At 43.6% G+C, this 72089-nt stretch overlaps 1 protein-coding gene across 3 annotated transcripts; it reads right to left on the bottom strand.

The window, feature by feature from the left end:
• Window positions 1–22343: 22343 nt before the first annotated feature.
• TAMM41 (TAM41 mitochondrial translocator assembly and maintenance homolog) lies at window positions 22344–69432 on the bottom strand. 3 transcript variants are annotated; one of them, XM_029918525.1, is made up of 8 exons: window positions 69026–69432; window positions 66973–67155; window positions 64330–64422; window positions 57495–57645; window positions 45195–45340; window positions 34912–35077; window positions 33587–33649; window positions 22344–22479 (listed from the first exon to the last, which is right to left on the bottom strand). In XM_029918525.1, exons 1-8 carry the CDS (start codon window positions 69158–69160, stop codon window positions 22403–22405), a joined length of 1014 nt encoding a protein of 337 aa, XP_029774385.1. In that variant the 5' UTR covers window positions 69161–69432; the 3' UTR covers window positions 22344–22402. The 3 variants fall into 3 exon arrangements, with proteins under 3 accessions (XP_029774385.1, XP_029774386.1, XP_029774387.1); XM_029918526.1 differs by having other exon boundaries at window positions 34912–35017; XM_029918527.1 differs by lacking the exon at window positions 64330–64422.
• Window positions 69433–72089: the final 2657 nt, after the last annotated feature.

The raw sequence follows: 72089 nt of genomic DNA, 5'->3' as shown, positions 1-72089 counted from the left end.
TCTCGATTTTGAAGCATTAAAGTGGAAACAGCTCCAGGACAGGGACATAGGGCTCCAGATTCCCCCCTCACTCCCTCCTGGAAAATTTGATTGAGCTACTTTTAACTTTTGGGGCCTCAGTTTCTTCATTGCAACATGGGGATAAAAATACCTGACTTCCAGAGCTGGTGTGTGGATCGATGAGAAAATGTGTGGAAAACAAGGTCAGTGTGTGGTTCAATTAAAAACTCATTCCTCCTTCCCCACCCCAGCTCCTCCACCTTCCAGGTTTAAGCATCTAGACTAAAACCAAATTCTACAAATCACGTTTAAGAAAACATTCCTTTAAACCAACTTGACAATAAACTATTTTAAAAAAAGAAAAAGAAAACATTCCTCAGTAGAAAACCCACACAAAGATGATGGACCTGGGGCATGTGGGTGGCTCACTCGGTTAAATGCCTGCCTTCAGATCAGGTCATGATCTTGTGGTTGTGTGTTTGAAACCCACGTCGGGCTCTGTGCTGACAGCTCAGAGCCTGGAGCTGCTTCAGATTCTTAGTCTTTCTCTCTGCCCCTCCCCTGCTCATGCGCGCTCTCGCTCTCTCTCTCAAAAACAAATAAACATTAACAAAGTTAAAAATATGAATAATCCAATAATAATATTTCCAGAACACACAATTATTGTCATTCTGAACGGGCAAGTTGCTGTCTTGTCAGGAAGATTTTCGATTTAAGGGAAGAACTTCGTTGTCAAACAAAGCTGGTTTTTTCCCTGTAATGCAAGGGACTGCCTGCGTTCCTCTGCAAAGCCAGGAAGCCAAGCTACTACCTTTTCCAACAACCCAAGAGCCAGTTACTGTAACATTCCAAAACATGCTAAGGAGTTTCCTCTCTGGTGGCACCTAGAGTCCTTTAAGCAACTCAATGTTTCCTCCCGGGCTCTACCATCCACTGAATTAGGAACTTCTTTTTCTATCTTTTTGTTGGTTTGTTTGTTTTAAGAGAGAGAGAGAGAGACAGACAGAGAGAGAGAGAGAGAGAGAGAGAGAGAGTGAGAGAGAGAGAGAGAGAGAGAGAGAGAGAACATGAGTTGCGGAAAGGGGCAGAGGGGGCAGAAAGAGACAATCTTAAGCAGGCTCCACACTCAAGGCCCAACGTGGGGCTCATTCCCACAACCCTGGGATCATAATCTGAGCCCAGATCAAAAGTCAGATGCTCAACAGACTGAACCACCCAGGCACCCCTACTTTCTATTAATACTTCATTGTAAATGGTTTTATTTTCAGCATTATTTTCTCCTTTTCATTTCTTCCCATTTTTACTTTTTAATGTCTTGTCCTTTTTACAAATAATAGATGCTGTTTCTCCCTCTGTCCCTTAGAGGACTGTAAACATGATCATCTTACAGTTATCTTCAGGTTGCTTTGTTATTTCCATTTCACCTGGAATAGATTAATCTCCTGATTGTTGATTTTGTTTAGCTCTGTGTTTTAGCATTGATTTTCTTTTTTTTTTAAGATTTTAAGTAATCTCTACACCCAACATGGGGTTCGAACTCACAACCCCGAGACCAAGAGTTGTATGTTCTACTGACTGAGATGGTCAGGTGCTTCAGCATTGCTTTTCTCCCTAGTGTTTGGGAATTCTGGTGGTTCCCTTGACCTTTCCAGTGTCCCTGCTACACCCCTTCCCTGTCTAGCAGTTTCCAGTTGCTTGAGTCTGGCTTTCACTTTGCGTGGTATGCTTGTCATTCCTGACCCCCGGTCACCTCTGCCTGCTTCCCCATCCAGAGCCCTGCAGGCCCATTTATAATACTTGTATGACTTCCATATTTGGTCCACAGAGGTATTTATTATACTTTATAGTGTGGTTATGATTTTCCTCTCTCTTTTCACACTTTATCTACCGTATCATATATCCGGAGCAGAGGAAAGCCTCAAAGCATGACCTTATGACATCCCCTTGGCCAGAAGCCTCCCAGATCTTCTGCACATACCTCTGTAGCCCACTTGTTACATTATATTATAATTGTTTCCATGGCTGACCCCACCGCTGACCCACAGTCATAGGTCAAGTGGCAGAAGCAGGATTTGAACCTCAGTCTACACACTCCAAGGCCTCTAGTTTTGAACTCTAGGCAATGCAGCCCCATTCCTCCTCTCATCCCCACTTCCTTGCACAAAATAGGTGCTTAGTTAATGTTTGTTGAATGACTTAGTCTTAGACCCCCATTGCTGTCTCCTAGATAGATCACAACCTCCCTTTGCTTTTCGGCACCCGCCGTGCTAACGCAGTATCCTTCTCTTTGGAAATGTAAGGCCAATGAACACCCGCTTCCCACTTCTCCTGCCCTTCCTGTGCCCATGCCAAATGTCACCATCAGAGAATTCTCTCTCACTGCCCAGCCTTCGCTGCATGACCCCTCCTTACCTAGCCCTTCAGGCGCTCACTGTTATTTGATGACCATTTGCCTCCCAATGTGCCCGCAGATTTCTCTTTTATGAATTGAAGCTCTTAAAAGACAGAACACCAAAGAATTGGTAGATTAAGTTCATTCAGTGGTGTCTTTCTATTGTTCTGGAACTTTTACTTCCTGCTCTAATTTTGACCTAAAATGTGAAACAATACAATACAAAATAATAATACAATTCTGTCATCCTGGGTTTTTGTGACTTTAGCCAAGTCATGTAAGAGGCAAGGGTCAGAAACTGTATCACACTGCGGTTCTTTTCGTTTCTTTTCCTTTTCTTTTATTTTGGGGGGGGCATGAGTGGGGAAGAGGGGCAGAGGGGGACAGAGAGAGAGAGAGAGAGAGAGAGAGAGAGAGAGAGAGAGAGAATCTCAAGCAAACTCCACACTCAGCAAAGAGCTCGACATGAGGCTCAATCCCATGACCCTGGGATCATGACCTGAGCCGAAATCAAGAGTCAGGTGCTCAACCAAATGAGCCACCCAGGCACCCCCAGATCTTTTCCTTCCTAATCTTTGTATTGCCTAGAATATCAGCAATATTTCTAGTGTTACACTGTTTTTCTAAAACAACACATTCCAAGCACCAGAAACAGGAAGATGACCTTCATTATCATTTTTGTTTTAATCTTATCTTTGACTGTAGAATCACTGATTTTTATTTATTACAGACCTCTCTGTTTTTTTTTCTGTGGGTTTTGATGTTGTCTGTTACAGGCTATAGGTAGGGTATCAGGTGTACAGAGGACAGACTTGCATCATCAGGGCTCAGCAAGGCGCCAGGCCCTGACGCACGTTTGCAGAGATGTTCCAAACAGTCGTCCTAAAGGTTACACAGTCTTACACAACCTTCAAGCTCGGGTTTGCCAGGCAGGTGCTGATGTCACATAATCTAACGCTTTTCAATGAAAGTAGATGTAGAACCATATTCGATTTAAGTCCTATACAACCCTTTTCAGATAGAAGACACCACAAATCACACACATTTCTAAAAAATAGCTTTTTTAGAATAGATGTCCTGAATTTCAGCAAGGAAAACACAGTTCAAGTGTCAAGTCACACTTTGTATGAAAAGCTTCATGACTCAGTCAACCACCAGCTGACCTGAGGGTGCAAACCTTAGCTGGCCTCACCCCGCCTGTGTTTTTCCCCCACAGCTTTTGTAGCTTTCATTTAAAATAATATTGGTTCGAGCCTCCAGTGTAACCAGGCCTTTGTTCTCCTCCTATTGATCCTCTAGAACAACTGACAATAGAAGCCTTTTCTCTCGATCTGGTTAAATACAAACCCATTATCAAGTGAGCCTGAGAACTTCCCGGCTTAGGGCCCTTACCAGCAGGCCCATCACTGTAGACACACAGCGCGGACAACAGTGCATGAACTGCCACACTCGGTATGATCGTCACCACCGGAGCTACCATTGACTGAGCCCTTGATGGGGCAGGTACTCTACTGAGCCTTTTCCATGAATTAGGCATTCATGAAATTTTGTCCTCGCAACAACTCTATGAAGGAGATACTACAATTTTCTTTTTACAGAAGATGAAAGTGAGAGTCAAAGAAGGTAAACATTTATCCAGAGCCACAGAACTACAAGAGGGAGACAAGATTCAAAACCAAGTCACCTCTGGTTTTGATTCCTCCTCATAGTCCACATTAAATATTAAGTATATATAATACACACACACACACACACACACACAGAAATAAACGAGCTGAGTGGCAGCTGACAATTTGATCTAAGGCCATATTGGGTAGCCATTTAAACATTCATTAATGATTTTAGGTTTTCTTTTCACTTTTTGTTACATCCAATGCTTTGGTCAGCTTTTGAAACATTCATAGGGTCCATGAGCTAGGGCTGTGGTTCCTAACAAGTAAAAGAAGCCATCAACTAGCAACATCATTTAAGGAATATGGACATGTGCTCCAGGAAATTCTTATTTGGAGAGGAGAGAAATAGGTAGAATTTTTTTTAAGTTTATTTATTTATTTTGAGAGACACAGAAAGTGTGAGTGGGGGAAGGGCAGAGAAAGAGAGAGAATCCCAAGCATGCCCAGCATGGAGCCCGATGTGAGGCTTGATCTCAGAACCATGAGATCATGACCTGAGCCAAAACCAAGAGTCTGACACTTAACTGACTGCGCCAATCAGGTACCCCCAATTTTTTATTTTTAGATCATTGTAGATTTACCTGCACTTGTAAGAAATAATAGAGAGAGATCCCATGTACCTCTTACCCAGTTTCTCCCAGTGGTAACTAACACCTTGCAAAACTATAGAACAATTTCCCAACCAGGATGTTAAATTGATAGAATTCACTAATTTTAGCTTTTACTTGATGCAGAGTACTTGAAAAACAAAACAAAACAAAATAATGCACATCGTATAATCCAGTACCATAAAGTTAACCCATGTAAAGTGTACAGTTCAATGGTGTTAATACATTCACAGTGTTGTACAAGCATCAGCATTGTCTAATTCCATAACATTTCCCTTACCCCAAAAAGGAACTCCCCACCCATTAGCTGTTACTGTTTACCTCCGCCCTGACCCTCATCCCCACTAAACCCAGGCCACCACTAATCTGTTTTCTGTCTCTACAGATCTGTCCATTCTGGACATTCTATGTGATGGCAATTATACACTATGTGGCATTTTGTGACCGGCTTCTCTTAGCATAATGTTTTCAAGGCTCATGCATCTTGTAGCATGTATCAGAATCTCATTTGTTTTTAAAGTCGAATAATATTTCATTGTATGAAATATACCACATTTTATTCATCCGTTCATCAGGCGATGGACAGTTTCCCTGGGTGCACATGTTCGCTGTTAGAAGCAGTGCTGCTATGACACGTAGATAAAGATGCTGCTGTGACTACTGCCATGTGCGTGTTTGTGCAGAGGCATGTTTGCCCTCCTCCTGCACCAGATCTTAGCCAAAAGGCCGAGAAGCGATGTCTGCATTCCTCCTGAGCACGTACTTGGGAGTGGAACTGCTGTGTGACTTGGTAACTACGGAACTGTCCAAACTGTCGAACTGTTGTCTACAGTATTCTACACACCATGTCACATTCCCACCCGCATCCTGCAAGATTCCAATTACGCCACATCCTCAGCAACGCTTGCGATTATCTGTCTTTTTAATTATAGCCTTCCTGGTGGCTGTGAAGTGGTATCTCATTGTGGTTTTGATTTGCATTGCCCAATGGCTAATGATGCTGCCCATCTTTTCATGTGTTTATTGGCCATTTGCATATCTTTGGATGGAGGTAGACTACTTTTTCTTTTTAAGTTTAATGTTTATTTATTTTTGAGAGAGAGAGAGAGAGAGAGAGAGAGCGTGCGCATGCGCCACATGAATGTGAGCAAGAAGGAGAGGGGCAGAGAGAGAGGGAGACACAGAATCCGCAGTGGGCTCCAGGCTCTGAGCTGTCAGCACGGAGCCCGATGCAGGGCTCAAACTCATGAGCCCTGACATCATGACTTGAGCCAAAGTTGGACGCTTAACCAACTGAGCCACCCAGGTGCCCTGAATGGAGGCAGACTACTTTTAAAAGTCCTGAATATACTTGATGATAAAGCGAACGTGATAATGTGTTTAGCATGTTTTGATGTCAGAATAGAAGGAAAAAATACATGTATTCTATATGTTTACAAACTTACTCATGACGATATTTTCTGAGCACCTATGCTATTCCAGTTACCAGGAAGTACAGAGATGAGAAGAAACCAGAGGGTAAGTCATGAAAGACGTCATTAGAGAAGCCGTTACAGTCAGGTTCCTGGTACTTTTATAAAGGTCTGTTTCTGACTTACTTGTAACATCCAGATAATTCATCTTTGTTCCTGTCAGAGGCAGAAAGGCAATGAGACAAGGTCCCCGATCTCTAGTAGCTCACTGTCTAGTGGTGGAGACAAACACATAAACACATCACACGATCCCATTTGGTCTATACAATGGCAGTCATCTGTCCAAAGAGCTGTGGGAACATAGAGGAAGGAGCAATTAATTCTGTTGGGTATGTAGGAAGTGGGTGCAGGGAAGGTGACATTTATGGGTTTTTAAATATTTATTTATTTATTTTTAATTAATAGTTTATTACCAAGTTGGTTTCCATACACCACACAGTGCTCTTCCCCACAAGTGCCCCTCTCCATGACCATCACCCCCTTTCCCTCCCCCCCTCCTCAGCCCTCAGTTTGTTCTCAGCATTCAAAGGTCTTTCATGATTTGCTCACTCCCTCTCCCCAACTCTTTCCCCTCACTTTCCCCTTCCCATGGTCTTCTGTTAGGTTTCTTCTGCTAGACCTAAGAGTGACAACATATGGTATCTGTCGGAAGGTAACATTTGAATGTGGTGTAAAGGGTGTTCAGAGGGTTGGCAGACGGAGAACGTGGGCGGGCATTCTAGGCATCAGGCACACCGCGCATGAAGGCTGACTGGTGACGTCAGAGGCGAGCGAGAGCAGAGGTGAGGGACGCACGGGAGGGAGGCAAGGTAGCTGGGCAGGAGCACAGAGAGCTCTGCTTATGCTCTGTCAGTCTGGAAAGTGTTTGTCTTTGTTCTCAAGCAGAAGAATGGCATGATTGCATCTGAGGCTTGAGAGATCCCTCTGGGGACAGCCAGGGACATGAATTAAGAGGTTTGCAAACTCTGTAAAGGGCCAAATAGCACATATTTTAGCTTGCAGAAATATGATCTTTGTCACAACCTCTTAACTCTGCTCTTGAGGGGTGAAAGCGGCCACAGACAACACCCGAATGTATATGCCTAGCTGTGTCCTAATACAACGTTCTTGCTAAAACTAGGAGGAATGGATGTGCCTGGGGGCTGTGGTTTACTGCCTCTTGGATTAGACCAAGGGGAGAATGAGAGCAAAAAGACTCCTGACTACCCGGAAGTTCTCTTGTCAGTGGCGAAAATCAGAATGGAGCAAAGGAAGTAGGATTTTTAACTGAGACAGAGGATGTCATTAGACTTCAAGAAGAGTCAGGTCCTCAACATGGACTGGGCTGGAACACAGAACTCTGCCTGCCACCCACCAGCCATTGTTTCCTACAAGGCCAGGCCGCACCCCAAAGCCCTGCGGAAGGCCGTCATTCATTCAGGCCACCAGAGTTCTCTGCGGGGCCTGGGTCACTGAGGGGGGAGATACAGAGCCTATACAAGTGACAGTCCTTCCAAGGAACCCACGGCCCAGGCAAGGAGAAGCTTAGGTAGTAAGGTAGAAAGTCTTGGCAAAGCATCATTTGGCCTGAGACAGGCAGGCTTGATTCCAGTTAATTTAAGTAAAGAAGAATGTATTCAGGGGCACCTCCTAGAATTCACGCTAGAGCCAGGAGCTGCAAAGTCAGGAGCAAGTGCCTCTCTTGATCTCTGTGTCTGCTGCAGGCTTTGCATATCCGTTTTTTACCCTGGTGTGCAGATGACTCAATAGTCAGCATGGGGTGGAGACACAGGAAGGTTTATGAGGGGTCTTATAAAAATACAGAGGCTTTCAAATAGCCGTTTACAAAGTTCTGCCTGACAAAAACTGTCAAGCTTCTTCTCTCTCAGTAGGATTATGTCAACCCAAGGTAGTAACACTGGTTAGCCACTCTGATTGGCTGCTGGTGACATAATAGAAGTTTGCGAACATGATTGGCGGGCCAGCCACCCCAGCGGAGCCTCAGAGCAGGAAGGTGGAGGACAGGAGTTGTGTCCAGGAAGGGATCAGAAGAGCAGGAGGGCCGGGAGGGGGAGAAACGACCAAAATCTTTTAAGACATTGAGCAGTCTTTGAAATAAGAAAGAGGGTCTTCAAGGTAGTGAACACTGGGTATGGTCCCCAAGGTGCAAGTGGGTTCTTTCATGTTGCTTCCGGCTCCTCTACCAGGTACCACGTCTCTCTCTCTGTCTCTCTGTCTCTCTCCCAAGGGACTTGCAGGCAAGTGCTAACACGCCTCCCTCCACTCCCTGCCCCCTTCTCTCTGCCCAGACCTGCTCTCTGGAGCCTCTCGGCTGGCAGCCAGCTTCCCTCACTCTGCAGCCCAGCCCAGCCTGAGGACCCGGGCCCTTCCCTGCTCCAAGTGGCTACAACTTCAGCTTCCGGAGCTGCCGCCTTGTGTGGGGACAACCTACCTTGACAAATTCTGCAAACGCCCAAGCCACAGCAGGAGGAATAAACGTAACAAGAAACACAACCGTGTGGGCAGTCAGGAGAGGAGTGTTTTCTCTAACCGGAACAGTCACTAGGGACTGAGGACTGGCTCACCTGGTGAGTCACTGCACATTCTCTCCTCTTGGCTGGCGACCAGAAGAGAAGAGAATGCACGCACAGCTGGTGGCCTCCAGGGACAACGTGGGGCATTTTAGAAAGGCTCTGGGTTTGCGGAAGAGAACAGCGCAGTGTGGCGGGGAGGCTGCTGGGAGCTGGGATTCTATGCCTGGCTCAGGGCACGCTTGCTGTGTGACTTTGGGCTCCTCTGTGAGTCTCTGTTGCCTCATCTGTTGCATGGCAGAGACAACTCAATTGTCTCTAGGCCTTTTCCAGCTTAGTTTTTCCCCATTGATGGAACAATGGTGTTTCAGGAACTGGACAAAGCCTTCTGATGCCAAAAACACTAACAATACTTGTCCTTTATTAAGCTTCCTACTGTGGGCCTGGCGTTGAGCCAGGGACTTCACATGCTAATCTTGGGAATAATCCTGCCAAGGAGGTATTATCTCCATCTAAAAGAAGAGGAAGCAAGTGAGTTCCAAGAGATTAAGTAACTTGCCTACTGTCACACAGCTAATACTCTTGATTTAAACCCAGGTCTTTCTGACTCCAAACTATCCTACATGTGATCTCTTTTCCTCTTTTCTGATTTCCTTAAAAGAAAAAAAAAAAAAGCTCAAGACTAGTACTTTGTTAGTTTTTTTCTCCTGACATTTTCCTTTGATGACTGCTATCCAAACCTACTGGCAGGCGGATATTGGAAATGAATGCTGTGGTGACACTTGGAAACTGGACCCTGAGAGGCTCAATAGCTTGCTCCTCCCATGAGCCAGTACGCTATGACTGTGATTTTCTTTTATAACAGTTTGCACAATTAATTAAGCAGACGTTTCTAGCCTGACCTACAAGCGAAATCCATTGGTGTATTCGGAGCTAAGTCATCGTTTGTACAACGAGGCACAGGCATGCCAGAGTTTCATCATCTTCTCCAAGGAAGCTGCCCGCAGGTGCTCTGCCACCTAAAACAGGTTTGGGCACCCTTGTCCCTGGACTCCATGAATGCCCGGGGTATGCGCAGAACTGCTGGGACAAAACAGAGCAAGGGAGCGTTCTCCTGCTACCTGAGAAATCTCAGCTCCGGGAGTTGTCCTCTTTTCTTCCCTGGGAATCAGAAAGCATTCTTTCCCTTTATATGCGTACCTGGAAGGTTCCCTGTCCCACCAAGTGGACCCAGTCAGGCTCCCTACCCTGCCAAGAAAAGCAGTAACTGAGCTCCAAGGTGGCTAGTAAGTACCCAGAGGGTCAGGCTAGCACCGGCTGGCTAGTTGTGCAATGGGCAGAGGCAGGAGCATGAGCCATGAAAAACGATGAGCCGCAGCCCAAGGGCGGAGCCTGCCACCTCCTGGCTCCCAAGCCCGCCCCGGGACCTTCCCTCTTGCCCTTTGAGGTCCAGGCTGTGAGCCAGAATAGCTTTCTTATTACCATCTCCAAATGACCTCCCCTACATTCCCCGCAGGCTTTGGAATCCTGCTCACCATCCTGGAGATTTCCTTCTTTCTTTTTTTAAAAGATTTTATTTTTAAGTAATCTCTACAACTAACATGGGGCTTGAACTCACAAACCTGAGAATCAAGAGTTTCATGCTCTATTGACTAAGCCAGGTAGGTGCCCTGAAAGTTTTTTTAAGTTTATTTATTTATTTTGAGAGAGAGAGAGAGAGAGAGAGAGAGAGAGAAAGAGAGAGAGAGAAAGTGCATGAGCAGGGAAGGGGCAGAAATAGAGGGAAAGAGAGGGAGAAAAGCAGAGAGAGAGAGAGAGAGAATCCCAAGCAGGGCCTGGGCTGTCAGATGCGGGGCTTGAACTCTCGAACCTGACCTGAGATCATGACCAAAGCTGAAATCAAGAGTTGGATACCTAACCCACTGAGCCACCCAGCCGCCCCAGAGAAGTTTTAAAATAAAATCTGAACTAAGGTTCAGACCCGATGTCATGATTATTTACTGAGCTCCTCCTGTGAGCTATGTGTCACTATGCATGTTGTCCCGTCCAATCCTAAAGAGCCTTTACTGTTTTATTCAGGGTTCATGTAGCTCTAAAAGGGGTTTGGGCTTCTCTGTAAAGGGGCTGAGGTGCTACTATGTGAGGCCAGTGAGGTCAGGATTAATACTAATGCAGTTTTGGGTCACCTGGGTGGCTCAGTCTGTTAAGCATCTGACTTTGGCTCAGGTCATGATCTCACGGCTTCTGAGTTTGAGCCTAGCATCGGGTTCTATGCTAACAGCTCAGACCCTGAAGCTGCTTCAGACTCTGTGTCTCCCTCCCTCTCTCTCTGCCCCTCCCCCATTCGTGCTCGGTCTCTCTCTCTCAAAAATAAATACACCTTAAAATAATTTTTAAAAAAGTACTAACACAGTTTTACAGATAAGGAAACTGAGCATTAGAATAAATGTCCTCAAGCCCATAGAGTAATTGGCATAATGAGAATTTGAACTTAAATCTAAGAGGAATAGTGAGAAGGGCAGAGTGCAAAAGGGAATATTAACACCTACCTGGCAGGGTTATTGTAGAGAACTTGATGCACTTACTGTGAGGTGCGGGAGAGCAGGACGCACTTAGGCAGTGTTACCTTCTTTCCCCTGCGGTCCTTCAGGTTTGGAGCCATTCTACCATGTTGCTTCTTAATCATTGGGATTCATTAGGGAAGATGCCTGTAAGTTTACAATGGATAAAATGCTACCACAGTTGGTTAATCTGAGCCTCATGCCAATCTCTGCAAGGTAGTTATTATTCTCATTTTCCAGAAAAGGAAGTCGGGCTTCTTGGAGGATAAATGAGGGCCACTCAGTTGATAAGCAGAAGGATTGGGATTTGAACCCAGTTCTGATTGTTCTAGGAGGTCACATCTTTTCCTTTAAACTACACGGTGACTTTCTGAGTTAAGAAACTTTTCATACCCATAAGCATAGAAAGAATATGTATTTCCTTTCAGTAAGTTAATACTATGTGGAAATATTTGGGAATTGACAAGTAGGGATGCACTCTCTTCTGTCTTGTAAATACAGAGGAAGCAAACATTGAGAAGAGTGTTAGCTGCATAATCATATGGACATACATAACCACGTATAAAATAATAACATAGTTTAAGGTTCACATGCCAACCTGATGAAAACAGCCTGGTTAGTACATATTTTTAAAACAAATGTATTTTACATTTATAAATGAGTTAAACATTTCTAAAATTCTAATTCTTTTGTTGGAAAAAAGATCCTTTGCTTTTCTTGGTCTTGAATAAAAATATCTGGAGAACATATGTTTGTTGTTCTAGTTACATAAAACCATTGACATCGCTGCATGTGTGCTTGCTGTGACTGTGCTCCTGAGGAAAAGAGGGAAAAGATGACCTCAAACCCCTCTCTGACCTGCAGAATTGGAAACAGGTCACCTCCCAGTGATTCCCAGTTTTCTGCTTCGATTAGCTTCACATTCTGAAACAGCTCCAGAATTTGAAAAAGCAAATTATTTGCAGCATCTGGTCTTCCCAAAAAGGAAACCTTAAAATTAACTCTGAGTTAAGAAAGATGCATAATACGGTTGTGTTAAACAACTCGAGTGTGCTTACGAGAGAAAAACTTATATGGAATCTTCCATTGCAGGGATCAAGTTGGGTCTAAATAAGTATTAAAATCAGAATGTAAATGCATTTGATTAAAAAGTTCCACCAAAGTCTTTGAACTAAGACATAGATTGGAACCCTACTCATTGAGTTCCAATCAGTTTTTCAATATAAAGAGCATGTAATTGGCCAAGGTATAGGGGTCAAAATCTCAAATCCCACAGGGCCAGGCAGGTAATGTAAACCAGAGTTTGGAGAGACAGGTGTCCCTCACCTGTAAGATGAGGGGAACGAAAATACACATCTCACAGTGCTGCTGTAAGGACTGAATTAGATAATGCCCATGAAAATACATTCAGAGGCACGCTTGTCGCTGTTAAGTCTCTGTACAAATAGTTACCATTGTTATTGTGGGATCTTTGCCCACTTGCTTTCTTTGAAGGACATCACGACCTCCTAATAAGTTGCCTTGTTTTTCACACACCCTTGACACACCCACGTCTTTCTTCTTTCCCATCTGTGAGGAAGCTAAGAATCTGATAAACAAAATTGCATAGCGGTACCTGAAAGACAAAAGTGAAACAAAATGGCATGTTCTTGCTTCATTTTCCTGAACAAACTTTTGTGAGAGTATAATATGGGCAAGGCATGGGTGACTGGAAGAGATGAATAGAGTTCTCGCCAGCCATCAAATGAAGAGAGAGCCTTCTTTCCACTGCTGAAAGAAACCAGTGTATAGACTGTCAGAAAACATCCATGAGGGCACTGCTCAGTGGAGATATAATGGGGGCCACACAGGTTAATTTTCAATTGTTTAGTAGGACATTAAAAAAAAAAGTAGGGGCGCCTGGGTGGCTCAATCGGTTAAGTGGCCAACTTCAGCTCAGGTCATGATCTCACAGTTCGTGGATTTGAGCCCCACATCCAGCTCTGTGCTGACAGCTCAGAGCCCGGAGCCTGCTTCAGATTCTGTGTCTCCCTCTCTCTGACCATCCCCCGCTCACCCTCTGTGTCTCTCCTTCTCTTAAAAATAAGTAAATGTTAAAAAAAATTTTTAATAAAAAGATAAAAAAGTAAAAAGGAACAAGTGAAATTGGTATTAATATTAGCATTAATAATATGTTTTGGTCAGTGTTTTCAAAATAATTATTTCAATATGCAAAAACATAAAAAATTATTAATGAGACATTCTACATTCTATTTGTCATACAAAGTCTTTGAAATGTGGTATATTTTCTACACTTTCATCATTCCTCAATTTGGACCAGTCATATTTCAAGGGCTCTATGGTGACATGTATCTGGTGGCCTATGAGACCTCTAGGAAAAAGTGCTCAAGGTAAATGTTAACAAATGGGGTACCTGGGCGGCTCAGTCGGTGAAGCATCTGACTTTATTTATTTTTATTGTCAAGTTAGCTAACATATAGTGTAGTCTTGGCTTCAGGAGTAGATTCCCGTGATCCATTGCTTATATACAACACCCATTTCTCATTCCAACCAGTGCCCTCCTCAACGCCCATCACCCATTTTCCCCACCCACCCATTTGTTCTTTGTATTTAGGAGTCTCTTATGGTTTGCCTCCCTCCCTGTTTGTATCTTATTTTTCCTTCCCTTCCCCTATAGCCATCTGTTAAGTTTCTCAAATTCCGCATATGAGTGAAATCATATGACATCTGTCCTTCTCTGACTGACTTATTTCAGTTCCATCCGAAGCATCTGACTCTTGATCTCAGCTCAGGTCTTGATCTCAGGGTCGTGAGTTAAAGCCCCACATTGGGCTTCATATTGGGTGTGGAGCCTACTTGCAAAAACAAAAGTGTTAACATATAAACATTTAATGTTTGAACGTTTCTTCTATATTATGGGGGCTGTGAGGTTTTACCAGCTGAAAAAGGTTCGGAAGGCCCTTTTGACTTCAGCACCATTCAGATTTCTCTCCAGAAACACAGCAAATGTTCCTCAAACTGCCAGGGTGCCACGGGCCAAAGGAAGTTGCCTTGCTGAGGGGAGCCCCACATCCAGTAACTCGCTGCTGCCTTAGTAAGAAGTCGTGACTGCCTTGCTCAGTCTGGGACCACCTGCCAAGCCACCCAGCCCCAGAGCTTGCCTGGAGGAAGGGCCGGGGCCCCTGTTTCAGGTGAATCTCAGCTCAACTCGTCCCTCTGCCTGGCCCTGCTGACCTTTTTTTTAAATGTTTATTTATTATTTTTGAGAGAGAGGGAGAGAGAAAGAAAGCAAGTGGGAGAGAGGCAGACAGAGAGGGGACAAAGGATCTGAAGCGGGCTCTGTGCTGACTGCAGAGAGCCAGATGTGGGACTTGAACTTGCGAATGCTGAGATCATGACCTGAGCCAAGTCAGATGTTAACTGACTGAGCCACCCAGACACCCCTGACCTCACTTTCTTAAAGGTATTGCTCTTGAGAGCATGCTTCCCCACACCTCCTGTAGGCAGATTCCCTTCTCAGAGCCCGTTTCCTGGGGAATCCACCTAACACTTCTATGTTAGGTTGCCCTCATAAGGACAGCAGCTGTGTTAACAGACTGACACTTTTCTGTGTCATACTTGTGCAACGACACCCAGGTCTGTGGGCCTCTTGTCAGATGATCAGCTACGTATCTGCACGAAGGAGGAAAATATGTAACCACTACGAGCTCCCTCTTACAAGTTGCTCCAGGTTTTAGGAATGATACTTATGTCTCCAATTTCTGTAAAAGAATAGGTTGAAACTTGCCACTCATATACCAGTGAAGTAAGGTTGGACGTCACCGTGACCCGTCTTCTTAGCCATGCTTCCTCGTGCAGTGAGGGCTGCAGATTCTCAGTTCAAAGGTCCCAGCAGCCTCTCCGGGAGCAACCCTGAGCCAGGGACAGGCTGAGGAATCCTATCTTCTGGGAGAGGGCTGTAAGCAGTGTAGCTAATATCCAGGTTTTCTTTGGCATAGCATTGGAGAGGAAACAAGGAGAGTGTGATACCCTTTGATTTGTCCCCTCGTCCTAAAGTCTAGCTGGGCTTAAAAGATGACACCCAACTCTGGTGGGAGACCCTCAAACAAAACCCTAATTTCTCAAGCAAAAAAAAATGTCCTCCGACCCACTCTCTGTCACCTGCTTACTTTTCCAGCTTTCAGGCTCACTCTTCCTTGCTCTCCACCGGCTCAACTCTTCTCACTCCTTCAAGACCATCTCAAGGGGCTGCTTCTCCATGAAACCTTCCTTTCACTTTGAAGGTTGCTATAATTCACATACCATACTATTTACCATTTAATGTACTTAAACTATTGAATTTAAGTACAATTCAGTGATTTATGGTATTTTAGAGTTGTGCAACCATCCATCACCAAAATCACTTTTAGAACATTTTCATTTTTTTCTTTAATAAAGGGAAAATAGGTTTTTTTTAAGTTTATTTACTTATTTTGAGAGAGACAGAGACAGCATGAGTAGGGGAGAGACAGAGAGAGAGGGAGAAGGAGAGAGAAAGAAAGAATCTCAAGCACCAGTAGTGCAGAGCCTGATGTGGGGCTCGAACTCATGAAACCACAAGGTCATTACCTGGGCTGAAACTGAGTCAGTGGCTTAACCGACTGAGCCACTCAGGTGCCCTCTTTTAGAATATTTTCAAAAACATTTTCAAAAAGACACTCTGCATCCCTTAGCTGTCACTCCCAAGCCCCCCATTAGCCACCCCAAGCCATGGGTGACCACTAATCTAATTTCTGCCTCTCTATAGTTGTTTATTCTGGGCATTTAGTAGAAATCCAAATCAAATGAGATGTGGTGTAAGGCTTATTTCACCTAGCATAATGTTTACAAGGTTCATCCATGTTGTCAGTACTTCATTATTTTTTTAGATGTTTATTTATTTTGAGGGACAGAGAGTGAGTGAGTGTGAGCAGGGGCGGAGCAGAGAGAGAGGGAGAGAGAATCCCAAGCAAGCTTTGCACTGTCAGTGCGGAGCTTGGTGTGGGGCTCGACCTCACAAACTATGAGATCATGACCTCTGACCCAAGATCAAGAGTCGGATGATCTACTGAGCCACCCCTTCATTCTTTTTTAATGCTGAATAATATCCCACTGTGTGGGATATGCCATATTTTATCCATTCAACAGTGATGGATATTGGGTTATTTGCACTTCTTGGCTATTGTGGATAATGGTGCTATGATATTCTTGTACAACTTTTTGTGTGGGCATATGTTTTCATTTCTCCTAGCTATATAGCTATAAGTGGAATTGTTGGATCGTATGTTAATTCTATGTTTAGCCATTTGAGAAATTGCCAGCCTGTTTTCCACAGCAGCTGTGTTATTTCACATTCCTGCAAGCAGTGTCTGAGGGTTCCAATTTCTCCACATCTTCATCAACATGTGCTATTTTCATCTTTTGATTATAGCCACCCTGGTAGGTATGAAGTCATATCTCATTGTGGCTCAATTTGCATTACCCTGATGACTAATGTTGAGCATCTTTTCATGTGCTTACTGGCCGTTTATATATCTTCTTTGGAGGAATGTGTATCCAGATCTTCTACCCATTTTAAAATATGGTTACTTATCTTTTTATTATTGATTTATAAATGTCTCTATGTACAAGTACCTTATCAAATATATAATTTGCAAATATTTTCTCCCATTTTTCTGTAGCTTGTCTTTTCACCTTCTTGATGGTGTCCTTTGAAGCATAGTTTTAAATTTTGATGATATCTCATTTATCAATTTTTTTTCTTTTGTCGCTTGTGCTTTTGGTCATCTCTAAGAAGTGATGGACTAATCCTAGGTTCTGAAGATTTAGTCATCTTTTCTTCTAAGAGTTTTATAGTTTTAGCTGTTATATTTAGGCTTAGATCCATTTGAGTTAGTTTTTGTATATGGTGGAAAGAAAGGATTCAACTTCATTCTCTTGATGTGGATATCCAGTTGTCTCAGCACCATTTGTTGAAAAAACCATTTTACCCTCATTTATGCCTCCATGCCCTTGCTGAAAATTTAGAAATCAACTGGCTGCTTTAAACCTTTTTGATCCCCCCAACTGAATGAAGACCCAGGCCAATGAGGTAGCCTTTATCTGGAACACTGCCGGTCCTGTGGCAGAGGGAAAATGGACCATGATAAAATCGGGGCTGGCTCTTAAAATTTTTGCTCAGAAGTGACACATATCACTCCCATTCTCACTTTATATACATCGCTTCAAATAACTTCATATTTAAATAACTTCAAACTCACTTCAAATAACATCATAAGCCCACCTGATGTCCTTGGAGGGAAGAAAATTAGCCCTCCCATAGGCCGGGGAGCTGCCGGGAGGGAAAAGAGATTATCGTGGGACACAGGAATACAATTTAATGCTTCCTCACCATCCCCTGTATGACCCAACACCTTGTTCTCTTGGTTTTCTTCTAACCTGTCCATTACCCCTTAGATTTCTTTGCCTGCCTCTCTCATGTTGGTGTTTCCCAGTGTTGTGAGCTTGGCTCTCTTCTCTTCATACTCTAGAGACTTCCTAGGGGATTCTCATCCATTCCCACCACTCCTACCTGCCAACTCTCATAGTTACACTTCCAGCTTCTGACCCGAGTAGCCAACTGTCTACTGAACACCTCCCACAGACATTCCAAACCCAGCGTGCTGAGACTCGAATTTATTACTGTCTCTGTGCCACCGCAATTCTGTGCCTCCTCCTGAATCCCCAATTTGGAAAATAGCACCCCATTCTCCCAGTTGCCCCAGCCAGAACCTTGGCATCTTCTTCATATTCAAACACCAACTTGTACCATGTCCACTTCCCGAGCATCACTTAAATTTGTCCCTTTTGGTCCATTCTCAATGAGTCTGCCCTAGATTGCCATTATCTCTCATTTGGAATATTACAGTCTTGCCCCTTCTAATCCATTCTTCATGTTGCAGACATAATGATTTTTATAAAATGCAAATCCAGATTGGCCACTCTCCAGCCCCCAAATCCCTCACTGGCCCTCCACTGTTCTGAGGATAATGATTAATAACACTAAGAGGCCTTATGCGACCATCTATGATCTGGCTTCTGTTGTTTCTCCAGCCTCACTTTTGTACAGTATCTGCCTGGCATTTTATTCAGCTGGAGCCAGATTTCATTCTCTAAACACACTGTGATCTCTTCATTCAGGGCTTTCGAATGAGCACTTCCCCGTGTCTGGGACATTCTTCCTTCTCCTCAGGGTAACTCCCACTTGCTCTTAAAGCAGTGGGCTGGACACCACTTAGTCCTTCTCTTCAGACTGGGTGAGCACTAAGTGATTGAGAGACAGTTTAGGGAAGAGATTAAGAGGCGGGGCTCCGCAAACCGAGGGGCCAGTTGTGAAGCCGGGCTGTCAGGATTTGCAATGGCATGCAAGGCCTGACTCTTCTGTGCCTCTGTTTCCTCAGGCATAAATCAGGGAATAATAAAAGTCCCTATTACACAAGGTTGTGATGGGGATTAAATGAATAAATCTATGACAAGTGTCTAGAATAGTGCCTGACACTGTTCTAAAGGCTCAACCAGTATTTGACATTACTTTTATGTATCTCCATAGCACCCTATAGTTACCCCTATAATTAAGCCTGTATCGGATTAATGTAACTCCTGATTTACTTACTTTACTACTTCACTGCATTGTAAGATCCTTATTTGTTAAATGACTAAATGAATGAATGAATGAACTGGTCTTCATACGACGATCAGGTCTCATCTCGTATTATGAGGCTAAATTCTGTCCTCCCTACTTGATATACCGTAAGCTTAACAAGGGCAGGGCCATAAGGGTGGTCAACTCATCATATTCCTTCTCCCTCCAACCCAACACTGCTTAGCAATATTGAATTAATTCCAGTTGAATTAAATTTTCCTGAGCAACTTGAGCCTTTTCTCTGCTTTTTCACTTGCCATAACCTTTGACCTATGTCTACATAACCCATTGTAACCAGAAATCCCAGGGAAAGACTTTCCTGCATCTGTTGCCCAATTGTTAGAGTTGATTAGTCATACAACAAGGGATTGAGGACAATAAAACTCAAGTTGGGGGTTAGGAGTTACATTTAGGTGGGGTGTCCTGTAATTTTTGAAAATAATATTGAGCTGAGAGATTTTGTGCCTCATGATGTTGTAAAAGCTACTGAAATCCAAGGCCTTTATAATGTATCTACATGCTGGGCGGGCAGAACAGCAGGCTCAAGTGAAAGGGGAATTAAGTAGGATGTAGAGACACAAGTTTTAGTCCAGACTGTTAACAAATATGTGTGACCTTGGAAGTCAGGGCCTCTCTGGGACTCACTTATCCCACCAGTGAAGTGAAAGAGTATAAATTGTCTCCATGTATCATGTACCATCTCTCCAGAAGTAGCTCCTTTTAGGAAGGAATTTTCCCTTGCTCCACTTGATCTCAGAAGAAATAGAATAGAAATGGTGTAAAAGAAACCATACCAAGTGTCTTTAGCTCCATGGCCAGTGATAACTGATAATAACCATAGAAATCATCTGGATAAACTGGGAATTATTCACATCTTACAGGTAAGGGCTGAAGTAGGATGTGATACTGGAAAATAGTTTTTTGAGTGGGATAGACCTGAATTCAAGTCCCAGCTTAGCCATGATACTAGTTAAGGTGCCATGGGCCAGTGGGCCTGTTCCTTAACTTCTTTACCTTGGGCTTCCTTGGCTGTAAAAAACTGAGGCTCATATCTATACTGTAGAAATAGGATAAGGATTAATGAAGCAGCTTATGTATCACACCTGGTGTTTCAGCCTTGAATGGTAGGTCATTTTCCCTGCTCCATTTAATCCCTTGCTTGGTTAAAAGTACTTTCACAGATAGCCACCTGTGCCTGTAAAACGAATTCATTTGCTCCTTACCACAAGTTGGGATCTGGAGAATGGACATTTCAGTGGATTAGATTAGCTCAGTAACTTTTTGGTAGGATAGTGTCTAGACCAGTGAGCACCTTCTCTTCATCTAATGCAGTGGTATCTGGTCATTAAGGTGACGGCCAACTCCAGGGCAACAGAAGGGCAAGGCTCAGGAGGGAGATGTGGGACTTGAGGCAGCATTGGCCACATAGTACCTGAAATGAATCCATGACCCAGCTGGTGTTGCAATCCAAGACTCTGGCCATACAGACCCCTCAGCAACCCCCAGGGAGCTACAGAATTACTAAGTTCTATGACAAAGTATGAAGGAATATCTCTGACCACATGAGTATTTTGACATACATCTAGGGGCCATTGAGGCTCTGACATATGACTGTGGCATAGCCAGCCCATCAGTGTTGGGTACTGTTGTATTTATGGTCTTGGCCAACTATGTTTTCTCCAGTCTTCCAAAGCCTGCTCACCTTGGAGCGAAGTGTGAACACTCAACCATCAACTCCTTCAGAGAGGGCTCAACGTTACCTGGCTGATTTGTGGTATAGCTGACTCAGAATCTGACCATGAGGCGATGGCCACCAAATCCAAAGCTTTTTCCAAGGTCGCCTGGGTAATAAAGGGAAATGTCAGTCGTGGCCACAACTCTCAATATGTGAGGAAGCACTCTTTTGGGAATCAGGCCTTTCACTAGACGGCTGTAAATTCTGAAATGGTGCTTTAAAGAATTCTGGCCAGAAATCAGAGAAATTTATTTAAGCTTTATTTAGTTAACTGGTTATTTTTGTAGGGCAGTGAGTAAAACACCCTTAAGTGGCAGATATCAGTTAAATGGAAGCAATAACAACACTATCATAATTTACTGAGCACCTAATGTGTGCTCAGTTGTGGAATAGCACAGTGGTTAAGAGCACTGAGCTCGATTCAGACTATTCAAATGTTTGGATCTGAAATCTTGGCTTTACTGTTTAACCAGCGGTGTGACTTTGGACAAATTACTTGACCTGAGCTTCGATTTCCTCATTTATAAGTTGGATAATAGTACCCACTGATGTTTTGCTATGAAGATAAGAGTAATGAGAAATGTTCTGCAGAATGGTAAGCGCTATCAAATTCTCACTGCTCAATACGTGAAACCTGGAGGCATGTTCAACAGTAAAAGTTAATGAAAGACTAGAGCAATCCAATAAGGACAAAGCTCCTCAGGAATTAGGATTTGGGTCACCTTATCAGGAAAGGTCCAAGTGTCTATACCTTCCCTACAGCCCATGAGGTTGAGGGGCAGCTGGTTCTTGGGTTGGAGCAAGTGGTTCAGGCCTACGCTTATCTTACTGGCTCAGGGATGAGCAGTGACCCACTTAGGGCCCATGAAACCAGACGGAGACCTGCTGGGCGCTGCTGGAAAGTTTTCTTGCTTTACTAAGAGGGAATTTGAAAGGAACTCTCTCTGTCTCCACAAATGTGAATGGGAAAGCGTATAGCCCTTGGAGTTATTGCCAGCAGTCTCAGAACTATGAGGGGGAGCCAGACTTAGTATAATGCCAACACCACATAAGGCAGAAAGAAGAGTTAGAGAGAAATGGTCCTGAGTGAGCCTGTTAACCTGCTGGATCAAACCAACCCTGAAGCCCACCACACCTCTCACGTTTCGGTTCTTTGAGTTAATGTATTATTTGTTGTTCAAGACACTGAGGCGGGCTACCTGTTACTCAAACATTCCTGTTACAATAGGGAAGGCTCTGCAAGGGACAGTCAAAGGCTTCTCACCCACAAGTCACTCTGCCACACACCCTCTTGGAGAACAAAGAGAAACGTAAAAAGCCCAGGTCCAGGAAAATGTTGACGTGACACTTGTGAGCTCTCAATGGAAAGAGTCAGGTGAAGAGGAGAGACAGAGGTACCCAAACTTCGCAGCTTGTAAGCCGTGGGCTGCAGGTGCACAACCACACACACAATCTCTCAGTCCACTGACTCTCACGTACCAAAATGCAGACCGCAGCTGATGCTCTCACCGGGGCAGGACATAGCTGGTTCTGTACGTAACGAGAATTCTTCTCTTCCCATGCTAAGTCTCAAAGGTATTTGGATCCCCCCCCATCAGACAAATGTCTAACAGTACATTTCAAAATCAAATATTATACAAACCAAAGTATCTTCAAATTCAAGCGGGGGCGGGGGGAGTAGTGACAAACACGGTTCTGTCAAAAATGATCACTTTATTCAACTACACATAACATATACAAAAGCAAGCAAAATCACGATGTTTTCCTCAGCCATCCTTTCCACATTTTGTGTAGTTTTAGTGAACTATAAATCACTGTTTTCTTCATGCCTAAAAGACAAAGAAAAGAGATGGTAAGAAAGGTGGGGCCTGGTGACCAGGTATCTGCTAGAGCTCCATAGTATTCTCACCAGAGGTCTGACTTTGGAGGGCCGCAGTGATGGGCGCTCCGGTAGGGCTCAGGAGAGCCTGGGAGCCGAAGATGATTAAAGACCACCATGGTCAACGTGAGGGGAAGAGGTTCTGCTTTGGCATTACTGCCACAGTGACATGGATGCCGAAGGCACCTGAGCTAACAGGATAAGTGAATCTTTCGAGTTACGAGTTTATCATCAGCCTTTAAGTAGTTCTTTGAAAAATGACAAAGGAAAACAGAGTTTTTGGACATTGCCAGCCCCCTTTTGACTCCCAGTGCCTGCATCCCAACCACCCCAGCTCCCTGCCGTTGCGTCGCTGAGTACGCCACCAGCCGGCCCAGGACGGATATTGGTTCCATCACTTTCCGAATGTTCGCTCCCCATCCCCTTTCAGACGCCTTCTGCAGAGGTGCTTCCTGGACGTCGCTCCTCCGGGGCCCAGGGCACGGTGCTGACTGCTTGCTGGCACAGCACTTACCACACCGTGTGGTGCGGGTCAGTTTACGGAGCCGTCCCTCTGCCTAGCCTGGCAGCTCCTCATGGACAGGGGGCGCGTCTCATACGCCCCGTCATCTAGTACAGGGCCTGGCAAATAGCAGGGGTTCGGGAAACGCTTCTGAAATGGTGGGACAGATGCACCCCATCCAGGTGTCTGACCTTCTAGCACCCCACATACATAATCACCTGATGAAAGCGGACGAGAGGCTCTCTGGAGGCTAATGGGACAGGAATAAAATGGGATAGAATAATGGGATGCTATTGGTCTGTCAGATCTAATAGGATCCAATTTGCAGACGGTATTATGGGCTCGACTTCCTTTGTGCTGAGGATGAGATCATTTAGTCTGTGTTTCAGGGTGTGGCCCAAAGATCCCAACAGTCTTTTGCATCATGAGCTACAAATTGTGGTGTGTGTTGCAAGTCTGAAACGCACACCGCCGGCAGTGCGCTTGAAGCCCTGCGGCTGAGGTGACAGCACTGACTCTGGAGACGCCCAGTGCGGTGGTTGGAGTGGTCTCTAGAAAATACCTGGGCCTATTAGCTGTGAGCTGCCGGCCCCTCAGAAACTCCGAAGAAGCTGCTGCAGGCGGAGGCAGGTAAAAAGGCAGCAAACCAGGAAAATTGTTAGTGAACTTCTGGAAACTGGCTCAGCGTGCCTACTGACTGTTTGCAAACTGACATAGCCTAGTCAAGAAACTCAGAGCTCCCTTCCCTGCCTCCACCTCTTTTAATTTTCTCCCTGGAGCAACCACTTTGGTGAACCTCACCCAGTTGAGCACTGAGATTGGAAACTTATTACGTAAGGTGCTTTTTTTTAATATTCCAGCCAGAACCAATGAAGACACTAGCAGAACACAGGTGGTGCATACAGTATGCACAGCAACCCCAGGGCATTGAGTCACAGCTAGAGGAAGATGTATCGACCATGATAAGTCCCAGCCCAACTTCACAAACCTTACGTACAGACTTCTTGGGGCATATAACATTTAAGGTAAACATCTAAAGTACATGAGCGTCACCTTGTAGCCATGTTCTGTTGCTACTGCATAGAAACCTTTCTTCATTGAAAACAGTCTCTCCCTGTGATGGCTTTGACAGAGTGCGTCTCAGAAAGACTCACAGGAAACTGTGTTAGAAAGAGCACTGGAATAGGAGTTAAGAGACCTAAAATCTAGTTGCAGCTGGACCACAAACTCACAGTTTGTGACTCACTCTCTGCGCCTTGACTTTCCCATCTGCAAACAGACTGGTTGGACTAGTTCAGGGTTCTCTAACAACGTCAGTCTGTAGGAAAGTTAGGAGGAAACTGCAGGAAAGTTTGCTGTGTGTGTGTGCATGTGTGCGCACACGTGCGCACTTCTGTGCAGAGGGACCCAGGATTTGCAGAAGGTTAAGAGCCAACAGATTGGAACAAAGGATCCTTTCAGCCTTAATATTCTGACTGCAATGCAGGTTGAAGCCTAAAAGTGCATGCAGTTGGGAGTGGGCAACATTTCCTAAACAGGGCACAAAAGCTGCTCCCATAAAGGACAACACTGATAAACTGGACTGAATAAAATTAAGACCATCTTTTCATCAAAAGATACCATCGAGTAAAAGATCTATACACTGGAAACTATAGAATATTTATGAACGAAATTGGAGAAGACACAAAGAAATGGAAAAACATTCCATACTCCTGGATTGGAAGGACAAATATTATTAAAATGTCAATACTACTCCAAGTAATCTACACATTCAATGTGATCCCTACCAAAATGACACCAACATTCTTCACAGAGCTAGAACAGAATTCTAAAATTTGTGTGGAACCAGAAAAGTCCATGAAATAGCCAAAGTAATGTTAAAATAGAAAACCAAAGCTGGAGGCATCACAGGTCCAGCCTTCAAGCTGTATTACAAAGCTGTCATCATCAAGGCAGTATGGTGCTGGCACAAGAAGACACACCTATGTGTGTCAATGGAACAGAACAGAGGACCCAGAAATGGACCCAGAAATGTGTGACCAACTCATCTTTGAAAAGCAAGAAAGATATCCAATGGAAAAAAGACAAATGGTGTTGGGAAAACTGGACAGCAACATGCAGAAGAATGAACATGGACCACTTTATTATACCATACACAAAAATAAATCCAAAAATAGATGAAAGACCCAAATGTAAGACAAGAAACAATCAAAATCCTAGAGAAGAAAACAGGCAACAAGCTCTTTGACTTTGGCCACAGCAACTTCTAACTAGATATGACTCTGGAGGCAAGGGAAACAAAAGCAAAAATGAACAATTGGGACCTCATCAAAATAAAAAGCTTCTGCACAGCGAAGGAAACAGTCAGCTAACTAAAAGGCAATTGACAGAATGGGAGAAGATATTTGCAAATGACATAATGGATAAAAGGTTAGTATCCAAAATCTATAAAGAACTTATTAATCTCAACACCCAAAAAACAAATAATCCAGTGAAGATATGGGCAAAAGATATGAACAGACACTTTTCCAAAGAAGTCATCCAGATGGCTAACAGACACATGAAAAAATGCTCAACACCACTCATCATCAGGGAAATACAAATCAAAACCACACTGAGATACCACCCCACACCTGTCAGAATGGCTAAAATTAACAACTCAGGAAACCACAGATGTTGGTCAGGATGTGAAGAAAGGGGAATACTCTTGCACTGCTGGTGGGAATGCAAACTGGTGCAGCTACTCTGGAAAAAAGTGTGGAGGGTTGTCAAAAAAATTAAAAACAGAGTTAGCCTGTGGCCCAGTAATTGCACTAGTAGGTATTTATCCAAAGGATACTTGAGTGCTGATTCAAAGGGACACATGTACCCCAATGTTTATATCAGCACTATGAATAATAGCCAAAGTATGGGGGCATCTGGGTAGCTCACTCGGGTAAGTGTCCGACTTTAGCTCAGGTCATGATCTAATGGTTTATGGGTTCAAGCCCCACATCAGGCTCTGTGCTGACAGCTCAGAACCTGGAGCCTGCTTTGGATCCTGTGTCTCCCTCTATCTCCAACCCTCCCCCACTCATGCTCTATTTCTGTCTCTATAATAAATAAACATAAAAAAAATTCAATGTATATAAAGAGCCCAAATATCCATCGACTGATGAATGGATAAAGATGTGGTACATGTGTACAACAAAATATTACTCAGCAATCAAAAAGAATGAAACCTTGCCATTTGCAACAATGTGGATGGAACTAGAGTGTGGTATACTAAGAGAAGTAAGTCGGAGAAAGATAAATATCATGTGATTTCACTCATGTGGAATTTAAGAAACAAAACAGAGGGGAAGGAAAAATAAGATAAACATAGAGAGGGAGGCAAACCATAAGAGACTCTTCAATACAGATAATAAACAGGGTTGCTGGAGGGGTGATGAGTGGGGGGTGGCTAAAGGGTAGATGGGCATTAAGGAGGGCATTTGTTGGGATGAGGGCTGGGTGTTATATGTAAGTGATGAATCATTAAATTCTACTCCTGAAACCATTATTACACTATATGTTAACTATTTGGATTTAAATAAAATTTTTAAAAAGACACCATTGAGAGAGTGAAGTGACAGCCACCCAAGTGGGAGACTTTTGTGTTACACATATCAGACAAAAGACCTGTATCCAGACTTTACAGAGAATTCAGTAAGAAAAAGTAGACAATTCAAAAACACCTGGGTGGCTCAGTTGGTTGGGCACCTGACTTCAGCTCAGGTCATGATCTTGTGACTCACGAGTTTGAGCCCTGCATCAGGCTCTGTGCTGATAGCTCAGAGCCTGGAGCCTGCTTCAGATTCTGTGTCTCCGTCTCTCTCTGCCCCTTGCCTGTTTGTGCTCTGTTTCTCTCCCAAAAATAAATAAACATTAAAAAATTTTTAAGAAGAAAAGGTAGACAATTCAGCAGAAAAATGAGCAAAAGACTAGAATAGGCACTTCACAAAAGAGGATATCCAAACAAACACGAACGGCCAATTTCATTAGTCATCAGAAAAATGTAAATTAAAGCTCCAATATGATACCGCTACTCAACATGCCTAAAATGAAAAAGACACAGAATATCAGTAAGGAGGAGCTGCACCAAGAGCTGTTAGTGGGAGTATAATTTGGACAACTTTTTGGTAGTATCACCAAAGTTGAACATTCACATACTTTATGATCTTGTAATCCCACCCCTCAGTAGGCACCTAAGAGAAGTGCACATGTTCACTCACCAAAAGACCGGTACGGAAACATTCAGAGCAGCACTATTTGTAATGGCCCCAAACTGGAACCAACCCAAGAAACCATCAACACAGAGTGGGTAAACTGTGGTATAACCAATCATACAATGGACTCGTTGCAATGATAATAAATGAACTATTGCTGCTCCCAATACCATGTTGATGTAACAGGGAGTGAAAGACACAGGAGACTCCATATTTACTTAAAGTTCAAAATGGGCACAACAGAAGCATGGCAGTAGGTACTCATGGAGGAACAATGACTTTGACTGGCACACCATCTGGGGATGGTTCTGTTCTATTTCTTCATGTGGGTCTAGGTTCATGAGTGTTCACTTTGTGAAAACTCACTAAATACCAAATTTCTGATAGGTGCACTTTTTTGTATATATGGAGATTGTTTTTCTACTACCAGAAACCCTAGAATCTCTGATTTATTTGGTCACTGAAATACACTGAGCCAGCATTTATTGAGCATCTATATAATACTAGACACTGAGCAAGCTGTTGGGGATACTGGTATGAACCACAGTATGGTTTCTGCTCTTACAGAGTTTACAATCCACAGAATTCTACTTGGCTTACATTAAGTCTACTTTTGGTTTCTGCTCTCTTTCTATAGAAAAGGATAGTGATTTGGGAAGTCTACATTTAGAATGTGTCTTGAGGGAAGACAGCCTGCCAAGGGAGAGACATTAAGAACCACCATCATCATTTTTGCTCCTTCCCCAAAGGATAAAGATGGAAGATCTCTTTAGATACCACATCTTTAGACAGATCCGTTATCTACCTAAAGTGAGTCATGATGAGTTTTGATTAGTATCTAAAGTCAGGTCTGTTTTGGAAGCATACAGAAATCTAGTTCAACGTGTGGCTCCTAAGGTTTAGTTCTGCTTATTTCCAGCTTGTTTCATGTGACCTATAGCAAAGTTACTCACATGTAAGACCATGAATTCCTATGTGACTTTAAATAAGACGGGCCCAATGACAGACGTGGTTCTCCAGGGAACCATGTGAGGCAGAGACAGGAGTAGGTTGTGAGAGGTCTCTCCCTTCACATAATTCTACTTTTCAGATATATAAGATATATATATATATATATATATAATCAGTAAGCCCCCATACATTCCTCCAATTATTTTCTAAACACAGATATTATCTACAAAGAAAATCCCTTGAAGCAGAAGTACTACTTTAAAAAAAGGACTCTCAGATTAAATAATAAGCACATTTCTGGAGAAAAACTCCTAACTATTATATGTTCTTCTTATTTAATACGTAGGTACCAAAAAATGGAAGGAGTGTTTTGGTAATAAATCAGAAGCAAAGGATAATCAATGATCATTCTATTGTGTTCCAGGAAAGGGCTGGTAAGGAACCCCTCAGGCATGCCAGAAAGTTTTTAGGAACAAGACTAAACCTGTCTTGTTAATTTAGTTAACTCCTTTGAAGTTAACGAGGTAAATAGGTATCTGTCCCGAGTCAATTATGACTGACAAGGAAGTGAGGTGGGGCAAAATAAAGCAAGACTTCATAGATTAAACTCATCATCCTCCCCAGCCGCCCCATCTGTGGGGAGTGAATGGCACCGCCATCCATTGCTCCCCAAGCCAGAAACCTGTGAGTTTTGTTTGCCTCCTCTCTCTCCTTCCCTTCCCAGGTCCCTCCAATCATCTGGAACAGGGAACTTGCCCTCTCAATATTGTGTACCTCTCTTCTCTCTGCTTGCAGTGACGTGAGTTCAGGCTGCCTAGCTCCTCCACTGGCTGGCTGCAACCATAGCTAACCAGTTTCCCGAGCAATGGCTGTATCTCCCTTCCCTCTGTTCTCTATTCTCTGTAGCCATCCAGGTCTTGCTATGATCCTTCAGTGGCTTCCCTCCACCCTCAAAATAAAATCTGAATTCCTCTGCCTGGCATTCCCGGCCCCGTTCACTGGCTCCTGCTTACTCCTCAGTCTCATCACTAAATCCCCCCATCTCTCTCCTAGTCCCATACCAGAACACGCAGGCAGGCTGGTAACGGGAAGGCTACTGCTGATCAGAATATGACAGATTGTGGGGCGCCTGGGTGGGTCAGCTGGTTAAGTGGTCCACTTCAGTCTAGGTCGTGATCTTGTGGTTCACTGGTTCCAGCCCCGTGTCAGGCTCTGTGCTGACAGCTCAGAGCTTGGAGCCTGCTTTAAATTCTGTGTCTCTATCTCTCTCTCTCTGCCCATTCCCTGCTCATATTCTCTCTCTCTCAAAAAAAAAAGTAATATGACAGATTGCTTAGCTGGTCTTCTGTGACCAGTCTGACATGATGCCATCTGCTGCCACCATGGAAAGAGGGGCAGGCCAGTATGGAGACTAAACGGCCTTTCACTGCTCCTGAGGTGCTGGTGAGTTAGGCTAAAAGGGGAAAACAGTGTTTGGCTTTGGAGGTATTCCTATACTCACCTTTGAGCCTAGGTGTATCCAACGGTAAGGGGATCTCAAGGGAACTAGTAAAAGACAGAGTGTCACACCACACGAGAACAGGCAACCGCGCTATTCAACGCAGTTTGTTAGGAAAGGCAATCCTTTGGGCTGGTTATAGATGCCTGGCCTCTATTTTTTCTAGGAACAGAATGACATTTAGATCTAGATTCATCCAAGTTTATAAAGCACCTACTAGGTAATACTGGACCCTCTCTGAACATGTAGTGAGCTGGGTATCCCCGCCATTTCAAGGAAGAAGGGCTAATTAACACACCAAGGTTACAGAGGCAAGAAATGAATAACTACCACTCAAGTCCAGGTCTTCTGACCCCAAGCTTAGCTCTTTGGTTAGCTATGTATCTCTGAAGTTAACCATATTTCAATACGAAAGGTATCCACTAGCTAAGGGGGAAGACTGAACCTTCCTTTTCACCCCCACTGAGTGGGAGCTGTGATGGAGAGGCGAGAGAATGGCTAATAAGGAATACAAGCTCCATCACATACACTGGGTTGCTCGCCTGCACATGAAGCACAGCTAGCTGAAACCTGAACACAGGTAGGACTTGGAGGATTTGGCCTTAGGGAAGCAGGCAGAACAACAACAGCCACGACCACAGCAAAAGCACTTCTAAAGAACAACAGCAGAAGCACAGAGATTCTGATCCTCGCTGTGAAGTGAGAGGAAAGAGAGACAGTAAACCAGCCCCACGGGCCTTTCGTTGTAGCTTTCTCCCACTGGAGACCTGGTTAATGGGTGGGCTCATGCCACCTGGATATGACAGTGCAAAGAGGCACATGCTAAGGAGGGTCAGGAAACCTTTTAAGTGACGATACCCAAAGGGAAAGACCAGGCCCAGCGCTGGGTGCGTTTCTATATCTCCGGATGTAATTGCCACAAGCTGGTGAGGCAGATATAATTACCCTTATGAAATTAAAACTCAGAAAAGTTAGGTAACTTGCCCAAGGCACAGTAGTTAGCTTGGAATATGAACCCTAGTCTCTGCGGCTCATCAATCCCTGCTGTTGGCCTGGGCGGCCTTTATCACAGCCCTCAACCATCATAAAACCAGAGAGACCGGAGCATAAGGTCGGTAAACCCATAGACTTTGGAGGGATGCCCAACACTTCTCACAGTTTCTGCAACGTCAGAGCAGGCTGCGTACGTTCTGTTACTCTGGTTCGTTACTCTGGGCTTCCAGGACCCAGGAAGGCGTCCATAGAAAGGAAAAGGAAGCAGGCTGTGAGCACTGGGGAGCCAGCCCTGGGGGCGAGGCAGCCACAGGAAAACACTGGGCTGTGGGTTCTGTTAGGTGTCATCCACCGCCCTCTGCTGGCCACTGGAAAGCACGAGTGAAAAGAAGACCAAAGATTGGTTTCACGTTGATGACCCAGAGATGATGATGAGGGACTTTGAAAAACGTTTTATTAGAGAAAAATTCAAACTATAAAAGCATAGTACAGTATGTCTCATGTTTCTTTATCCAGCTTCAACGATATATCAATCAACTCATGGCCCATCCGGTGTCATCTAGCCCTTACCCACTTCCCTCCACCATACTTGATTTTGAAGCAAATTTCAGACATCCTGTCCTTTCATCTGTGAAAATCTTAACATGTGGTTCTAAAAGAAATTTTTAAAAACATGATCACATGATCATAACTAAAAAGAAATATCCATGAATCTAATAATTCCTTTTAGCACAAGAAGTCCAAAATCAAAAAAACAAAGCATTCAGCCTCACCCAAGAAGCTGCAATCATGCAAATCACAGATTAACAGCCTGAACCACCCAAGCAAACAGAAACACCTCATCTTCAACCTTGCCAGGATAAACCAGCAGGAACATAGATTAAATCAATGTCTTAATTGGAAATGCAAAGCTATACACTCCTGAGCGGTTGCAAATTCTTCAGCTGAGTAGATTTGGTCCACGTGCTACTAAATCTTTATTGAATTTTTGGCTGAATCTTTCCAAAGATTTGGGAGGGCAGCACCGTGTCCTCAGGGCCACACACCGCACCGGGGGCCAGGCAGCTGGGGTGAGAGGCTAGGAGGTGGGACCGCACCGGAGCGCTGGCGACCGCAGCCCAGGGGTCAGAATCAGCCTCGCTGCTCCGGGCTACCTCTGTGCCCTCTATCCCCCGATCCTGCACGTTTCTGTTTATATATCTAGTTTCTGAACTCCTTGAAGGCAGGATGATGCTGTGTTCACTTTTGTATCCTGCATGGCTAGCACACGAGGGGGGCGCAGCAGATGGCCACATCATGAAGGAGGAAAGTCCGTCATTTGGTAATACCACGTCCTGGAGAGAACCAGGAGAAGCGAGAACTCTCCTTTACTGTTTACAGCAGGACTACACATGGACACAATCACTCTGGCGGGCAGGGTAGCAATATCCAAAGCTGTGTTCAAACGCTTAAGCCCATAAAACAATAACAGGATGTTTTTAAAAATGCCTTTAAATGTACATTCAGAGAATAAAAAAAAAAGAGAAAACAGAAAGAGCTCCTGGAAATTAAAAAATATAATAGCACCAACAAAAACCTCAATAGAACAGTTGGAAACTAAAGTTGAGAAATACTCCCAGAAAGTAGAGCAAAAAGACAAAGAGATATAAAACAGATAAAAGAAAACCAAAGGGCTCTTCAAATCCAAAGGGGGTCCAATATCTGAAAAAAAAAGAGTGCCAAAAAGAGAAGAGAGAAAACAAATGAGAAGAAAAAGCAACAATAAAAGAAAATTTTCTTACATTCTTTTTCTCTTGAGTTTCTAAAATGAAAGGGCAATGAGTACCCAGTAAAATGGATAAAAACAGATTTGTTGGTAAAGCATATCCCTGAGAAGTCAGAGCCCTGGGGGGCACGTGAAGACCTAACCGGCTTCCAGAAAGAACCACATGAAGGACTGAGGAGCAGAATGGCACTGGGCCTTGACAGCAATCCTCAAGTGAGAAGACAATCGGAATAGTAATAGCGGGAGTCTTTACACAATGACTTCTAATCTCACTCCAGCCTAAGTGTCAACTCCGTGGGGGGGTAAGCTCAAGATACTTCCAGTTATACACGGTCTCCAGATGTGGCCCCTGCGTCCGTTCTCAGGAAAAGACTGGGTGGCGTGCTCCACCAAAATGGGAGCGCCCACCACGAAAGCAAAAGGCACAAGAGACGGGAGATGGGATCCCTCCCACAAGACACGCACGGTGATCTCCGTGGGAAAAGACAGTGGTGCAGAGAAGGCAAAGTGTAGGATGTGGCTCACCTATGAATCACAAAAGCAGAGTCATACACTGTCAACTCGGACGACTGACTTCACCGAAGCTACACAGCAACTACCGAGAGATGGGAGGGGCGAGCGTGTAGGGCAGGGTGGGTGCGAGAGCCTGATTCTACACTGCCAGAGCAAGCAGTCAGCAGATGATGCCTGGAACTGAAAAGAAGGGAGGCAGCAGCATGCACCCACTGCTGAGAACACCGGCAGTGCAGACAGACAGCCCCCCACTGGTCCCTCTGGAGGTACTGCTGCCTTTGCAACAACGTGCGCGTGCAACTTTCAGAAATCCAAAAGCCAGGGGCAAGCGGCACATGAGGAGGTGTTCAGAGAACCGGGAGGGGAGTAAGGCTTCCAACATTACCTCACGCGGTTTGACTTTTCTAGACCCGATGACAGTGCTGTTTCGCCTGTCTGTATGCCATTGCTATGTCCTAGCTCGTGCCATCGACGCTCGGCACTGCAGAAGCACGTGCGGCACACAGATAAAGCTTTACGTTTTAGGCAGGAGAGCTGAGCCACTCAGTCCCGCAGGCACATCGAGCGTGGATTTTCCAGAGTTCTTACCGGCAGTGAAAATGCCTTTGGTGCTCTGTTTCATACTAGAAGGTCTCACAATCGCTGCAAGTCCTGTGAGAAAAAACCAACAAGGATGCCAAAATGCCAGATGTTAGTCATCTTAACACTTTTAAAACCTGAAACCAAATATTCTTTCCAGTTATCCAGTAAAACGAGCCAATCTATCTCTGCCCTGGTGTTACAGAATGACAGTGGAAAGGATCGAGGGCGAGGTGCCCAAAGCTGCCAGCTCTGTCCCCGAGCGGCTGTGTGAGCACAGGCAAATGCCTGGCCCTCTCTGGGCCTGGGCCTCCTCACCTTAATTAAAATAGGGGGTGGAGTAAGTCACCCTCGAGGGTCATTTTATGACTTGAAACCTGCTTAAGGCTGCTGGTTCTCAACCCCAAGATTTGAAATGATTTTTTAAAAATCCCAAGGTTTCTGCCCAGGAGAAAAGCTTTTATTCTGAAAATACGGGTAGGACTCCTGTGACCAGAATCGTGTTACAATTAAAAAGAACAAACAAACAATACGGCTCCTCACTTATCTTGGGAACAGGCATGTGGTAACGGGAATGTGTGCTCAGAAGGCCCGGGGCAGGCCCCTGGGAGAGCTCGGGGGTCTGCGCGCTGCCGCGAACGCTCAGCGCCGGCACTGTGAGGCGCACCCGGCGCAGGAGTCCGAATCCTTGAGGAGCTCGCCAAACACGTACTCAACGGACCAGGAAACCGTGCTATCTGGGGGAGGGAGTTGTTTTCAATCACAGCTCTTTCTTTACTGGCTGCCCTTCTAAACTATCTTTAACACCTCAAAGGGAAGTGGGTCTCTGAAGATGAGATTTCTGGGTAAACACGGGGAAGGCCCTGGGGATGATCTGTGGAACATGTTACGGGCCACGTCAGAGGGAACCCTAGTGAACACACTGAGAGACATCGAAGGGGAGTCGGCTGATGAAAGCCGTGTTCCTGATGTTACAAAAGCACTAAAAATGTCACCAGTCTCCTTCCTTCTCAGACCACCATGAAGAACACAGAGGAGTCTTTGGAATAACTTCTAGAAGTTATGCTCTTGGAACCAAAACAAACATGGTTTCCCCCTTTGACAGTGATTTAGGACCCAGGAATCTGAAGACAGAAGGACTTACGCTGCCCTACATCAAACAAATGACAGTTTAGATTTGGAAAACCCCTGGACTGTTAGTGCTTTCTTCTTCCCTGAGACAATCTGTCTCCTGATCTCAACTAAGCAAGAAAGAATAAAGAATATGTCTCCGTCACAAAGTTGGCGCTCTGCCCTTGGCCAGCACCTCCTCGGCGTCAAATTCACAAACACACCTTGTCGCACCACCTCTCCACAGTCTGGGTCATGAGCAACTTGTAATAAAGTTTCTTCCACGTCTCTGTTCTTTCCAGGAGGGTCCATAATATGATTTATTTGTTGCTGTAACGTTTTGGGCAATGTCATTAGCTGAGTGAATTGCCCTTCTGGGCTTTTATCTATCTAAGAAAAAAAAATAACATCTATGGTAAGTTCTTTGAATTTACACAAACATACATGAACCCATATCCTGGGCAGCATGCTAAGGAGGCTTATTTCTTTTCTGAAAATGAATGCATAAGAGTTCAAATTCTGTGTTGCTTCAAAAAAGCCAATTCTTTTCCTATCATAGTCCATTTTTACATGAAAAAAGAATAGATGCCTCTTTCTTTCTTAAAAATTTTTTTTTAATGTTTTTATTTATTTTTGAGAGAGAGAGACAGCGTGAGCAGGGGAGGGTCAGAGACAGGAGGAGTCACAGGATCTGAAGCAGGTTCCACGGTCTGAGCTAGCTGTCAGCACAGAGCCCAACGCGGGGCTCAAACCCACTAACCATGAGATCATGTGAGCTGAAGTCGGATGCTTAACCGACTGAGCCACCCAGGTGCCCCCAGAAGCCTCTTTCAAGGACCAATTTCTCACTCTCAGTTTTAAAATTTCTATTTGTCTTAATTCCAGCAGTTAAAGGAAGTGAGGCTATGGTTAGCGCTCACTGACATTCAGCAAATCCTGCCACTCAAGCTCTCTCCATTTTAAACACAGGGGCAGGGCAATGAGTGACACACCCAGGGCCGCACAGCCACTAGGGGAGAGTGGCACTCTAACCTCAGGTCTCCTGCCTTCTGGGCCTTTGACTTACCATGCTGTGTTTCATAAACTGTAGGAATAGATTGATGACAAGGACTAAGCTTATTTACTTTTAACTTCCTGGCAATAGTAGGCAGTCAAAAGACATTGGTTGAATAAGGGAAAGCATAACTGCATCAATAAAACTTAGTTGTCATTATTTCTTAAGTAGGATTAAATGACACAGGTGGTTTCTATACCCAAGTATTCTAAATACATCAGATTGAAAGAAATACAAGAACAAAACATATAAAACTATGCATCAGACTTTACTTTGAATCAAAAGTTAGCCACAGAGCCAAGGCCACACCTTGCTTCCCTAACTCCAGTTTAATATACTTTGCTCCATGGAACTAAGTTTTTATAAAATCGTGTGAACACTGCCTGCCTGCCAAGGTGACACCAGTAACCCTGCCCTCAATAGCTTACCCATTAGTTTCCAGGGAAGAACCTGGCTTGTATTCTTTCAACGAATGTTTAGGTTTTAACTGTGACTAAGAGAACAATGAGAAAACAATTCGACAAATGTATTAAATTTTGGATTCAGGTTTTCCAGATATGACTAACTTTCTTAAGAATTAGAATTCACTCATTCTCCCACTTTTTTTCATTCAACAAGTATTTATTGAGTATTAATGCCTGGATTTTCTAGCTTTCTATAAAATTAATGCAAAGAAGAAGAAAATGCTATTGTGTCATGGCTCCTGTAAAAATACTCAGGTTTACTTAACCTGAATATTTCATATTTATCATTAAGATGGTTCTGAATTCACAGGATTTGACCTCTATTTAGTTTTACTTTTAAAGGACCAAAAAATTTGGATACTTCTGTAAATTTGCTAGAAATAATATTTAGAGACTCACATTTTGGGGCTAAGAATTGAGATTTGTCAAAAGGACCTTATATTTCTGTAAGGCTTTATCTATGAATCTTTTAAGAATTTTAGAGATGCCAAAATGGCTTGAGCAATATGAGGAATTAAAAACTAGTCAGGACACCTGGGTGGCTCAATCATTTAAGCATCTGACCTCAGCTCAGGTCATGATCTCATGGTTTGTGAGTTCAAGCCCCGCATCAGGTTTACAGAGCCCGGAGCCTGCTTCGCTGTCTCCCTCTCTCTCTCTGCCCCTCCCCTGCTTGTGCACTATCTCTCTCAAAAATAAAAAAACATTAAAAAAATAAATAAAATAAAATAAAAACTAGTATTTGCCACAGCTTTCTCTTGAGGAAAAGCATGCACTAGAATTTTTGCTTATAAGCATATGTTGAGAGACAAAATATTAGGTGACATGTTCAAATAAATTGCTAAATTCTGTGTAATTATCCTTACTCTTTGATTCTCATTAAAACATGGAAGTGAAAGCATTGATTTAAATTGTGAGTCAAACTGCATTTTGTTTATTTATTATTTAAATTTTTTTTTTAACATTTATTTATTTTTGAGAGACAGAGCATGAGCAGGGGAGGGACACAGAGAGAGGGAGACACAAAATCTGAAGCAGGCTCCAGCTGTGAGCTGTCAGCACAAAGCCCGATGCGGGGCTCAAACCCATGAACCCATGAGATCATGACCTGAGCAGTAGTCGGAGGTTTAACTGACTGAGCCACCCTGGCGCCCTTCAAACTGCATTTTAAAGGCAGATATGGAAAAGACCACATACTGTATGATTCCATTTATGTGCAGTGTCCAGCACAGACAAGTCCACAGACGTGGAAAACAGATTAGGGGTTGCCAATGGGGAGGGGGAGCGAAGGACTGCTAATGGGTACGCTTTTGGACTGATGGAAATGCTGTAAAATTAGACTGTAGCGACAGTTAAACAACGCTGTAAATATACTAAAAACCACTGAATTTATGGTATGTGAATTATATCTCCATAAAACCGACATTTTAAAAAAGCAATGCAGTCATATGATAGCGGATGTTGGCTTCAGGGCCCAGGTACTCATCCCACTAGCTGCTGGGAAAGTTGGCTGGCTCCCTCGTAGAGTCCCTCCCAGACTTGGCCTCAGCCAAAGACAGCTGTGTGGACCCCAAGACCAGAAGGTGAAGGAGTACAAAGGCCTGGCCTCTCTTCCCGAAGCCTCGATAACCAGGAAGGGTCATCTACCTCCACGGCGCCACCGCAGGATCAGATGTGGGCTCACTTCAGACCCGCTCAGTCCCCATCCTACCAACAGGTACCAGGAATGGTCCTAAGAAGCACAGTCCATGATGGCATTGTGGATCTGTCACAGAATGGAAGGTGAGTGGAAGCCTCTGAAGCTGCCATGTTTATCCAAAAGCGTACTTTAAAAAAATCCAATGCATCATAGGAGGAAAGGCCGAGATTAGTGTTATCTGTAAACCTAAAAGATGCAGGGGTGTGATGTTTAATTTTTTGTCACTTGGCTAGGCTATAGTGCTCAGTTGCTTGGTCCAACTTGGTCTAGAGGTTATAAATTTTTTAAAAGATATAATTAACATTGAAGTCAGTAGATAGAGTAAAGCACATTATCCTCTAGAATGCAGGTGGGCCTCATCTAATCAGTCAAAGGCCTTATGAAAAAAGACTAAAGTCTGAGGAAGAAGGAATTCTGTCTCCAGATTGCCCTCAGACTTAAAACTACTCTTCCTTGGTCTCCAGCCTGCTGGCTCTTCCTTGAAATTTTCAAACTTGATAGCCTCCACAATTTAATTCCATAAAATCTCCCACCCTCCTTCTCTCTCTTCCCCCTTCTGACTCTGTTTCTTTGGAGAACCCTAAACAAAGTCTAATGATCTCCATAATATTTCCATTAAGTCTGGCCCTCACAAAAGCCAAATGGATTCTGGAAGATTACAGCAGATTACCACAGCCCAACCAAGTAGAGCCCCTGTTACATCTCCTGTGCTAGATGTGGGAAGTCTGCTAGAGCAAGTCAACAGAACTGCAGGCATCTGGATGGGGCTGAGACCTGGGGAATGCATTCTTTTCCATTCTTATTGGAAAGTTGGATCAGAAGCAGCTCAATTCATGAGACAGACAACAGTATCTCTTATGGTTTGCCTCAGGGCTGTGTTCACTCTCCTGTCCTCTGTCATAAGATAGCCCAAGAAAACCAGACTATCTGGACCTCCTGTATAATCTCATGCTGGTCCACTCCATCAATGGTATGCTGCTACCGTTACCTGGTAAACAACAAGGGGCAAGTACACAGAGTCCTTGGTAGATATAGGGACTCCAGAGGGTAGAAGTCTCGGGAGCCTACCACATCAGTGACGTGTTTAGGCGTCAGGCGGTCTGAAGCATGCTGGGACATTGTCTCCAAAGTTAAGATCAACTTCTCACATCTCGCACCTCTCACTGCTGAGAATGAAACACGATGCCTGGTGAGCCCTTCAGGTTTTGGGGGCAGCATATTCCACACGTGGCTGTAATGTTCAGATCCACTTACCAGGTGATATAAAAGGATGTCAGGTTTGTGAGGCTCAGGGCAGAAAAGTGCTCTGATACAGACCCAGGCAGCAGTACAAGCAGACCCAGCCCTTGGGCCAAACAACCCTGTAAAGTCTATTGTATGAAGGGCATCATCAGGACAAAAAGAAGCCACAGGAAGCTTGTGGTGGGCTCCCCATAGGAGAATCATGAGGGAGATTGCTAGGGTTCTGGGCCAAGGCCGTGCCATTTGCAGCGAAGAACCACATACCATTTGAAATCAGGCACCGCTACAAGACGGTGAGATGGAGAGATGGGGCTTCTAACCTTGGGTCATCAAGTCACCATGCATCAAGAATCTTCCATATCCATCAAGTCTTAAGGTCAGGCAGGCTCAACAGTAGTGCCTGGAGATGGAAGAGGCACACTAGCACCGGGCAGGGCTAACGCCAGAGACAGTAAGCCGCAAGAACAGGACGCCCAGGCCCCCACACTATCTACTACGCTCTGGCACGGCCGTGTCCAGCTGCTCCGTGTACAGTACAGCACAGCTGTGCAGGGCATTCCATTCCATTTCCCCCCAGTCCACGCCTATGGCTAAACCGAGGTCCCCTTGTGACTGGCTTTTAAAGGAAGATAAAGGATGAGCTTGCTTCATGGATGATTTGGCTTGGTATGTACAGGCTCTAATGATGCATTACAGCCTCACTCAGGGATGGCCCTGAAAGACATTAATGGAGGAAAATCTTCCTAAATGGGTATGCTTCAGGGAGTGTACCTGGTCATCTACTTAACATGAAAAAGGGGCTACAGGTAAGAAAATACAGAGAGACTTGTGGGGAGTGAAGCATGGTTGGTTGGTTGGTTGTGCCTGAAAGGAAAAAGATTGGAAGATTTAAGACAAAAAACTGGGGAGAACAGGCAGATGGATGGACCTACTGGAGGTGAGCACAGGGGTGAAGATCTCTGTAATGTAGGTTAATGTCCACCACGAGCATCCTCCACAAAGAATCAACAACAACCAAAAGAACAATTCAGCCAGTTGATTCAATAGCCTCTGTCATCCCAGGGCTGGCATCTGGCTCATAGAAGGAGAGGCCATGGTGACAGAGATAGAGGCTCTGCCCAGGTCCAAGGCTGACTTAGCCACTGCGGCTGTTGAAACTCTAACCTGACAGCAACAGAAGCCAACACTGAGATCCTGATAATAGAACCATCTCTTGAGAGTAACCAGCCGCTTGGTGGAATCCGACTACACTGAACCCCTCCTACCTGGAAAGGGGCAGCAATTCATCTTAATTGGAAGTCAACATATATTCTGAGTATGGGTTTGCCCTGCCTGCCTGCAGGACCTAGTGAGGACCACTCCAGGGCTTACAGAATGCTTGCTTCCCCAACATGGTTGTGCTGTGCAGAATCACTCAGGGGACCATTCTAGAGCACAAGAGGTACAGAGATGTAGCAATGGCACAGGACCCTGGCTCCATTCTTCTGACCATACCCTGCACCAAAGCCGCCAGACTCATAGAGCAGTTCTAATAAGGGAAATCTGGGGCCCACACAGCAAAGAATCATCCAGCCTAAAATGCCAATAGTGCCACTGTTGAAAAATCCTATGACAGAATGATGAAGAACAGCTGAGGCAGCAGCTTGATGAGAATGTGGGGCGCAGTATGCATCCTAAATTAATGCCTGCTCTGTAGTACTCTGTTCCCATCTGGAGGACATATTGGTTTGGGAACCAAAGGGTTTAAGAGATAGCCCTGCCTATCATCATTCCCAGTGGCCCACTTGAGAAATATGTGCTTCCCATCTCCACAACTTTAGGACTTTAAACTTAAAGCTAGACTGCCACCTACTGCCTTCAGATCTCATGCCCAAAGTCGAGACACAGAAAGGAGTCACCGTGCTGACAGAAGTAACCACTGCTGATCATTAGGGGTAGGGCTGCTGGTGCAATCTCTCAGCACTGCTTGTCTAGTCTTGGTGGTGGATGCAAAGGGCAGCAACCAGATGCTCAGATGGGCATGGTAACCGGGTCTCAGGCCCCTCAGGGATGAGGCTCTGGGCCACCAAGTCTAGCCCAGCACGAATGCTAGATGAGGGTAAGGGAAGTTTGGGTAGTAACTGACAGAGCAGGTGGGCATCAGTTACAGCCTCAGACCAGGTGCAATCTGGGAATTGTAGTTCCTCTTACCCTTGTAAATTTCCCCAGGCTAAAAGGACAATGAGAACTTCTATCACACAGACTTTCACAGGCCATAGTGAGGAATTTGGAAACGTTTATCTTCATAATCACAGAAAATTCCAAGCCCTTTCACCTTGCTCAGTTTCCCAAAAGTTTCCCGAAAGTTGTCAGGTAGGTATGCTAACCTTCCTGATTATGAAGCAGGGAGTAGATGATGTCCCTTTGGAGAAATCCTACAGACACTTGAAGTTTTCCAATGAAACAGCCAGATCCTTGCCCCACAACCCTACAGTGAAGCCCATAGCTGACGAGCCATGTCACTCACAAAGAACTTCCAGTCTGCATTTGTAAAAGGTGCCTTACTTTTTAAAAACAAGGCACAAAAGGGTGCCTGGGTGGTTCGGTCAGTTAGGTGTCTGGCTTTGGCTCAGGTCACGATCTCATGGTTCGTGGGTTCGAGACCCATATCGGGCTCTGTGCTGACAGCTCAGAGCCTGGAGGCTGCTTAGGATTCTGTATCTCCCTCTCTTTCTGACCCTCCCCTGCTCGCACTGTGTCTCTCTGTCTCTCAAAAATAAATAAAAACATTAAAAAAACAAGCCACAAAGGATATCCAAACATTTGAGGAAAGCTTCTAACAGCAGACAAGAGTGAATCAAAAGAAAAAGTTATCTAAGGAACAGAGACAGTGTATGGAGAAAGATGAAACTTCAAAAATTATAATGAAGACCACTAAAGGGCTGAGGAAAACTAATGCATTTGTAAAACAAAAACAGGATGCTATAAGACAAAAAGAACATTTAGAGGAAATGAAAAATTCAGCAGGAGTGTGAGAAGATCAATTTGAAAATTCCTTCTGGAAAGCAGAACAAAACCTCCAAAGAAACAGGAAGGAGTAAAGAGAAACAAAAAAGATCAAACCAGGATGTCTGACAAGCAGCTAACAGAAATTCCAGAAAGAGCAAAGTGAGAAAATGGGTAAATGAGAATTATTATACAAATAACAAAATTTCCTAGAACTGGAGCTCATGAATTTCCAGACTGAAAAGGCTCATGAAGTGCCAGAATAATAGTGAAAAACACATATATAAGGACAAACCATCTTGAAATTTAAGAATATCAGAAAAAAAAAAGAAAAGATCCTAAATGCTGTCGAAGAGCTAAAAAAGGTCATATCTAAAGGACAGGCAATCTGAATGTCACTGGACTTTTTTTTAAGTTTATTGATTTATTCTTGGGGGGGGGAAGAGTGCATACACACAAGCAGGGCAGGGGTAGAGAGAGAGGGAGAGAGAGAATCCCATGATGGGGGGCCTGAGCCCAGGAATCATGAGATCATGACCTGAGCTGAAACCAAACTTAGCCAACTGAGCCACCCAGGCATCCCTGTCACTGGACTTTTAATACAACACTTAGAAACTACAAGAAGCAAAGCTACCATTTAAAAAGTCTGAAGGAAAATTATTTCCAACGTAGAATGTGGTATGTTGCCCATTAGTCAGTGCAAGGGTAAAATTTTCAGATGTAAATGGTCTCAAAAAATTCATCTTCCTCGCAACCGATATTAGAGAGGTACTAAAAGGTATACTTCACCAAAATTAAAGTGTTACCATGAAAAAGGAAGATAAAAGATGCAGAAAATAAAAAATTGCCAAAGGAGAGAGGCAGAAAAATTCCCCACAGTGATAATGAAAAGATGTCCCAGGAGAAGAGCTGTGTGGCAAGCCTAGGAAACAACCAGTCCAGAAAAACAGGGTTCACGGGGCTCCAGGAAGAAATGTCCCCCCCCAAAGAAACAGAAAACACCTGAGGTTTGTCTGTAAGTGGAAAGGCTATAAAGATTTGTAAGAGAGTATGAATTGGTGACAGGTACAAAGAAAACCAAGCAAATGAAGAAAATGAGACAATTATTAACTCCAACAAAAACAAATTTGTTCAGAAAAGGAAGGTTCATAGTAGTATACCCTAACAATGAAGAAAAGTAACTTGTCATAATAAAGTAAATATTGAATATTAACCTAACAAAAAATTATTAAATAACTATAGGTGAAGCAAGAGGAAGGGAGGTGGGAAGGGAAGTGTGTGTGTGTGTGTGTGTGTGTGTGTGTGTGGAGGGGGTGCGCACACACATGCGTGAGTGCACATTGATGGGAGAGGCATAAGAGAGTAAAAAAATCCTCTTCTCTCATAGACGGGTGACAAAAATGAAGTATAAAAGAAAAAAAATTAAAAAATAACAGCCAAATCATATTGTTTAGAGACACGGAGGGAAACATCAGGCCTCCCCCCGGGATGGAAGCTCACCTCTGGGCAGCAGCACTAAGGGGTAGGAAGGTGCACAGCAGGGAACCGCTACTTTCTGTTATAAACCGCCAGGTGCCACTTGGTTTTTAAACCACGGCATGTTGGGGGCGCCTGGGGGGCTCTGTCGGTTATGTGTCGACTCTTGGTTTTTGGCTTAGGTCATGATCTCACGGTTTGTGAGCTTGAGCCCTGCCGGGAATTCTTTATCTCCCTCTCTCTCTGCCCCTCCTGTTCTCGTTTGCATGCGTGCTCGCTCGCTCGCTCTCTCTCTCTCTCTCAAAATAAATAAACAGACTTAAAAAAAACATATGCATGCATTACTTTGAGAAAAGTAAACATTAAAAAAACTTATTAGGTGCCCCTTTTATTTGGAAGAGGAAGAGCATTAAAAAAGTAAAATACAGGGGCGCCTGGGTGGCTCAGTCGGTTAAGCCTCCGACTTCGGCTCAGGTCAGATCTCATGTTCGTGGGTTCGAGCCCCGCGTCAGGCTCTGTGCTGACAGCTAGCTCAGAGCCTGGAGCCTACTTCCAGTTCTGTGTCTCCTTCTCTCTCTCTGCCTCTCCCCCTCTCATGCTCTGTCTCTCTCTGTATCAAAAATAAATAAAAACATTAAAAAAAAGTTAAAAAAAAAAAAAGTAAAATACAGGGGCGCCCGGGTGGCTCAGTCAATTGAGCGTCTGACTTCGGATCAGGTCATGATCTCACTTTCATGGGTTTGAGCCACCCCATTGGGCTCTGTGCTGACAGCTCAGAGCCTGGACCTGCTTGGGATTCTGAGTCTCCCTCTTTCTCTGTCCCTCTGCTGCTCGTGCTCTGTCCCTCTCTGTCTCTTAAAAAAAAAAAAAGTAAAATACAGTGTTCTTTATGCTAAACATAAAAAAAAAAAAACCAACAACAAAAACCCTGTGGTCTCTATAGTTTAAAAAAAATCTTAAATCCAAATTACTTTCCTCAAAGGAAAAGTTCTTTAATATTTATTTTCAAATCCTTACTAATATATTTTTTAAAGATACCCTGAAAGTTTTATTTGATATGTTAAAAGGGAAGACATAATAAACATACGAGTAGGGGAAAAAAATAAGCATCAGAATAATATGTGTAAGAGCCCATTTATATAAAAAAAAGACCAAACTTCTTCATACATGTGTATGTGTACAAATACAAAAATGCACATAAAATATCTGTGAGGATATATGCCAAACTACCAGTAAGATTACATCTTGGGATATAAATGGGATTGGAGATGAAAAGAAAGCAAGTCTGAGAGTTTGTTTTCACTCATTTTTGATTGATAATTAGTATGCATAATAAGAATTTCAAGTGGCCAAAAAAATATACACATGGTGAAGAGACTTCCTTTCCCCAAATGTGGCCTCTTATCACCAGTCTCTTGGGTTACTTTTTAGCATTATTCCAAATACTTAGAAGAGTATGTTTATATATGAAACTTTTAAAAACTGTAAATGTTATTGCACTAGTCATACTGTTCTAAACCTTACTTCTTCCTCTTAAAACAGCTCTTGCCTTAGAAACAATGTAAATTATTGCCCAGTGGGGCTTACCTCCAGTCGGCCTTGCTGGGCTTTATACACCACTTGGGGGTTCTCCTGCAGTGTGCTGTCATAGAGCTCCCGAAAGTGGGCTATGTTGGGCTTCACGATGTTCAACACTTTTGTCTTATCCTCTCCAATCACCATCCGAAAGTCACCTGGTAAAAAATGGAAAAACAGATTTTTCCTTGAGAGTCCACATCCTGATCTACAGACTACAGCCCCAACATTCACCTTGCCTGAGCTCACGATAGCAGCATCCCACATTCAGAACATTTGCTGTTCCTCTTTAAAGCTGTGAAAACATTACAGGGGGAAAGAGAGCCTCCAAATCGCCAAGCCCTTTATGCCGGTTGAAATACGGTCACCTAAGTGCAAAAGGTAATCATCGAGAACTGGATTTGCTTCTGTTTTTCTAGTGCAGAAGGTCCTATACTTATTATGACAGTTCATCCTGTGAATAAAACTGCTGGGACCAATCATAGAGCTCAGAGTCGTGGTCACCTCAGATGTGTCCTTGCTACTGCTCACTCAGCCTGAACCTCTTTGCTGTGTTTGCAGGAGTGACTTTGAGATACTTGATGAATATAAAAGAACCTTATATTTGATAAGGGTAAGAGCAGTGAGTGTTAAAAGTCCTAGTAAGAAGAGCTTTACATTGAAGATGAACTTCTTGAAAGCAGGCATCATTTTTTAAGTTGCAAGTGGTGAGGAAGGAGGAAAGTTACATTTGCCAATGGGATGAATTGAGCTGCAGAATACATAGGCCTGTAGGACAAAGAGCCACTTTTGACACAAATTTAAGTGCCCTGGCCTGCCTATGCCATTGACAATTATCAGCAAGCTACAGGGCAGGGGCGGGGGGAAGATGACAAAATGTGAAAACTTGAGGGAATGCCTACTGGGCTAATGTGCATTCCAAACAGGCTGGGCACATGTGCGGACCTTGCAGGTAAAGCTTGGCAAAAGCACTGTGGCTGAAACTTTTGTTGGACAGGGAGAAAGCCGTTCCTGCAAACGGTGAGGTAGCAAGTATAGGGAGATACCTTAGCTGCTGAGAAATTCCCAGGGAAGAGGTGACAATGTAATTCATCATCCAAACTGGGTCGCTTCTGAGAGTGAAGGGGGCATGATGAATAATTATACTAGGATAAGTAAAAACTGGGCAAACCCAAACATACGGCTAACCTTGCCAGCTTATTTCCTCTGGGGAGACAGGAGAGGAGGGACCATTGAAATTCTTACGGACCACTACAGGTATTACTAGAACAATCTTTTGCTTTGTTTTAGGAAAAAAATAAAGATACCCAATAGTAGGTTGTTCAGTAAGGAGTAAAAATATGCTGGGTTTTGAAGCTTCCAAGGACCAATTTTTGCTACAATTTTATGGAAAGCAGCAGGGGACTGCAAGCTTCATGAAGACAGACTTAGAAACAGCCTCTGGAGCCCAGTCTTTGCGAATGAGGTCTGTTCAGGGCCCTGAGCACAAGTGAGTTCCAGTCATAACGGGCTGCTCAAAGGTGCATGAACTTATTTTTTTCACTATTATTTTAAAGAGAAGGAGATTTACACAATTAAATCTTGGGATGACTGCCAGAGAAAAGTATAGAGAAACCGGTCCTTTGACATATTGTCGACTTCATAAGCTGGTAAAGTCCTTTGGAAAGCAGGAATGAGACAATCCCAACTCTGGAGAGCGAGCCGGAAGAAACAGACGCAGACAGAGGTCAGGCAGTAATGTTTGCGGAGCATCTGGTAGGTGCCAGGCACTGCTGCAAGCGCTCTGCTGTGTTACCGCAGTTCGATCTGTCCGCCCCTCTCCTCCCAGGGAGCTACTGTTCTCTCCCCATTCAGCATCAAGGCAACAAAGACCGAGATGAAATCATTTGCCTGAGATTTCCCAGTAGCTACGTACATGAAACTGTGCGCTGAGGCACTATTTATAATACTGAGACACTGGAGCAGCCCAAATGTCCAACAACAGGGGCATGGGTAAATTACTGTGGTAACCCCACACCCTATCGCAGAAGTGTGCGCCATTAAAAGTTACAGTCATCACACACAGCGACACGGAAAATGATCATCTGATAATAAGCCAGAAACTAAGACACAAAAGTACATGACAACTTGGTAAAAAACAAAAAACAAAAACAGGACAAACAAGACAAAAAGATTACAGAAAAATGTTATTTTTGCTCTAACAGGTGCACATTTATTGTGGGCTTTTTGTGGTATGTATGTGCTTTACACTGTTACTTTATTTAGTCCTGGCAAAGCCTCCTAAAGAAGGTACTAAGTATTCCTAATTTTATAGATGAGGAGATTGAGGTGCAAAGGTCCAGCCACCTCTCAGTATCAGTGTACTGACATTTTAGCGACTAGTGGTACTCTACTTTGTAATTTTCCTCCATTTCCCTCACTTCTATAACATTGGCACATTACTTCTAGGATTTTTAAATTTTTTTATGTTTTATTTATTTTTTGAGAGAGAGAGAGACAGACAGTGCGAGCAGAGGAGGGACAGAGAGAGAGAGAGAGAGAGACAGAATCTGAAGACAGGCTCCAGGCTCTGAGCTAGCTATAAGCACAGAACCCGATGCGGGGCTCCAACCCACAAACTGTGAGATCATGACCTGAGCCAAAGTCAGACGCTCAACCGACAGAGCCACCCAGACGCTCCTGGCATTTTTAAATAGATGCACATGCTAACTTGGCATATGTGAATGGAGAGGCAGCTGGGTTAACTTTCCTTTGTGTAAATCTTCATGCTTGTATTTAGAGCCTATAAATGGATTCTATCAATCTTTGAAGGGATAAAACATCATCCAACTTTGAGTCCAACCTAACTGGCTCTGAAGTGAAAGATCAATGTGCATCATTGTTGAGTTCTAAACATTTGGGTCATTTCTTCTCTTTCTGTACATTCAACAAAGTGTTCTTGTATTTTAGACAGTAACTTTCTGAGAGAGTGGCTGTATTTTACTAAAATGTAAAAGCTGACTAGTTCAAATCCTCCCCAAAAGAACAAGGGTGTGTCGTGATTAAAGGAAAGACCTGGAAGATACTAGGGGCTCTCAGAGAACAAGGACTGGGGCCCATCCCCCCGCATCTCCAGCTGCTGTGTGCCACGGGGCACAGGGAAGGCACCATCAGTAAGTGTCTGCCGAACTGAATTTCTCCAGCTGCCAGGCAGCAGAGCTAGGTCATCTGCAGGGCAGAGCAAGCGGATGGCTTACGACCATGTTCAGAACATGAATAAAACCATGGGCACGGCATGACCCAGCACTTTGATCCTAAGAATCAAGTTTTTTTTTTTTTTTACCTCGAGACGTTTGCAACAAAACACGGGGATTGAGAAAAACCGACTGCTGACTTTTATTTTATTTTATACCTTAACTGGTAAGTTTAAATCTTGACCGCTCCAGTCAGAGAACTGCCAGTCTCATAACAATGGGTAACCAAAAGGATCGTTTCTCTTCGGCTTGGAAATGAAACAAACCCAGAGACTTGTGAAACATCTGTAGCCGGCCTGCTCTGTGATGCTAGCATGCCCCCAGTGGTCAGGGGCCTTATTATGAACGTAGGGATGTAAGGGGCTGTGCCGAACAGTGGGAAGGCCCCGGCTCTCAAGACTGGCAGGGTCTCAGGAGGCCTGGAGATTCACCTGAGTCGGTTTCTTCTCAGTAAAACGGCTATAACAACCATACTGACCTCACAAGGTTGTTCTTATTTTTTTATTTGAGAGAGAGAGTGGGAGAGACAGGAGAGAGAGGAGAGAAAAGAGAAGAGAGAGGGGGGAGAGAGAGAGAGAGAGAGAGAGAGAGAGAGAGAGAGAGAGAGAATGGGCAAGTATGTGCAAGTGGGAGGAAAGAGAAAGAGAATCCCAAGCAGGATCCATGCTCGCCACAGAGCCTCACGCAGGGTTCGATCTCACAGCCCTAGGATCATGACCTGAGCTGAAATCAAGAGGTGGATACTCAACCAACTGAGCCACCCAGGTGCCCCACAAAGCTGTTTTTAGATTTAAATGAGTTAAGGCAGTAGGGAATGCTTTGTAAATGGGAACTCAGACAGTACTATTGCTATGATACGCCTGTGGGCCAGGAAAGGACAGAGGGCAGAGGAGGCCCCGAGTCCTTGAAGATCGTAACTGGCTAACTTTTCCCTCTTAAACCAACTGCAACACTGCCGTTATTTCAGGTCAATAAATATTTGGGTGGCTGGTAAGTACCAGGAGCCGTGCCAGACATGAGAGCTATAAAGACATACACCCTACTTGAGGCAGGAAGTGCTGTGGAAACAGATCACTTCAGGGAGGGTTACAGAAGTGGAATTTCCTCTGGGGTAGTGTTTAAGAACAGCAGCCCAAATTGGATGCTGATATGGCAGAATAATATCCTTTTTTTAACAGCTTTTTCTGAGATGTAATTCACATACCATACAATTCACACATTTAAAACATACAATTCAATTTTTAAAGTATTTTTAGAATATATGAGAGGGTTATACAACTATTGAATTTTAGAACATTTGGCTTCCCTACCAGAAACCCTGTACCCATCAGCAGCCACCCTTCCACCCCAGCTCTAGACAAACACTAATCTACTTGCTGCATGTGGACAGTTGCCCATTCTGGACATTTTATGTAAATGGAAGTGTACAATAAATGGTCTTTTATGATTTAGTGCTTTGTTTTCAAAGTTTATCATGTTGTAGCATGTATCAATACTCATTCCTATTCATGGCGAAATGTGGTCTCTTGGATGGATGTACCACATTCTTTTATCCATTCCTCACTGGAGGGACATTTGGGTTGTTTCTACTTTGGGGCTATTATTTTGAATAATGCTGCTATGAACACTGTGTACAAAGTTTTGTGTGGATGTGTTCTCATTTCTCTTGGGTAGATACTTAAGAGTAGAATTGCTGGGTCATATGGTAACTCTATGTTTAACATTTTCAGGAACGGTCAAACTGTTTTTCCAAAGCAGCTGCACCACTATATAATCCCACCAACAATGCATGAGAGTTTCAATTTCTCCACATCCTCATCAACACTTACTCTTGTCTTTTTGATTACAGCCATTGTATGAAGCACTGTTTCTGTGGTTTTAACTGGCATTTCTCTAATGACTAATGATGCTTACTTGTTATTTGTACACGAACTCTGAAAACATGTCTATTCAAATTCTTTGCCCATTTTAATATTGGGTTACTTGTTTCTTTACTGCATTCCAAGAATTCCTTATATATTCTGGTACTAGTCTCTCATCAGATACATGATTTGTAAATCTCTTCTCCCATTTTGTTGCTTGCCTTTTCACTATCTTGAGGGTACTGTTTGCAGCACGAAAGTTTACTTTTCATAAAGTTTTCCCATTTATCTATTTTTCCTTGTTGTTTGTGCTTTTGGTGTATATCTCAGAAACTACTGCCTAACCTAAAGTCACTCTGCTAAGAGCTTTATAGTTTTAGCTGTTACATTTAGCTCTTATATTCAAGATTCATTTTGAATTAGTTTTGTGTACAGTATGAATTAGGGGTTCAACTTCATTCTTTTGTGTGTATACAAAACAATACCTATTTTAACACAGATGACTAAGACAGCATTTCTAGGAGGCAGTCTAACACAACACTCAAAATAGAACTCCCAAAATATCTCCATGGTTGCAGAAAAGACACCATATGCACAAACTCATAACATGGAAGACAATGAGATAAGAATCAACAGCTGATGTGCTTGGTGATAAATATTTGAATCACCTTTCTTTTATATACTTTAGAGAACACAAAATGGATGAGTGTAGAAAGGGATGGGGAGGAATCAGGTTTAAGATACTGATTCAGGAAGGAACCAGTATATAGCTATTCATCTGTTCATTCACCTAGTATATTTCAGGTACCACTATAAGCATGGTGTAGAGCGAGCAAAAAAAGACAAACATTTCTGCCCCGTACATTCTAACAGAGGAATACAGACCAAAGACAAACCAACAAATGAATAAAATAACCAGTATTTCAGACAATAGGAAGTGGTATGAAGAGAGCACAAGCAGAGGAAGATGACAAGGTGGGGGGGGAGGGGTGAAAGGAGGGAGGGGAGGCACACCCAGGGCCCTGAGGCCTGGTGGAAGACTGTCCCAGGTATGAACTGGAAAGCACACCCGCCACCACAGACCCTTATAGAAGAGCAAAGGTTCTAGAGCCAGACCACCTTTGTTTAAATCCAAGCTTACAAGCTACATAGCTCCTCTGGGCTTCAGTATCCTCAAATGTAAGATGGAAGCAATAGGAGTAGCTAGTTTATAAGATTCAGGGATTAGATGAGTTAATACATGTAAAACACTTAGAACAATATCTGACACACAGTAAGTAATCCATAAACATTAGGCATTATTGACAATTAATATCCCTTCTGGAGTACTGCCTTCTCAGAAATTAACAAGTGACTAAGCACAGAGCTCCAACTGAGGCTGCAGCAAATGCTCAAGCTTGGCAAGTGGAGAGAAATATGCTTCCAAATTACTGAAATAGTCCATCTCCAATACGCAAGTTATCCAGTGATACTGCTTGCAAGGTTTCAGATGGCGTGACTCTTGTAGAATGAATCTTAAGAGTTATCACTCCAGAGAAAGTTTCTTCACTGGCTTCTACCACGGTCCAGAAATGAGAATGTTTATTCACACTTTAGAAGGCTGGCACCCATTAGTAATTTTTCTTCCTCCAAGAATCACTCAGCTGGCAACTTCCTCGCTTTGTCTTATTCCTAGAAGTAGCTGAGCCTGAGTTCAGACAATCTAGCATTCTCTCTCTTACACAAGAGTGCTTAAACATGTGTTTCACTTCTAAAGGACAGGAACGGGCCATATAACCCACCTAACATAAATGAACGCTAACGCCTCCAAATTTTGACAGGGATTATTTGTCAACATCTAACGAGTTTTGTAATTCTTATAATTAACAATATAATTCCATTTTGGAGGACATCTCCAAGGCAGTCTGTGGCCCTCTCTGCCCCCTTCCCCTACAAAGTAATTTCTCCAAAGTGATTCACAGCAGTGTCATTAATAAAACGATAAATGGAGCTAACCTGAGTGCCCATCTATCACTGAGGAAATAATGGTGTCTCAACTTAAGAAAAACGTACGTGGCCAGAAACGATACACGGTAACAGTAATGAATAATAATAGTAATCATTTTCTGAGCACCAACTATCAATGAGATATGATGTTGGGGACTTTTACGTATATTATCTCATTGAAAACCTTATTAGAAAGCAGTTATTTTTGTTTTACAGATAAAACAGGCTCAGGAAGGCTCATGCACTTCTACAAAGCTAGTCTGCAAACTCAGGGCTGGCTGCCATCTTTCTTTCATTTTTGTGTACAACCTGGGCGGCTGTGTTAGTGTAAACACACACACGTCTAAGATAACAATAACTGAGCATTCTCTGTGTGCCAGCCACTCTTTAAGCACTTTTGCATGTATGATTTAATTTAATCCATATAAAACCCTTCTTTAGAAATGAAGAAACTGAGTCACAAGGAGCTAAGAAACTTGCCTGAAGACAAAAAATTAAGAGTGCAGCTGAGATGTGAACCCAGGCCTCTGACTCTAGGGCCCCAGTCTTCAAACACTTCACTAACTCTGCCTTCCATGAGGTAATATAATGTTAAAAAACAAAACAAAAAAAGCAAGGTACAAAATAAGATACTCGATGTAAGAAGTTAAGGGCTTGATGTGAATTTGTGCACTTGGCTGAGGTGCTGCTCTAGTTCAAGGCCTCATCACCATCACGGTCTGTCTGTCCGCCCAACAGAGACGTGCTGAGCGCCCACTGTGTGCCACAGCATCGTCCCAGAGGCTGAGGATGCACAGCCGGCTGAGAGGGGACACAGTCCTAACCTCCTGTCTGCCTGCAGGGCTCATGGGGGTGTGGGTCTCCTCATGGGTCCTCATCCGTGGTGCTCAGTTCAGATGTCCCCTCCCCCAGGACTCCCCTGGTCACACTAACATAACACATGCACATGCACCTCCCTGCCCTGCTCTACTGCTGCCACGTGTTTGCTGACTGACTTTTCAACTGGAATGAAAGCCCCACAGTGGCAGGGACAATGCGTGCCTTAATTACTTCCTTCATCCCCAGACCTCAAAGAGTGCTTGGCGAGGGGCGCCTGGGTGGCTCAGTTAGTTAAGCATCTGACTTCGGCTCAGGTCATGATCTCACAGTTCATGGGTTCGAGCCCCGCGTCAGGCTCTGTGCTGACAGCTCAGAGCCTGGAGCCTGCTTCTGATTCTGTGTGTGTCTCTCTCTGTGTCTCTCCCCTGCTCATGATCTGTCTCTCTCTGTCTCTCAAAAATAAATAGATGTAAAAAAAAAAAAAAAGAGTGCTTGGCGTAGGAGACTCTCGTCATTATTTGTTGAGTGAGTAAGACTTTTTCCTGTTTTAGTCTCTCTGCCTCCTGCATGGTGCTGGCAAAATGAGCTTTCCACAGCATCGCATCTCCCACCCTCTTGCAAAGCCTGAAACCTCCTGTGGCTCCTAGCAGTGTACAGGGTGTCAAATTCCAGTTTCATTTGCCTTTGTGTTCAGTGCCTGGCCTGGCCAGGACATAACCTCTTGTCCAAAATACCTAAGAGACAGTGAAGTTCAATGGAAGAGTGTGGGCTAAAATTCTAGCTCCAGGGGCTCCTGGGTGGCTCAGTCAGTTAAGCATCTGACCCTCTTTTTTTGTTTGTTTTTAATGCTTATTTATTTTTGAGAGACACAGAGAGAGAAACAGAGTGTGAGCAGGGAAGGGGCAGAATCCAAAACAGGCTCCAGGCTCTAAGTTGGCAGCACAGAGCTTGACGTGGGGCTCGAACTCACGAAACATGGGATTATAACCTGAGTTGAAGTCAGATGCTTAACCAACCGAGCCACCCAGGTGCCCCTAAGCATCTAATTCTTGATTTTGGCTCAGGTCATGATCTCAGGGTTTGTGAGTTCAAGTCCCATGTTGGGCTCTGTACTGACAGTGTGGAGCCTGCTTGGGATTCTCTGTCTCTGTCTCTCTCTCTCTCTCTGTCTCTGTCCCCCCCCTCCCCACTTGGTCTCTCTCTCTCAAGATATATACATTAAAAAAATAAAAAAATATATAATAAAATTCTAGCTCTACTACCTACTAACCTACCAGACAAATGACCTTAGAGATTTGGGCCTCAGTTTTCTCATCTTAAAATGGGGCAATAAATCAGTACACAACCAAAGGAATGGGTTACTGTGAAGCTCAAACTAGTTATTTAATAAAAAATATTGAGAGTTGTTCCTGGCACATAAAAAGGAGTGCTGTTTTCTCCTGCTATGAGCCATGACTTCAGTCACATCTATCTATTCCTTCTTCCCCAAACTAGCCGTGTTCTTTCACACTCCCTGCTTTCCTACACATGTTTTCAAAGTCTATCACTGACTCACCATGACTGCATATTTATTAATGTGAAGTCCTTTAGAGCAGAAATTACAGCTTTAATTCTTCATGAGGTATGGGACGCTGATTCATCTGATAAATGTTAAACCAGGATCATTATGTAAAGTTAGTCATTTTAATAGTTTGTACTTATATGAGAAAGGTCAAGGTGACCCTTTAAAGCTCATGTGGTTTTCCTTCTCTGTTTACTTATATGCTGACTTCTAAGAATAACTGAAGGATTAGAAAGCTTTCCCCTTCCCAATTTTGCAGGCTCTCATCTTCCACCTACTCCTTTCTCACCATCATTTACAACCATCATGGCATCAATACGGACCCCCAAGGCAAAGTGATCCTTACATACTATATAAAACATAAGAGGTTATTATTACTACTAGTGATACAGACAGATCTTGTCTCTGCTAGTAACTACTGGCAGGCACTTGCTCAATTACACAGAGAGACACCGTTTCCTGTCTCCCCAATCCCCACCCCCTTCCAGGGAGAAATGCTGACCTAGGCAGGTTAGGAACATGTTGTCTCTCACATGGAAATGGTGCAAAATAAATGTCCAGGTTGTAAATAAAAATGAGATTGGTGGATAATTTGAGGTTTGGAATATTCTGGGGGCTTGGGAGATTTAGGTGGTTTGCAGAGAGGTTAGAATCCACTCAGTTCAAGGATACTGTGCCCAGAAGTCTAGGAAAGGCAGGAGGAAAAGCTGGCCTTTCAACACATGGCCTGAGGAAGGGCTCATACCTGCGAAAGGTTCGACCTGCAGGGCCTCGACCCTTCCCTATCCTCACTCTTCCACACTAATTCCGTTATATCACAGAGGAGGTGGCCATTAAGTGTGCTGTGTCCCCGCTTAGGAACAACCATCATGTAATGTTGTCCTGCTGGAAAGAGAAGTCCGCAGTTCTAAACAACCTGTGGACGGAATGCTCTTCGCAGAGTGTCTCACTCAGAGCCAGGGACTGCACGAAGGTGGCTTCAGTTCCCTCTGGAGAACGTGCTCCAAGAGTCATGTCCTACATTTTACAGGACTGCTGCTCTAGTTGGCTTCTAAAATGAAGCCAACCTTAGTGAAATGAGTAATGTGGGATCCTTGGGCAGATTCTCAGATCCCAGCCTGGGTTAAGCAATAAATAATATAATCGTAAGAGAGCAAGAGGAGACCAGATAAGAAATGGGAGAAAATGCAAGCCAAGAAAGCTGGAATCAGGCAAACCAAGGTGAGAACCTGCCTCGTAGGAAGCAGCTCTCTCACTCTCTCTTTCTGCCCTTCTCCTAGGCACCCAGGGCAAGCTCCTTGCCATTAGATCTGAGCTCAGACATCACTACCTCAGAGGGTCCTCCCTAACTATCCAAGGTAATGGTGGCCCTCGTCTTGATTTATTTTCTTCTCTTCATTGCACTTACCGCTCTCTGAAGCGACCTAACTGCTCCTTTCCTGTCTGGCTCTACCTAAGAGAACACGAACTCCCAGAGGAGTCCTACTCATGTCATGCTCACCAGTGTGTACCCAGGACCTGAGGCAGTGTGTGGCACGTGGAAGGCACACTGGAAATAGTCGTTGAGCAAATAGGGTTGTTGTGTGAGGGTTCCGTGATGGAATAAACGACTGACCTTCCTACATAGCTAACCTCCCCCTGACCCACCTACCTATTTACTGACCTACCTATCTGTGTCTGGTATAGCACTGCTATATAGCAGCCCTTAATAATCATAAAAGAAGCAAAAACAGAGAATGTTACCGTTATGAGTCAGCGAGTACTCACTGAACACCCTGTACCTGTTTCACAGCACGGAGAAACCAGGAGCATAAATCACCGCCTTTCCAGGAGGCAAAGCAAAAGTCAGCTGAAGACTGCTGGCAGCCTGCATGCTCACTTAAAGTCTGCGCACAGGGGCAGGCAGTTATGCCGTTCGATACACTTCTCTAGTCCATGCTCAGAATGTGCAGGCACTCCTAGAACGCAGCTGCCACTGCCTGATGTCGGTCACCGGGAGGGAAGGGAAGAGGGGCAGTGGTGCGGGCCAGGAAGAGATCGGCTCCGCAGCGTGCTCCCACAAAGTTAACCCTTCATGAGAGGTTCTGGGCCCATCTTTCTTCACAGGGGAGCCTGGGGAGGACTTCACCCTAACAAGGTGACCCCCTCTGCCCACACGTTGCGCGCAGGCCCATTCATGCCTGTACCGGCCACACCAGCCTTTGCCCCTCCGCTTTCTGCTGAAAGGCAGGGCCGCTGCCACGAGGAGCTGCAAGCAACCAAGACCGAGCTTACGTCACTTCCGTTCTGCCCAGTATTGCAACTGCAGCTGTGGTCCTGCCAGCGGCCTTTCGGAAAAAAAAGACTGAAGGACAGACCTTAATGGTCTCTTGCAGCATCATATTTCTGTGAAATCTTATCTATACAGGGATTCAGTAAATGTGTAAACTGCTTTTGCAGGGTTTTGAGCATAGCTCCTTGACTCACACTTAAAAGCTGGGAAAGAAGAGATTTATTTAAGACAGTGGTTTTCAAATGAATGAGAACACAAATATGGCGAAACACTAAAACTGGCAAATTTGGGGAAAGGGGAGATGGGAATTTTTTGTGTCATTATTGAAACTCTTCTGTCAGTTTGAAACTGTTTCAAAATGAAAATGAATAGTGGCAGCAACAGCAAGACTACCCTGGGGTGATCTATATACAGATGTGGAGGAGGAGAGGCCTGGGAGGTGAGCCACGGCTCCCGAGGTAAGTCGCCTCCTGGGCAATGGCGGGGCACCGCGGCTCCCGCCCGGCCTGCGGGGCGGGTGGGATGCTGGTCCGCACCACAACTCTCCCTGCAGAAAACGTGAGCAACAGATCTACGGACCTGAGTAAGAGAGTCCGGCAATCTCTGTGAAGAGGTCTTCTTCAGAAAAGCTTTCGGGGAGCATCAGGAAAGCCGTGGTCACAGCACTCTTCAGATTGTTATCGAGGGCTGACCGAAGAGCAACATTCTCATTCATTGCGATGATTTTCACCTGCAAAAAAAGCAGAGCATTCAAAAGAAAAATTGCAGGAGTAGAGTATTGCTCAAGCTACAGTTTACACATGCACTGGACCAGTCCCAAACCCTAAGCCCTAAAGATCTTGGAAGATTAGGCCAGTGGAGGCAAAATAATTGTTATTCTAATAAGCAATCCCAGAGGCTTGCATTTTATGCTAAACCAAAGATGATATGATACAAGAAAGAGAAATTTCTCATTAATGAATAAACTCTCCATGGGTTTTGAAAAAAGCGGCAGTATAAAGGGAATGACTGTCCTTTGGGAAATTTTGTATTTTACAATTTTATAGTCTCAGTGTCCTTTACTTAATTTCATGGTAGACAAAGGCATTTTACTCCTTTATGTAGAACTCATCTTTCTTCTTATCCATGTATAACCTAAGCATTTCATGCTTTATTTTGAACTGACTTTGAACTTCACTAAGGAAAAAGGAAAGAAAATTAGCATGGGCTTGGGGATAGGTACCGGCTCAGGTCTAGGGATTTACTAGCTGTGTGAATTTGGGCAAATTACTTAATTTCTCTGAACTTAAGTCCTCATTTATAAAATGAGGATAAATGTGCATCAAAAAATTGTTTCAAAGGTCAAATGAAGTGACAAATGTAACCTATCTCATGTACTCGTGAGTGCCTTGATCAATAAAAAGGATTTTTCTCCTGAATACACACCAGAAGCTGCTCTTTGACTTCCCCCAAGTCCATTAAACTACAAACTGGTCCAGTTTGCTCTGAGAGTCTCTGTTTTGAAGAATGCACTGTAGTCAAGAAAATGTGTTCAAGACTCAGATCTACCTCTTACTAGCTCTGTGACTATGGCCATAATCCCTCATTAGTAAAATGGGGTTAATAACAGAATTGAACTGATCAGGTCTTTGGTTAGATTAATGAGATATTGCATATGGACCCATAGCTTCCTTCTGTCTCTTTCTTGGGGTGCAATGCAAGTGCTTCTCTGGCCAGAGAGCTTGTTAAAATGCGTATTATTAGGTCCATCCCTAGAGTTTCTGATTGAGTGGGCCGGGGTCAGGCCTGAAAATGTACATTTCTAACAAGTTCCCAGTAGTGTTAATGCTGCGGGCCCCGGAACCACATTTTGAGAACCTCTGCTCTCAAGTACATACTCAGAAGCAGAAGTGCCAAATTGCTCTTCGGAGTGGCTGTGACAATCTACACCCCCGGCATGGTCCATACACCATCAGGCTGCTTCTGACTGGTTTTCTAAACAAGGAAGGGGCCTAGAAGTCCCTAATAAAGAGTTTCATGTATGTGAAATGTATTTGCTTTCTGCACACCATGAGTGCTGTCACCAAATCTTCCCCCATTCTAGAAAACAGGCCGTAAGTCACCTTTTATTTGTCAAAGAATGAGAATTTCTCAGAAAAATAAAGATGGCATGTAAAAGACATACACTATGAGAAACTCTGAAACTTTACTGGATGGTAAGGAAAAAGAAGGACGTCTATCTCAAAACCAAGTTTCTTTTTTTAATTGTGAAAAACAATATTATAAAACATAACTTTTTATAAAGTTAAGAACCTCACTTCTTTCACCTTTTTTCCCCTACCTTTTTTTCTAAGGGAATATTTATAACATCCAAACCTCTCAAATGGTAGGTAAGCCACTTTATTCTCTACTACCAACTCCTCCCTTGTAATTACAGCACTTAATAGCCCTTAATTAAGCCTTTCAGCACCTGGGTAAGTTTAGCATTATTGCCATCATCTGCAGAAAGTAAAACCAAGGTGCAGTCCAGTAGCATGACTTGTGCAAGGCTGCATAATGAGTCGATGGCAAAAATCAGGGTAACACCCTTACAGTTGGCAAATCCAGCTCTAAATATTTTGAATTATTCTCACGCATTCAGCTAGGGATCTGTTCTGGCTAACTTTTTTTTTTTTTTTTTTTTTTGGTACTGGTTAATTTCTTATCTTGAAAGATGATTAAAAATGTCAGGGTGCTATAATAACGCCTATGTTTATTCCTTGAATAACTTTCACAAACTTTGTATTCCATATAGAACCATGGATCTCTAAGGGGAAGCTTATCTTACTAATGGGGAGACTGAGGCCCAGAGGGTTAAATGACTTCCCCTTGTAAGGACCCCAAGAGAGGATGTAGGTCCCTGATTTATCCAGCGCTCTTTCTACAACCCTGTTACACAGGTTTACTTCCAAATCCTTATTCTTCATCCTCATTCACCAGGTCCGCTCAGTAATTCTTCCTCCTCCTTTTTGTGGCTTTTACAGAAACTCGGTGAAAACAGAGGTTATTCTGAGATGCTAACCAATCACAGATGCAAAGAGTAACTTTGGGGAAAATGTTCTTATTCAAAGCAATACACTTGTTCACAAAGAGAGCTGTGCTACTCAGGTTGTAGAAAACGGTCTGTTTGCTATTTAAGGTTGAGAGTAAAAATGAAAGCATCCTTCCTCAAAGGAAAAATGCCAATGCAGAAGACTGCTGCTGTGCTGGTCTGGCTCTCCAGTGGAAGGTGACCCAGGAACTTGTCTCAGTAGCACTGTTATTTGTGGTTCAGAGTGAAAAGCCAGTGAACTCTTGGGACACTGCCAGAGAGGCCTGGGAAAAAAGAAAAGTCCTCAGATTGGTGAATAGCTGTTTGTATCTTACTGGGAATGCCCTGACCTGAACCGCACAGATAGCATTAGCACTACTGCCAAGGAGAAAATCTTTACTGGAGAGAGGAAGGGGCAACGCTTGAAGGGACTTTCAAAAGCGCAACTTGGAGAGATTTGTGAGTACCTTTCAAAACAGAAAAAAAAAGAGAGTCAGTCACATGCGTCTCCTGTCTATTACGGTCACAGGAAGACAGTCCTTGAATTGCAAAAAGTGAAGTTATAGTCACAAAGAACAGAGCCTTACCTAGTGTTCAAATACTCAACCAAATGACACTTCCCACAGTTTTCCATTCCAAATGACCAGAAAGACTAATTTTTCTAAATGGCTACTGTTTGAGGACTAAGAAAAAACAGTGAACATTCGAGCTAGTTGAAACTTTAATATATACCTGTTGGACTGTGGGCTTTTCCAGGGCCAACAATAAGGTGTTATTATTATTATTATTTTTTTTTACTCCTTTAGCAACCACAGGGAAAAAACTTAATTGTTTCTTGAATAAGTAAATTAACTCCTCAAATTTTGCATTTCAAAGGCTAGGGACGTAAACATTTGCTCACAGCCAGGCAGAGCCAAAACCAGTAAGTCAGGTTTTCCAACTGTCTTTCAGGGATCTTTAATGCCACTGCGATTTTTCTATCCACAAAAAGCAAATTAATAAATTTACAATATGGTAATAATTGCAAAGCTATAAATATACTAAAAACCACTGAATTATACACTTAAAATGGATGAACTGTATGATATGTGAATATTACTAGCAAATAAGAGGAAAATATTGCAATGAATACATTAACATAAATTAAAATTCTCTTAACAAGGTAGCAAAATACCATTGTATGTCAATGTGAGATTTAAAAATTCAAGCCAAATTATCTATACATAGATACACAAAAATCCAGACTTATGTTAAATAAATTAGGAAAATGATTTCATTTTACTTTAATGTTCTTTTGACATAATAAAGACTGGCCAGAAGATTCTGTTAAATATTTTAAATTTCATATTTCATAGAAATATGACTTGGGAAATGACTCAGAAACTTAAAGCTGCACTAGAAATAAAAACAGCTCATCTCTTCAGTTATGAGGTAAGTTAATGGTAAAGTATGATAGAAATTTAATTTGCACTCAGTTTTTTCCAGAAATGTCCATCTTTTTATATTTCATATTTATTTCTTTTTTATATTTCATTTATTTATTTATTTATTTATTTACTTATTGAGAGAGCAAGCAGGAGTGCACAAGCTGGGGAGAGAGAGAGAGTGGGAGAGAGAGGGAGAGAGAGAGAATCTTCAGCAGTTTCCATGCTCAAAGCAGAGCCTGTTGCAGGGCTCAATCCCACAACTCTGGGATCATGACCTGAGCCAAAATCAAGAGCCAGATATTCAATTGACATAGCCACCCAGGCACTCCCTTATTTCCTTTTTAATTATTATTAATAAACTTTTATTTTTTAGAAAAGTTTTAGGGTCATAGCAAAACTGCCTGGAAAGTATACTGAATTCCCATACACCCTCTGTATATTCCTTTTAAAGACTTGAACTGAGAAATTCTGTTCTATTTGCAATATGGAAGATAATTTTAGAGCTCTAGACAATATAATTTAACACAACTCCTTCTTTGAAAATACATAAAAGCAAAGGATTTGTACTCATATTCTCACAATTCTTTTTTCATTAAAACATTTTTTTCATGTTTTTTATTTATTTTTGAGAGACAGAGAGAGACAGCATGAGCAGGGGAGGGTCAGAGAGAGAGGGAGACACAGAATCTGAAGCAGCCTCCAGGGTCTGAGCTAGCTGTCAGCACAGAGCCGGACCTGAGCCAAAGCCGGATGCTTAACCGACTGAGCCACCCAGGCGCCCCCACAATTCTTTCTAAGATCTTCAATTATCCACAAAAAATGCTATCAATCCTTTCTTTTCATCAGATTTGTTTAAGTTTGATTACTATTTGCTGCCACCTAGGGGTAAAAATCATTGATTTAAAGAGAGTCATCACTGAGAACTCTCTGGTTAGCAGTGATTTTTATGTGATAAGGAAACTGCCAATGGGTGGAAGTTATTTTGTCCGTTTATAATCTTTGATTTTATTTTTTACTATGTGTTATGTTCAACACTTTCAAATGATTCTTAAGAAAGCCTAATTTTCTTGAGTTAGAAACTTAATAAGCCTGAACAACAGTCATGGTTCTAAATAACATTTTTTTTGAAGTTAGATGAGAAATGCAATTTTTATCAAGATGAATGTCCTGAGTTGTTTGTTTTATTTTACCAGGATATGTGACATTTAGATGAAATCGGAGGTCATTTCCAGTACTTAAATCCTGAGATTTCATGGTGGTTCATTTTCTAAAGCTTACTTTTTTTTTAATGGAAATATTCTAAGCACAAAGCATAGTACATAGCATAATACAACATTTTCACATTCAATATCTCACTTTATCTCAAAATAACTGAGATAGGCAAGGACAAAGAGAAAGGAAAGATCATTTCCTCTGTATCTGCCTAATGCCAGGCATTTTAGATCTGGGCATTTCTCAAATGCTTTTTAAGGTTTGTGTCTGTCAGCCTCGTCCACAGATGAGGATGGCCCAAGGCTCAGGAAAATTAAGTCACTGGTGCAGGGTCACCTAGCTGGGGAGTGTCAGAGCTGGGCGCCAAGCCTCAGATGCTTTTCCCAGCACTTCCATCCTGCTTGCCCTCGCCAACGCCTTTGTGAGGGGGGCAGGGCACTACTGTGTTGTTACTCCTCCTACAGATAAATTACCTGAGGTTCAGAAAGATCAAACAAGTTTCCTATATCCACATAAACAGCTAAGAAGTGGCAGGAATGAGTAAGACCCAAGGCTTCTAATTCCACTTCCATTACTCTTTCCATCAGGCTACCTATTTTGTAAATTAAAAAAAAAAAAAAACTTGGAAAGAAAATGAACATTTACAAATTTCCAATTACATCTATCTGTTCAATTATTTTACTGATTAGCCAGCTTTACTGGATTATCCTTATTAATTGTCCAGCTTAGAAATGAGAAATTCATCTACATAAATAGGAAGTTATTTCAGTAAGCCTAATGCTTCTGGACTAAAAAAAAAATGTTTTTAGTGAAATGTACAAGTCTAAAGGGAACAGCTTGGCAAATTTTTATATATGAACATACCCATGTAACTGTTGCCCTGATCAAGTGTTTCTGGATGTTCTAATGAGCTACACTATTAAATTCTAAGTTCAGAAGCAAGGCAAGAGAATTGTGACTGCCCATGTATATCAACACTTTTACAGCACCACCAAGTAAAAATTTTCCTTGCTGTGACATTAGCAACTGTGACTATTTCGCACAGTTCTTAAACTACGAAAAGACTCCTTCATGGAAAATAGGCTACATATCTGCAAAAAAGAAGAAATGTATTATGTAAATACATGTCAAAAGTTCAAGACCTTTCCACTTTTTTCCTGTGCCCAGGGGGAAGCCTACCCCCATAGCCTCCTTTAGCAGAATCCCAAATGAGGGGAGGACCTGACGACAGGAGGTCACCACTGGCCTGAGGAGAGTAAGAAAGGGGACTGGAATCTATCCCCTCTGAAGGACTAGCTGGCTTATTCCTTTACTCAACAAATGGTTGCTGAACGCTTACTATGTGCCAGGCACCGCTGGGACACATCAGTGGACAAACACTGCCCTGTGGCACTTACATTCTGGAATGGTGATCTGGATCCTGCTGACAGAGGTTCCACTGAGGCACTGGGCACCTCTTCTGCCATCCTGAGGTGCTGCCATCTACAGGCCCTGACTCTGAGGCCGATCCATTCAGACAACTGGAGTTTTTTTACAGAGTGGGCAGAAGTAGTGTGGGTACTATCTGGATATGGTTTGACACTGAACTCTGTAAGGAGTATCGAGATGTCTGAAACTCATTTCTGTTTCTTGGAGTTCCATCTCGATGTAATCACAAAGATGAACGCGGGGTCAGGTTCAGAGAGAGACATCCCTAACTGTGGCAGCCAATAAAACACTTGCTCACCGGTTTCTGGAGTCGTCCAGCAATGTATAAGTTATTCCAGTTGAGGAGATCTTCAATCAAAATACTGGTGCTAATGACTCCATATTTGATAAGCTAGAAAAGAAATGGGCACGAAGGAGAGCAAAATATTATACTGTTCCTTTTGCAAATGCAAAAGACAAGTTAATAAATTTCTGGCCAGAGTAGCACCTAGATTTCCAAAGCCATTTAAAATCTACCTTGTGAAAACACAAAATCTGTCACAAAGGACTAGTTTCCAAGTGTCCCATCAGGGATGTGAGGTAAAGGAATACTCTTTACTTGGGCTCCTGTGATGTGAAAGGCACAATGGCTCCTTGGGGCTGTCTAGCACATGTTGGTCCTGCCTGGATTGGAAATAAAAGCTGGGTCTGTATCACAGACAGTTTGAAAAGCAAAGATATAGTTCATGTTTCTCATCTGAGAAATAAGAAACCTAATAAATGGTGTAACCATGGCAGCAGTGTAAAAACTAGGTCCCTGAATTTTAGTCTGGGCTTCCAACATTCATTTCATCACAAAATACAAGACATTTTCTTTAGAAGTTTTCAGCAACATCCTCTACACTGTGAATTTCTCTTTTACTATTATTTCAAACACTTTTGTAATTACAAAGCCACATCTCCAAAAATTAAACCTCTTTATCAGAGCTAAACACCTGAAATTATGGCCAAGCTCATCTCAAAAGCAATTTGTAGAAAACCTAAATGTAGCTGCTCCAGGTTACAAAATCCCATTTGCTTCAACGAATAACTTCAGACTTACTTTGCTAAACTTTAGTATCTAAACAGCCTTCTCAGGCTACAAATGTCTAAAAAGTAGCTGAAGAATTTCAATTAAAAAGTACAGTCTCTTCGGCATATAATTATGCCTCAATATTTGGTTACTGGAGCTTGTAATACTGTTTGAAACCACTAATTAGAGATAGGCTCAGCATCATCCTAATTATGGAGAAAGAACGAAGCTATGCGTTTGGCACGACTAAAGGAGACGTGGAAAGCCGCGCTGGGCAGCCACCTTCCCCCCAATCTGTCCGTGGTGCTGCAGAAAAAGCCCTCCTTGCTGCAGGCATGCCACAGCTGGAGGGGATGGAAACACCACCGACCTGGAGGTCATTAACTGTCACTAACGAGTTGCATGACCTTATGAAGGCCATGTCCGCTCTCTGAACCTTCATCTTCTCAACTGCAAGATGCAGGCGATGCAGGATAAGACCTCAACCAGAAAAGTAAGCATCTAGCCCCGTCATTGTACCCGTTCCTCCCAGTTCAGACAGGTCTTCAGAATCCTTCTCAAGTCAATACTCCAACCTCCTGCCGTTCAACGTGTGGTCCATTGACGAGCAGCATCAGCATCACCTGGCAGCTTGTCAAAAAATGCAGAATCTCGGGCACCATCCCAGAAAACGGATTCATAATCCAAACTTCGATGAGGTCCTCCGAGATGATTCATCAGCACATCAAAGCAGGGCTGATCTAAGCGATCAGCAGCATCTCCCAGAACTGGCAAAGCTGGCGGAACCTGTCAACAGCAGCCAGGCTAATCCCTAGGAGGGATGTGACGCAGTGCCCCACCAGTCCTCTCTGGCTGCGGGAGACTGGACCCCTTCATGTGACAACACTGCTGGGCTGGGATCCTTGCCTCTTATCGGCTCTCCAACAGGGAGCCGGGGCGCATCCTCAAATTCCACCCACTTGCTGGCACCAGGAGGTTCCTATCACGTGGCACAACATTCTCCTAACTTCCTTCTTCACTTCCAACCTCTTCCTGGGAGTATTTGCCCCTCCATATAGAGAAGACTAACCTTCACGCTCATCCTTAATGGGCCTGCCTATTCCTCCCACTGACCAAACCCACGGTCCTCAAAGTGTTTTCCAGACCAGCAGCATCAACATCACTTGGAAGCTTGTTAGAAATGCAAATCCTTGTTACTAAGAGAATAGTCTTAATAGTTCTCATCATAAGAAAAAATACTGTAACCATGTGTCGTGATGAACGTTAGCTAAACTTACTGTGGTAATCACTCTGCAATGCATACACATATCAAATTACAATGCACACCTGAATCTAACACAATGCTCTATCATTATCTCTCTATAGAAAAAATACAGGGACACCTGGGAGGCTCAGTCAGTTAAGTGTCTGACTTTGGCTCAGAGCATGATCTCGCAGTTCATGAGTGCGAGCCCCACATCAGGCTCTGTGCTGACAGCTCAGAGCCTGGAGCCTGCTTCAGATTCTGTGTCTCCCTCTCTCTCTGCCCCTCCCCTGCTCACACTCTGTCTATCTCTCTCTCAAAAATAAACATTAAAAATTAAAAAAAAAAGAGAAAGAAACAAAAGAAAAAATACAAATCCTCAAGCTTTGCCACAGACCTACTGAATCAGAAACTCTGGAGATGGGGAACTGCAATCTGTGTCCAAGAGACACCTTAGGGGGCCTGATGCTCACTAAAATTTGAGAGGCACTGGCTGAAGGCAAAAACTAAAGACAGTTACTCTCACCCACCTTTATCCAGCAGGAATTCGAACAGTTCCTGACTGCAAGAACGTATATATTCAGCTGGTACTCTAATATTTAGTTTAATAGCCACCCAACTTACAATGGAGGTCTGAGGTCACTTACCCTACCGTCACACGTGATCAGCGGATTATAGTAGACGCCAGCGCCATAGTTATTCTGGACAGCGGTGATAAACTTGGGCCCCAGAACTTTCAGGAAAGAGTAATGGTTCCAATTTTTGTTCAGGTTCTTTGAATGCCACGCAATGGGGTCATCTACTGTGAACACAAAGTCCAGCATGGCATTCTGGGAATGAAGAAAAGAGAATGGTTTTAGTTTTAATTCCCAGAAAGGCACCTAGATAGAATGGAAAACTTTAAAATTCTATGCCATTATGATTAATAAATAGAAGACCTGAAGCTGTCAGCAAAAATGTCAGCAAGTCTCTGGAACCCCTCTGAGCTTGTTTTCATCAATATCCATAAGAACAGCCGTGTTTCCTCAAGAACCGTCCTGTCAGCACTCTTCCCAATCCTTTGTATTATAGCTACCGAAATTCATTCTATCATCAAAACAGTCCTACACGACAGATACTGCTGTTGCCCCAACTTCAGAGAAAAAGAAACCAAGGCACAGAGTAAGCTCCGTGCCGTGGACACAAAGCCAGTGAGTGGCAGACACAGTCTGGTACATATTCTATGTAGTGAACTTAGGCCACATGGCCTTTCATCTAAATGTGTTCCACTCTTCTTCCAGATCAAATAACACAGTATGGAAAAGCTCCGTAAAATATTATAGGAAGGGAAATAAGTTATTGTAATTCTTACCCATTCACCAACCACTCACTGAGCACCTACAAGGAGCTCTGATAGATCTTGGGGTAGAGATTTTAAAAAGTCTACTGGAGAGAAAAGACAATGATCACTAAATCAACTTGACAGAGGAATGCAAAATGTACTAATTTCACTCTGAATGAGGGCAGAACAAGAAGGAGAAATCTTGCTATAAAATTGCATTCTTCAAGACTCTGATAAATTTGAGACTTGAAGAATGTGCAAGAGTTCAGTAGGCTTGGTGGAGGTATGAAGGATGGGGAAGGGAAGTCCTGCAAAAGGAAAACATTCTTGTAGATATGAGAGCTGGACATGTTCCGGATGCTGCATAGAGTCTGATGTGGCTGGAAGAGAACACAAGTGGGGGCTGGCGATGAGACCAGAGAGGGAGGCTGGTTGCCAGGCTAAAAAAATCTTCCTACAGAAGAGCTCACCAGAGGGAAGAAAGAGTAAAGGCCAGGAAACCACACAGGAGGCTAACTGCAAAATTCCAGGTGAGAAATGAAAAAGATACTAAGTAAGGCACTGAGGGTAGGGACTGATCTGAGACTTCACGTTGGAATCTATAAGACTTGTTATCTTGTAGGGAATGAGTGTGAGAGAAAGGGAAGAAAGGGCCTGGTCTTGGAGGAAATTCCAGGTTTACCCAAAGGAAAATCTTCACGGAAGAGGTATATATCGAATCAGGAGGCTAAGGCCTGCTCTAAGTTTCCCAAAACGTAATCCACAAACCACTGGTGAAATTTAAGATTTGGGGTGGACATGTTTTTAAAAAATGTATAATTATGTTAATGTGGGTTAGAAAAAATAACTAGCCTATAATAATCTATAGAATTTCTTATATACCTACAATCTATAAATTTTCACATATTGTCAATTTAAAACAAAGTATCACTTAAATACAGTATAGTTGGGAAAAAGGAAGTCCAAGCAACTGTAGAGACAGCTTCACCAGGAAGTGAACAGGCAAACTTTAACCTAAGGGCAGATTACAGCCGGGTGTCCAACCCCAAGAGGGGCCCTATCACAATCTGTACACTTCTTTTTCCTTAGTTTATTAAAGATGACAATGAATTGTTAGGCTGTGCATGAAACACAGGAGTTAAAACTCCAGTTCACTTGAGAACATCTCTATTTAGACTCTGGCTCCTTTTATGTTAATTCAGCAAAAGCTCTAAAGCCTTAGCGGAGGAAGTCATTAACTTTTGTTTGTACTTTGCTAGCTGATACCTGGAGGGCGCATAGGAGAGGCAGCTCTAGGGCTCTGGTGGGGTCCAAGGCAAAAAGGACCTTGTGAGAACAGGCCGATCCCGGCGTGGGCCCTGCCCCGGGGCCAGGCTCACCTTCTGGTCTGAGCTGGGCCCCACCTGGCGGTACACCCCGGAGCCGTAGGCGAAAGCCAGGCTCAGCTCCTCGGGGAAGTGAGACAGGATCTTGCGGAAGGCCACCCCCGAGCTCTGCAGCGCCTGCAGCGCCATGGGGCCGGCGCTCAGAGACAGGGCCAGAGGCGGGGCAGAGCGGGGCAGAGGACAGCGGGTCGGGGGACGGATTCCGGGGCAGGCAATGAAAGTGCGGAGATGGAAGTTCGGGACCGGCCGAGGCAGCAGAGGGCTGCAGCTAGGGGTGGGAAGTGGAGGGACGGTGGAGCACTCGAGGGTTCAGGCCAGCCCCAGCCCAGGACGGAGAACCGCCGGGGAAAGGTCCCGGTGGTCGGCGGGCTAGCGGGCCGAGCTGCCAATCCCAACCACGCCTCTCGCCGGCACACGCGCTTCAAAGGCGCAAGAGAAGACGCTCCTCCTCGGGTGGGGACGCGAGGGCTCCGCGGAGACCCCTGGTGGTCGGAGGAGCGCGCTGCAGGCTAGCCGCCTAGACCAGTGACCTGGAAATATGGGTGCGGAGGAGTGTTAGCTACTTGAAATGCTTCTGAGCCTTAGGAATCCGTTTTTGTTCTCGCCTCAAACACATTTCAATAAATGGATATAAAATCATGCATATGTATTGAAGAATATTTTTAATGAGGTGCAGTTTACACAACTGACATAAAACTGTACACATTATGTGCGATTTTGTGGCAGTGCATTCACAGTGTTGTGTTGTGTTACCATCATCTCTACCCAGCTCCAAAATTGAAGATTTTGAAGGCTTAGGAAAACACACATAAAATTAAAATCATGTCCATTTCCACCATCTAGAGATGATGACTGTTAAGATTAGGCTGTGATTTTTTTCCCCATTAAAGCTGTTTTCAAATCCAGTGATGAGTACAGAAGTGTTCATGAATGGTAAGGACTGCACCAATGTGCTCTGAGGTTTGTATTTCATTCCAAGGGTGATGACGAGCCTTTGCCCCTTTGCCTCGGGGATTGGTCTCACAGAGGGCACATCAAATGCAATTTGAGCCCAGGTTACAGCTCACCTGTTTATGTATAACTAGAGAAACCTGATAAAAATCACAGGGGATGTACTTTAACTTCCAGGACATAGATTTTCAGATACTCTTTTCTTCTTCCCTGATGTACACTGCCTTTCAAAAAGCAGAAGTAGCAATACATAAATTCAGGTAATGTTGATGCCTTTCACATGCAGTTTTCAATGAGTGGCTCTGCTACCAGATGGGAGGAAGTTACTGTCTCCACTTTGCAGAAGAGAAAGCGAACTCTTAGAGAGAGAAAGCAATGTGCTTAGGATCACATTAGCCTGTGGCAAAAGGGATGATGTGAAACCAGGCCTGAATGTCAGTTTAGAATGGAACCGAGTAAGAAGGAGGGAGGAAGAGCAGTGAGGATGCTGTTACCATAGTTTCATTGGGAACTAAAGATGCCTGGTCTGGGATGATAGAGGCAGGGATGGGATTAATTTAATTTGAAAAGTAATTATGTGAACTCAAATTCTGGGCGAAGCACTGAGGTAGGTGCTGAGGATGTGAGATGGCTTGAACAGGGCTGATGCCTCTGGGTCTATAAAGGGGAGGGGCAAGCGAACCCAGAACTAAGCTGCAGTAATGAAGTGGGGTGGGAAGGGGTGGGAAGGGGTGGCACCCAGCACCCGCAGGACCTCTGATAAGGGAGTGCTAAGCAGTTCTGGGTCTGTGGGGGAGAGACCAGAGGAGGTTTTGCAGTGATGGCATCTGAGCCCGGGCTTGAAGAATGGGTAGGAGTTTATCAGGCAGAAGATAGAAGAAAATAAATTTTACAAAGAGATTGATAGGCCATGCTGACAATAATTATAGGTAATATTTGTTTACTTATTTACCATTCCCAAGCACTTTCTTTTTAAAAAATTTAAATTCTTTTTAATTTTAATTTTTGAAAAATTTAATGTTAATTAGTTAATATTCAATGTTATATTAATTTCAGGTGTTCATTATAGTGATTTAACAGTTCCAAATATTACTCAGTGCTCATCAAGATAAATTCCCAAGTGCTTTCTATACTTATCTCTTTTTATCATTCCAAAGACCCCACTAGGCAAGTTCCCTAAATTCCTCATTTTTCACGTGAGGAAAGAGACAGCCTAACAGGAGAAGCAAATTTCTCAAAGTCACACACTTAGGAGTGGTGAAGTTGGGATTTGAACCCAGTGCTCTGGAACTCCAAAGGCCATGCTCCACCATGTTTTGGTGCCTTCTAAAATGGCTGACCTGTGAGGCAAGAGAAGGAAAAGGGAACTCCGTCAGCCAAGGTTTTGAGGAGCAGCAGCAAGAGCCAGAGGTACAACCTAGAGACAGAATAAGGGCGGCGGAAGGGAGACACGGTGTGTCTCAGTCACCCAGTGTGAGCACAGTCATTTTAGTCCATTCGGACTAAATAGCACCCTTGCCCAGATTGGCAGAATCTGAAATGTACTCACTGCAGAATTACACTAAAACCTTTCACCTGAATACACTGAATAAATCTCCACCAGCAGTGTTTCTTTCGTTCTTCCCTTCAGGATATAATTCAAGTTTGTTTTGTATTTCCCCACCCCCCCTTTGCAAAAGTAATCTCTGCTCATAAAATGAATACACTACAAAAATATGTATACCATCCCTCAGAAATAGCCACTGATAATCTTTGGTACATATTCTTCCAGATATTTTTGTACATACATGTTAACATTTAAAAAATTTTAATGTTTATTTTATTTCTGAGGGGAGAGGGAAAGAGCGCACGCGTGAGCATGAGTGGGGGAGGGGCAGAGAGAGAGGGAGGCACCGAATCCAAAGCAGGCTCCAGGCTCTGAGCTGTCAGCAGGGCTCCAACTCACAAACCATGAGATCAGGACCTGAGCCAAAGTTGGATGCTTAGCAGACTGAGCCACCCAGGCGCCCCAACATTAAAAACATTTTTAAATGGAATAATATAATAGATACTATTTTGCAATGTGCCTTTTTCACTTAACATATTGGGGACATCTTCTGTGTTAAAT

This window comes from Suricata suricatta, chromosome 12, assembly GCF_006229205.1.
Source record: "Suricata suricatta isolate VVHF042 chromosome 12, meerkat_22Aug2017_6uvM2_HiC, whole genome shotgun sequence".
Lineage (NCBI taxonomy): Eukaryota > Metazoa > Chordata > Mammalia > Carnivora > Herpestidae > Suricata > Suricata suricatta.
This window is presented reverse-complemented; position numbering and strand designations above follow the sequence as displayed.

What these genes read in the sequence shown, in the direction of transcription:
- TAMM41 (XM_029918525.1), bottom strand. Translation starts at nt 69,160, where the DNA reads ATGGCGCTGCAGGCGCTGCAGAGCTCGGGGGTGGCCTTCCGCAAGATC. An exon ending in TGATCACGTGTGACGGTAGG is followed by an intron (nt 64,423 to 66,972) that starts GTAAGTGACCTC and finishes TTTCTTTTCTAG; the next exon opens with CTTATCAAATATGGAGTCAT. An exon ending in CTGGACGACTCCAGAAACCG is followed by an intron (nt 57,646 to 64,329) that starts GTGAGCAAGTGT and finishes CTTTTTTTGCAG; the next exon opens with GTGAAAATCATCGCAATGAA.